This window comes from Dendrobium catenatum, unplaced genomic scaffold (genome assembly GCF_001605985.2).
Source record: "Dendrobium catenatum unplaced genomic scaffold, ASM160598v2 fragScaff_scaffold_333, whole genome shotgun sequence".
Classification (NCBI taxonomy): domain Eukaryota; kingdom Viridiplantae; phylum Streptophyta; class Magnoliopsida; order Asparagales; family Orchidaceae; genus Dendrobium; species Dendrobium catenatum.
In genome coordinates this window covers 9,362-81,450 of record NW_021318795.1, presented here as the reverse complement: position 1 = coordinate 81,450, position 72,089 = coordinate 9,362, and the positions used below count along the sequence as shown (strand labels likewise).

Sequence of the window (72,089 nt, the reverse complement as noted above, 5' to 3'; positions counted from 1 at the left end):
ATAAGTTGTGCTTTACTATTGTTGCTCTATTATTTTCTTTCAGGTAAGCTTAATATAATTAAAATGAGAAGAAGAAGTGTAAATATATACAGTAGACATAATGCATCCAACGAAATGTATTGATTATTTTATTTAATTTGTTTCAAATTTGAAGTTTAGTGTCTCTTTCAATGTTTATTGATATAGTTTTAGATGAAGTGAAGTATATTTAAAAAATGAAATTATAATTTTACCATCCAACTGTCTGTTCCTGGCCTTGTTAATTCGAGCATCCTGCCGGGTCGTGACACTCTCTCCCCCCCACCCCAACGCCTCAGCTTTAGTTTATTTTTCACAAATATATTGGAGAGCTTAATGAAACAGCATTGTCCACCTAGCATCATGGTGCTCGGACAGCCCAATTCCTATATTTAAAGAGAATTAATTCATGATAATTACATTTTATTTCATTATCATGTGTGACATTTATTAATGAAGCGTACGATGATGTGCTTGTCAACAAAAAAGAAGTATTGACTGCATTAATGGATAAGTAACTACTAAATAGTTTCCAATGAACAAGACCTATGAAATAATTCTGGGTCATTTTTTAAACTGATGGTACCAAAGCTCAGTGCTGCTCGGTACCGCTCAAAATTGCGATTCGGTTCCATTGATGTGGGGCATTTTGGTTGGCCTCTAAACTGCGTTTTGCATTTGGACTCCATAGAGAATAATTTCTCCTATTTTTTGATGATGTTACTAAGAAATTTGATTTAAGAAAATCTATGAACTTTATGAAAAATAATATAACCTTAGAGGTTATTCAATAGAGGATACCAATTTTATTTATTAAAAAACTTTAGCCAAGTTTTCTTTTAACAAGGCTTTCATTAGTCTAAAAGCAAAATTGAGGTTGATAAGAAAATCATTTCATCCTTAAAAAAAAACAAAGAGGAATTTCTTTTTAGCCTTACGGTCCTTTTGAGAGGGTTGCAATTTTTTTATTAAGGTGGTTGTACAGTTACTATGAAGAAAATAAATTATTTGAAAGATGCTATAAAAAGAACTTTATAACACAAATGTATTAAAAGCAATGATGTTGACTTCACTTTTGTATGAGGTTACTTTGACCTTCTCTTGGACTTTAGACCTTAGGTTCCTTCTAGGCTCTAGATTTTAGGATCCTTCTAGTCCGTGGACCCTAGGATCAATTTAGATCTTAGATCAATCCAGTTCAAAATCTATGGCTAAGGACTCATGTTCTGAAACCCCTTCTAGATGATTTTTTCATCACCTTGAAACCCAGTCAATTGACCCTTGATTTAAGATTTGTCAATTGAATATTGTTAAAATATACCTCTAGAGTTAGCCCTCCAAATTTGAGCTTAATCTGATGTCTTTAACCCCATAAACTAAATTCCATTCCAAAGGTTATAAAATCTTCAAATACTTACCACCCATGCCACTTGACCTATCACCCAATGGAATTTGGCCTAGTAAATTCCATTCAAAAGGTTATAAACTCATTCAAACTCCCTTAAACATGTGATCCAGTGATTTGGACTTGATTGATCACTTTGACCTAGTAAATGGTTGACTTGGTCAACATAGCATATTTGGGCCAAATCACCCATTCATTCACACAAGACCCATATATATAAACCTCACCAAGCCTTTAAACATGTTTCATTCTATGGTTTGGGCATATTTTATTCATGAGGTGACTCAAAAACCCTTTGACTTTGATCAAGTCAACTTTGAGCTCTTGGCCAAAGCCTTTGTGCTTTCATCCATACATTAATTATAAGCCGTTTGGCCCTTTCCACTTGACTCAATCAGCACACATACACCCTCCTCCTTGCCACCTCAACCTTCCTTGACCCTTTGACTGGTCAACAAGTCAATGGGTCAACAAACCCTTAAAATGAGACCAAACCATGGTCATCATCATGCCATATAAGCAAACCCATTCTCCAAATCAAAACCTATTTTAGGTTAGTGGGGATCAGCTTTTTTTTCTCTCCCAGTTAACCCCTAATCCTTCCCTCTTAATCAAGCCATAGCTTGGTTTATCCAAATGGAGAAAAAGGGGTGTTGTCCCCCTCTCTTGGCTCAAGGTAAGTCTCTCTCAACCACCAGCCTGAAAGTGCTCAGATTGCACTTGAAAGTTCGTTAGGGATATTAGGCCTTATATGAACTGGCCCAAGGCTAAGTAAGAGAAAGGTGAATTAGAAAACTTTAAAACCAAAGATAAAACTCTTACCAAAATCACCACAAATAAAGTGCGGAAGAAAAATAAACGGGGAAGCAATAATAAGAAAAGAACACATCGGATTTATAGTGGTTCGGTCAAACCTTGACCTACGTCCACTCCTTGGAGGCACCCTCCAAGTATTGCACTAAAATCGTGACTCTCCTTTAGCCCCCACAGCTAGGCGGAGAAGCCCTTACAAAATCACTTCCACCTTCCCCGGTGCGGCGGAGTCGCCGGGTCCTTTGACACCAAAGAGATCTTCTTCTTTGGTGAACTTACCTCGAGACAAGCCTTGAATCTGATGGTACTAAGGTGCGAGTTTGCCGGAGCAACCATGTGGATCCCCCACCACACTCTCTTGAGTTCCTCCCCCTTACAGGATCTTCTCCCTCTCAAACTCCACCCTTTTCTCTCTCCCTTTCAAGCTCTCTTTTCAAGTTTCCCCCACAAGAATGAAGCTACAATGGCTGCCAAAGACACTTACAAAGTGCCTTGTCAAGCTTAAATAGAAGCTCTCAAAACGAGCTCATTAATGCAAGTTGTCGACATTATCGTCCAAGATGATAGGCATATCATCCTGGCCGATTAGTTCAAATTTAGCTCAACGGCCTGGGACGATCAGAAGAAAATTGGTTATATCGTTCTGGCCGATCTCACGATCGTCCCGGCTGATTAGTTAAAAAATGATTTTAATCATCCTGATCATCGCCCTGAATTTGAGCTGTCCGATGTAGATCGTCCAGGACATCGTCTTGGCCGATCAGGAGGTCGTCCCGGGCGATGTGATCGTATCAATCAACCATTAATGCTTTCCAAGGATATCAGATCAATTTAGGCATAATTGAGTTAGATCGGCCTGGACGATATAAATATCGTCCTGGCCGATTTCCTAAAACAAAGAATTCCTAAACTGATTATGGCGGCTGATTTTTTCTGAATTAAGACTATCGTCCTGGCCAATATATGTATCGTCCGGGCCGATATCAATGACGGCTGCCTTAATGAGGATGCCCTAATTAGAGTTTCTAATTTTGGACATATCGTCCAAAACGATATAAATATTGTCCCGGCCGATATTACCAAAAATAGAAATCTTGTAGGGAACAACAAGAAATCTTCCAAGTTATAAATCAACAGATCCCACACCAAATACAACAAACTCAAGAAATTAAAAAGATTACAAACTGACACACACCTAGTCTACCCAATCTTGAGCTAGTTCCAAATTACAGTCTGATTGTGTGGATCTGAAACGTTAGCACAAAAGACAATCGTAGAGAAATAAGGAATGTTTGCTATCATCAAAATCATAAACCATTGATCCGCAACACAGCCTTCTCCTGATTTTTGGCTATTCATGGGACATATGGCAAGCATCCAAGGCACCTTAGATTGAATTCTAGCCATCCAATTCAAAAGCAAGGGTTTAAGTGTAGAGAACTTGCCCTCACCCTCATGATTTTCCTTGCATTCACTTTCTCCTAACTCTCCTCCAACCCCTAACCTTTCAAAACCTTTCCACAGCTTCTTCAATCATTTATAAGACCATCCCAAACTTCTCCCAATCATTTCCAAGCCTTAAATCACTATTTTAGTGAGAAGAGAGCATTTTAGTGAGAGAGTAAAGTTTTCACAATAACTTTCGATCTAGCTGTTAAAATCCTCTAGAGTCTTTAACAAACCAATAGGGGACATCAGCACAAGCAAAGGAGTCCAAGATCGCAAAAATCCACCAGTTAGATTTTAAAATTTTCTCACTTTTAGATAAAATTTAATTTGCAACTGTAACAATTTTATAATTCATGGAGCCTCCAAATTCTAGGTATTGCAGGATTATATTGCTCTCTAGCTACGTTTCAAATTTTGTTAAATTTCGTTGAGTATTTTTGAAGATATGGCCATTTGAAGGTTTAGTTCATTTTTGAACTAAAACCAGCCTATCAATCACAGCCGTCCAATCTTTTCTTCATCAGGATCGGACATTGCAGGATCAGCCAGATAATGTGCCATCTCCTGTCATATTCAAGCGTACGTCGATCCTGATCGCGGGAGCCTACGTGGCGCGATCATAACCATCGGTTCATTCTGCGACCGAATCAACGGTCCTGTTGGATCACTGACTCATTTAAGTGGTGGGTACAGCTGCACCACATGTCCCGCCACCATTTGTGGCTGCCGTTTCAGTGCCAATCATTGCTAATGATTGGCGCCGGCAGTTGGTTTGACCAAAATTATTCAAAAAATGGCCAAATCTTCCGAAATTCATAAAAAATAATTTATAACTAAATTAATTAACATTAATCTATCTTTAATTCTAACCAATTAAATTAACTTAATTAATCTAGATTACTGCTTGGTAACCTATGCCTACAAGGTTATTGGCTTAGCCCCAAGGAAGGTGAAATAAACTTCACGACCTCGGTGTGAAATAAATGTAGTAATCATTTAATCTTTAAAATATATTTAAATTAATTTTTAATATATTTGTGCTTAAAACTTAACACAAACCTCCCCTTAAGCCTTAACAAATTCAAAACTTTAGATAACTCTAACTAATTACCCAACTCAGGATCTATCCCAACCATACGACCTTCTACACACACTATATATGGTTTGTTAGGACAACCAACTCTATATTTATGCTACGCTGGTGTTTACTTTTTCACTGTATGCCATAATTTTTATGATTTTATTACATAATGTGAATGAAATTACCTGTTGTGTTTGCTTACTTTTACTGCACTCTTTGGATGATTAATTTATTTGCCAGCTAGATTACCCTAAGGATATAAACAATTTGGATGTTCACTAAGTTTTCTGTAGGTGGTCACGCTCAAGCAGGACAATAAAAAGGGGGCTATATAAAAATCAATAATAAACATACTTGCACATGTGCTTCAGCTGCTAAGCCCCAAACTAATAAAAGAGCACGACTAGTGTATTTATTTATTTATTTATTTGCACACACATATATAATTACTTAGGAATATTTTTTATTTATTAAATGCTTATGATAACTCTGCAGGAGAGTCTAGAATTTTATTTGATATTAAATATAATTTGTGTAAAAGTTTAATGTTCCGAAGGTGGAGTTTTGAGTTAGGATACATAGGTCCAAAGGTTGTATTCCAAAGAGAAAATGACACCCCTTAAAGGAATAGCCTTTTTCTATTTGGAAGTCCAAATTTGGATTTCTTATGGCCTTCCCCGTAAAGGAAGAGCCCTCTTTTCCATTTGGGTAGCCTACTAAGAAGGATCCAAGGAGCCCGAAGGAGGAGAGGAATGAAGAACTGAAGACAAGGAGTGTCCCACTCAAAACCACTTGCATCTTTATTAGAATTAGAATCCGAGTTGTTGTAAGTGGTGCATGACTACTTTACTTTCTGCAGACCCTGATTTATAATAAGCAAGGCAGTTTACCTACGAATATTTATTAATTAATTTGTTTATATGTGATGTGTTAATGTGATTGCCTTTAAGATTACCTATTTTTCTTAGTTTTTTTTGTTTTTGTATGCCGCTTTTTTTTGTATGAATACGTGAGGCTCATAAGGGTGTGAAAAGTTTTATACTCATAATTAAATATTTAAAATTTAAGGAGTTAAATAATATAAAAATATAATAAATCTAAGGAATTAGTCTTGGACCGCCCTGTGGTTGCATGCATATTTCTGTATTTCTTATCTCCTTATTTTAGACCCTTCCCTACCTGCGGGTAGAGTCCGGATAATCTGACCTATAAGAATGAGGTGCTAGACCTAGGGAAGCACAATCTTCAAAAAAAAAAAATTTTAAGTATTTTTCAAAAATTTCAAGCATACATGATTTGAAATTATCGAATAGCATGCATTGCATTAGAAATACATTTAAAAGAGTCAAAATTTTAATTGCATTAGTCTTAGCATTTTTCACCAAATATAAGTCAAAGGGATCAATTAGGAAGATCTCTAGATGTCGATCCCAGCTCTTCAAAACCTTAAAGAAAATGTCCCTACCACTCTTTCATAAAAAGTATCTGACTCATGTGGAATCGATTAGGTAGTTAGCTAGCTCCCTAATCTAGAAAGGGGTAAGTCCAGATCTTGCACTACATTAGTTAGGTTCGGGCAACTGTGGTTTAGTATCCAAATTTAGATTTAGGATATGGGACAGATCTTTGATTATAAGACCTCAACTTTTGGGAATATAATCCTAAATTTCTAATAAAACATTCAACTCGAACAAATTCTTCTTTTAATTCAAAATATAAAGCCCAACACTTAGATTAAGTTGGGACACTTCCGGGTTGTTTTAAAATCTCAAAGTGTCCCCTACTTTTTTCCCTTGATTCTATTAATAACTGTTCAATCTTGCTCCATTCCCTTTTGAAATTCTAAAATTCATTTCCTTCGATATCACTCCTAGAAATCTTTAACATAATTTTCCCACTATTTTAATCGAGAGTTCTTGTAGGAGACTTTGTCTTCCCACGATGTAATTAACTATTAGGGCTTACACTCGTAGGAGATTTAGAACCATATACACCCAATTTTAAAAATTAATTTTCAAAACTCGTTCGATATTTCTTTTGGGAAATATACTTCATAACAATCGCTATTATCATAGTTATATTATTGTTAACATATGATATTATCTTTCTCCAAAAGGGGATTTATCATGTGTTAACATCAATTTAAAGATGAAATTAACGATCTCATTCTCTTAATTATCGTGGGTTGATTTTAGATTAAACCTCATTTTGACCCTCTCGGGGTCATATGCAGTTCTCCTTTAAATCAAACTATGATAACTAAGAGAAAATTTATAATTTTGGATCTGAACCCATTAGGAGATTTATCTCCGTCTTTCGAGGCAATATATCATCACTAATGGTCCGTTCGATTCCAAAATTAAGATCTAAATTTAATTCCAAATTTTCCCAAAAGGAATAATCAAAGCTCAAATTAGTATTCTTTGGAAAAATTTAACCAACGACGATCATTATCATCATGCCCGAATAATTATTAAGCAATGATATCCCCTTCCTTAAGGGAGTTATATCATTTGTTTATAAAGGTTGTTGGGCATGAGATCAGTAATAATCTAATTAAAATAATATAGCTAGTAATTAGATCGAATTTCATTTAGGCCTTACGAGTTTATATGCGGTTCTATCCAGGTTCTAGTTATGATATTCAAAGTAGGATTTGTAATTTTAGATTTGAACCCCACTTTGAAATCTTATTTCCACTTCTCGAAGTGGTTTGACTTTTCTAATGGGATGTTTGATCTCAAAATTCGAATCTAAAAGTTGATGTTAAAATTTCCAAAGAAAACTAATCTTTTTCAAAACATATTTTCAAAATTCCACCAACAAATGAAAAAATAGTGAAATTATGACTTTATTCTGAAAAGTAAAGTGATAAGAAAGTTATACCAAATGAAGCCTTAACCTAAACGAAAAATATTTATTGATTCATCCAATTATTTTATTAAAAACAAGGATAATATAAAAAATAGTTTAGAATATGCCTTTTTTTAATATATATCGCCCTTGTGGATCACTACAAAGATACATAAAATATCTCCATGTCCAGTTTTAATGTGGCCCATCTTTACATATTGGGCCTACAAATTGAATGGAATGTTTTTATTTTCATAATTCACTCATATTAATTTTTACGTTTAGATCTTAAAGTCATAAAGTCATTCCTTCATTTTATAAGAGAAAATATTTAGGAAAATTTTAGATTAGAATATTGTGATTAAATTTTTTATTAGGATAAGAGTTTAATTTATTACTCAACAAAAATACGATGGTTTTAACATTCATTAATCAATATAATCAAATTTTGGTCAAGATTTTTTAATTTTTATAGGGGCTATTTTATTTGATGAAAAATCAATGTGGAGAAAGATGGAATAAAGCGTAAAAGGTATGACATATATTTAACATGTTTCGAGTTGATTGGATGAGTGCAAAATAAATGCATATTATTATTATTATTATTATTATTATTATTATTATTCTTTTTCTTCTTCTTCTTGAAATAAAATAATGCAATGTAAAGTCCAACGATGGTGATGGCCAGTGGTCGTAGGCTATAGTGGTTACTGCACCATTAATTATCGGTAGTAAGTTGAATATGTGAAACCCTTTAAATTTTCAAAAATAATTATTGTTGACCTAGAGAAGTCCAAATCACAAACTTTCTTTGCTATAACATTTATAATGTCGTGTTTTAGCTTCCCTAAATTTTTTTATAATTTTTTGACACTATCAAAATTTCTTAATAAATCGATTTTTCTGTCATGTGTCCGTTTTGCAAATCGATTTCACCAAAATTTTTTAAATAAAATTTGTTAATCTATGAATATTTTTCTGTAATTTTTGGAACCCCTTAAAGAATTTATATGAATTTTCTATTAAAAAGTAATTTAATAACTAATATTATTAATATTATTTAATTTAAAAATCTAAAAATATCTAATTCCACTCACTTATCTTATGATAAAATGTTTGCTGATCTCGGTTTTTTTCCAAAACAGAGACTTTGCTTAGGGATATGAGAGAATAAGAGAGGTGAGAGAAATAAAAATTCTTATTTTGTCTAACTTTCGAGCCATTTTGTATGTCCATGCAGTTAGAAAGTTGTCCGACTCAAGGTAATACACATTAATGCCATTTCAATTTAAAAAAATGTGTAAGTTTAGCAATTATTTCGATCAAAATTTTATATCACATTAGCGAAAAATGGGAAACTTTGCACCGAAAAACTTCCATCTCATAACTTTATGTATGTTGTAAGATTACGATTATGCCATATTTTGAATATTTTCTAGAGTTTTTTCGTGTGTTTTGAAAATTTGCAAGGATTTTTAACGAATAAAAAATTATCAAGGATGTTAAAAAAGCAATGGATTAGGTGACAAACCGCGACCGGACAATCGGAAATCGGAAGAGGGAGAGGTTCACGCAAGCGTTCGACGGTTCGTACGGGATCGAACAGTGGTCGAACCGGATGATGTGAATAAATAATTAATTTTTAAGATGTTATATAAAAAAAAAACAGGGAGTAATATTTATATAATGAGCATTTAATAAATATTTTATTAAATTTTTATACATAATAAATATCATGTTAAATAATAATATATTTTATAAGAATATGCAAACTTAATAATATATAAAATTTATAATATAAAACATTTTGATATTAAATAAATTTAAATAATAGAATGATATGACCATTTATAGATATTTATAAATTAAAATAATAATATAGTCAATAATATAATACAAATTAATAATATGAATAACATTTAAACAATAATATATTTATATGATTTTATTATAATTTAAAGAATATTAAATATAATGATTAATATTTATAATAGTTAGGATATTATACAATATTATTAACATATTATTATATTTATAATACATAATTATTCATAATATATGTCTAACTAAGCAAATTTTATAGCTATAAATTTCATGTTTGTGCTCCAACTACTGCAAATTTATTACTAGCAGGAAGATATTATGGCAAAGTAAATTCACACATCTAAAAGTATTCATAGCAAGTATTGTCATTACCACACATATGAGGGGGGTGGAGAGATCCTTCGGCTTGAACCTTTATAAAGTGGAAGTAACTCTTGTTGGCAATAAAACAATTATTGAAGAATTTAAGATAATCTTGGCTATGAAGCTTATGTGAAATAATTACAGTCATATTTGATTACTAAATATATTTTTAAAAAGTTTAAAAAACTTTTAATAAGCTAAAATATTATTTAAAGTTTTAATTAAAACAAAAAAAATATTTTTTACAAACCGGCCGGTTCTTTCCAACCCGGACCGGTTCACCGGTTGAACCGCTGGTTCAATTCGGTTTGATCCGGTTCTATGCAGAGCCGGTTTTGAAGTTGGATCGGACCGGCCACCGGACCGGTTCACAGTTGAACCGGTTGAATCGGCCGGTCCGATCCGGTTTTCAAAATAGTGAAAAAAAGTGTTGTAATACAATAAAATTTTTAAAATATTATTTTACACAATCCCTGATATTTGATAATTTTCTAAAAATATGCATTTTTGTCTAGTTGGATTTTCTGCTGTGTACTATTATACAATATTGTGACATTTTGATACATGCTTAGTTACTCTTTAATTTTTATTATGTGATTATATATGTGTATATTTGATTAAATTATATATGTTGGGAGCTATAAGGGACCAGAATTCTTTTAAGATTTTATATGTGTCAGGGAATTTCTATGAGTTATAAGGGGTCAGAATTCTTTGAGATTATGTCTAAGATAGAGATATCTAATGTGTTTTGGTGTTATAAGCACAAATAAAAGTGAGTTATAAGGGGTCAGAATCCCTTGATATTCTATTTGGGTTTGAAAAATGTGATATGAACAACTCTGTGATATGAATTTCATTTTATTCATCTGTTATGTACTATTATTTAAATCATAGAATAACTGCAATGTATTTATTACATTTTTCAATTTTGTGATTCTCAATTCAGTGATTTATGTAAACTATAAATAACTATTTTTAATTATTCAGTAAAATATTTGATTAAAGAATATTTAAAAATTTAGATTGGTTTGTGTGGCTTGCTGAGTTGGTGTAGCTCACTGTGATTTTACTTATGGTCTTCAGGATCTCTAGGAAGGGGAAAGAGGTTGTGGACAAGATGTTCAAGATCCAATCTATGGTCATAGGTATTTTGTTATTTTGATTTTTATACAGTAATGGCTAATTTAATTTTCAGTTCTGTAGCTCTTGCCTGTAGCCATGTAATGCAGTATAAATATTTATTTTGATGAGTGAAAAAAACTTTATGAATGAGTTTTCTAGTATTTCGATATTTTAGTAGCGCTATAATTTGTCATTTATTTGAATAAATATTGGAAAAAAATCTTAAAAAAAAAAAAATCTAAAACTAGATCTTGGGGTTTACTTGTCATAGCTCAATACGATAGGACCTGTTCTAGTCGGGTTGGGTTGTAATAAACTATGGCAAAAACAGCTAGTAGTGAACAATGTTAACAGTAGTGGAAGACATCGATGAGTGAGGGTTGGTAATATGTGGCGATGGCAGTGGCTGGAGGTGGTCGATAGCAAGTAATGGGTGATGACAACAGAGCTAGTTGCAACGACAATGATAGAAACTTGAATTATAGAGGTCAACCTTATAGTCTAAAGGCTTTTGTTTTAGTATATTTAAACTCCAATACATGGAGTGTAATTTTAATAGTAATAGATATATTGGGGGATTGTGACTTTGGAGAATCAAGTCATTTATAAGAGTATACACTTTTGATATCTCAAGTCTATTATTCAGAGTGATGGTGAAATATATGGGGATATTTTAGTAGAATTCAAGTTAGATGGTTGAAGTGGAGGAATGCATTGTGCCTGCTGTGCGATAGAAAAGTATCCCCCCTAATTTAAGGGAAAATTCTATAAGATGGTGGTGAAACCTACAAAGTTTTATAACATAGAATGCTGGTCATTAAAAGAGATGCATGTAATTAAGCTAAGTGTTATAGAGGCGAGGTTGTTCAGGTGGATGAGTGGCTTTACTCTTAGAGATAGAATGTGAAACAGTCGTATACATGAAAGGTTGGAGTAGCTCTAGTAGCACATAAGATTAGAGAGAGTTTCCTTATATGGTTTGCTCACATAAAACGTCAACCTTCTGATGACCTGATTTGTATAGTATAAGTATTGATTTGGCTTATGTTAAGAGATGTAGAGGTAGACCTAAAAAGATTTGGTTAGAAAATATAGAAATAACCTTTTTTTATTAGATATAACTTACATCTTGGTCGGGGATATCTATGCTAGGGTTTTATCGCGCCTTAGCCATCGCCTGGGATCCTCGGTCGCCTGGTCCAGGGAAGTCTTCCTCCCTTAGTATTTTTCTATGTTTTGGTAGATTCCCTTTTTGGTTTTTATTGCCCCTCCCCGTCTCAAGGACCCTGGTTTTTTAAATGAGTAGGCTTCTTCGGTTTCTTTTAACACCGCTTTAGCTGGTGCTTTTCCTAGCTCATCTTCATTTCCCGATCTTAAAATTTCTTCTCATCGCGGTTTGTCGGCTTTGTGGATTTCGGCTGAGGAAATCCAATCTCTCATTGTTCCCTTCGAATTCACACTTGTGGGCAAGTTTCCTAGCCGTAGGCCATCTATCGATGTTATTAGAATTTTTTTTCAACCTAAAATTGAATGGTGACTGCTCCATTATTGTTTTCAATCATCGAAATGTTTTGATTAAGCTTTTTAACGACATGAAAAACTGTAGGATTTTTACTCATCATTCATACTTTGTGAGTAATTGTTTTATGAAACTGCTCAACTAGACGCCTTCCTTGGACATTGATGTTGACTATCCTATAATCACAGTTTGGATTTCATTTCCAAATCTGAGGCCTTGCCTTTTCGCTCTACGTATTCTCCATGTCCTTGGTGCCCTTTTTGGCAAACCTTTAAAGACCAATAATGCGACTTCTTTTGGTTCAAGACCATTTGTAGCTCTCATATTGGTGGAATTATATGTAACTAAATATTTTTCAGATAAAATTTAGGTTATCCTAGAGAACTTAGGTTACATATAATCTTTGTTTATGGATGAATTCCCTACTTAATGTGTGTATTATAACTCATTGAGTCATTCAAAGATTGAATGTTTGGTTTTACATCTGCACCTTAAAAATTCTACTTCTATTATCCCTCCTTATGTCCAGCACTCAAATAATGTGTTGCGTGGGTGTGGGGAAGTCTCTATTGGGCTTTCTTTGGCTGTGAATGTTTTGTCTGAACATGTGGCTTTGGCCTCTATTGGCCTATTATTTCGGATGTTGGTGTCAATGATTTGGAGCTGCATTTAGGTAATGACAGTTCTTGTGCTGATAAGGATTTGGTTTTGGTTTTGGATCCTACTAATGTAGTTGTACGGAATGATGTTGGTCTTTTGATGGAAGTTGTTGGTCCTATTGATTCTGTCATACCCTTGAATGTTCCCATTTTTGTTGGTAAGGATGGGGTGCCTTCAGCTTTAGATTGCCCTAACATAGATGGTATTAAAGGTCTTCATATCTCCTTGATTGCCAATAATTATAGCATTAGCCTTATTGCTAGTCATACTTGTGCTGATGATGTGGAGGTGCCATGTGACATTTCTATTTCTTTGGTTCATGAGGGTGCTGAAGTTTCAATTAAGCAGGAGTGCTGAAGTTTCAATTAAGCAGGAGATTTCAGATGATGTGAGCCCTGGGATGAAAATTTCACCCATTCATTATATGATGCCTCTAGTTGATGTGCCAATTTTTGTTATCTTAAATGATGATATGTTGGCTCACCTTCAGAGGAATAATGTTGTGAGTCAAGGTGATTGGCTGGAGGATAGCAATTCTTCAGCAGATGGGGAGGAAATTAATGAGTTAGATTTGGATGCTCGGGACAACTTTGACTTGAGTCTTCTTCAAATTCTAGATGTTGGTTTTCTCAAAAATAGTACTAAGCGTAGAAAACGTAAATATAAAAAGAAATGAGTTCTATTTTTGGATATTTTTTTGGGTTTGTATGGTTACTCTTATTGTTGTTGGTTTGATGTGATGGATTCGGGTTAGGACAATGATGAAGCAGGTCTTCTGCATGCACCTCGGATGGCCAGGGGCTTGGTAGGCAACCTTGGTGGTTCTTTACTTGGAATTTCGACTGTTTCCTTATTTATGTCCTTGGATAGCCCAAGCCTGGCAACCAAGTGGTGGTCTGAGTCTAATTGACTGTGGGGATTTTTCCTTCTTGATGTTAGTCAAATTGTTTGGCCTGTCATTTATTGTATTTTTTTGCTTTAATCTGGATCTTTGTGGCAATAACTTGGTCTTGTGGTGTAATTTCCCTTCCATCTAATGGATTTTTTTTGGCAAAAAAAAAAGACCTTTTTTAAATGAGAATTTGACTCTTAACATGACATAATGGAGCAGAAGGATTTATGTAACTAACACTATGTAGTAGAATTAAGGCTTGATGTTGTTGTTGTTGAGCAATTTCCAAAGGTATCAAAATTGAATTAGAGGGTGAATTTCAAATACTTAACCCTGCATTTGAAACCCATAACGCCCCTTTTACATCAAACCAAAAAAACCCTTCATCTTTTAGTAAATAGCCATCTATAAATATATAAAGAAAAAATTTCCTTCATTTTCTTTTTTATGTATTATCACATTCTAGACTAAAAAACTATTAAATGTTCTTTTTTTATGTGGACTTCCGAAAGAGCACCGCGCGAACGGGTCAATTGGAAGGGACAGATTGGGTCGTGCATACGACTAACCATTGAGGATAGCGGCTCTCCTGAGAATTAGGATTTATAAATACAGATAATTTTAAAATAATCAAAATACCTACATATATACAAATTTTTGGAAAGTAATATAATAAAAAATAGGTTAGTTTATAATACATAAGTATAGGGGAGACCCACTGATCACTCAATCAAGGCTTTCAAAATAGTTTGAAATATTTTTTAATTTAAAAATAATTATTATAATAATTATTTAAATGATAGAAAAATACTCCCATAAGCAAATCCAGATAGAAACCTATCAGGACAGCAGGAATCACTTACTGAAAATAATTTTAAAATGAAGTTCACATTTTTCTGAAAAGAACGAGATATGACACATCGAAATCCGACTTAAAATGAAAAAGATGTGTTTTTTACAATATTAATGCAATAAAAGGGATTTAAAATAATTTAAAAATAATTAATGCTTAAAAATAACTAATAAATATACAAAAGTTAAAATAATGAAACTTTTGAAATTTGAAAATAGTTTGAAATATAATAATAGTAATATAATATTTACTAAAAATAATTTAACTAAATAAAGTAATTACAATAGTGCTTAATTACAAAAATGATACTTTTTATATTTAAATAATAATAATAATAATAATAATAATAATAAAATGAAAATAGTAACAAAAATATTAAAGTAACAATTATCATTAGTATTTCAATTAAATAAATAATGATAATAATATAATAGTAATAAAAATAGTTAAATAGTACTTTTTTAAAATAGTATTTTCACTATTTTAATAATATATAAAAATAAACATAATAGTTTTAATTTATAGATCAACGGCTTAGAACGCCTCACGCGTGCAGCCGGCCGGACCGAAGCCCTATTTCCATTTTTTGCCTCGTTCTTTGAAAATACTCGACGGATTTTCAAGAAATTTTAAACTTATGATCTAAACATGTACAGAAATCATGGGGGCTATAGTGTTTGGCTTAAAATCAGCTTTTCAAAAAGTTATTTAACACGGAGTGTTGTGAGCTATTCTAAGAGTTTTAAGGGATTTTCACCGTGGGATCTCTGAGATCTTGATACGGTTGCACTTGTAGACTGTCCTCGTACGTTTCTCCTCTTGAAACCACGATCAAATGAGCTCCGGATCGAGTGGATCAAGCCTTGGACGGATCTAGCCTTAGGTCGCCGGAATCTCATCGCCGGCAAGCCTTGGACGTCGGGATTGGCTTGGGAAAAGTGGAGGGGGGTTTCTCTCAAGCTCTCCACGAAAAATCTCGGGCTAAGGAGGAATAGAATGCAAGATCCCCTAATTGGAACCTAAAATCAATATTTAAAGGCTTGGAGTGATTATCAATGGCTTAGATTCGATCCACCGTCAATCATGAGGCTAAATTAAGTGATTTAGGCGGGATTTTGAATTTCAGCCATTAAGTAGGCATTAATTCCATTGAATGGGATCTTAATGGGCTCTAAATAGGTTATCTTAACCTATTTAAGACTTGGTTTGACCAAGTCAATGTTTGACTTGGTCAAATCAGTCAAGTGAGTCAAGGGGGACGTGGATTTGAGCCAAGGAAAGGCTTGAGTGGATTAGAAATTAAATTAGGCCCATTAAGGCCAATTGAGTCAACTGGGGTTAACCTGGTCAACCAGGTTGACCCAGGTCCTGGTTCTGGACTCAACAGACTCAACTCGACTCACTGAACCCATGGCAGGGGGTCTTGGGGTCTGACTTGGTCAATTTGACCAAGTCAACCTCCTTGACCAGGAGCCTGGGCAAAATCAAGGTCAACATTTTAATCAGAGAATGTGATAACATAAAAAATTGAAGATGAATTAATTTCACATAAACAATAGATTAATAAGCTTTTATCATTCTGAATAAGTTATATTGTTAACATATACTATTATAATTATTTATTGCATTATTATTATTTTTCCAACATCAATTACATTAGCAATTGATTGCATAAACCTATAGAAGCGAAGTCTTAAACATCTAAGAATTACCAAGCAAGATAATTTGAGGTAATGGGTTATTGTACTAATGTAATAGGTCATAAAACACCCATATATATAATTACTAAGATAATTTGAGGTAAATTTGATGCAATATATGAGCCATGGACAAAAATATCAATTGCAGTGTGATATATGTGATTTAAAGAAGATGATGTACTTAAATTTTACTTTTTTTATTTGTCATATTATATTAGAAAATAGATTAATTGTTAAATATATTTCATCGTACATAGAAGTTTTCAGTGATTGCATGATCATCATGTATTTTTTAGAAAAGATTTTGATAGATGTGACTCATTAAGACTAAGGGTCAATTTGGGACAATTTTCTGTCTGGTTTGCCTTACAGATAACAATCACGATTTCGTTTGGCTACTATTTTTTTCACTTTCGTACAGCTTTTCAGAAATTTCCAATGTGCAATCTTACTTTCTATAACTATAATAGCAAAGTTGTTTTCTTCACAATAACTTCACAATCGACTTTATAAAAAGTTACAGTTATCTCAAACATACTCCAAGATATATATATTTATTAATGCACGCCAGCGTGGGGAAATATTAGACTGGATTGGCGAGGAGATATGAGCATAATTGTGTATACTTTGAGGGTTTACATATTACAATCAAAGAAAGCAAAAAATAAATATAATCATATTTTTTATTGTGATGGATTAGAACCTTCACTTTATATTGGTGACTCTATTACTACAACAAAGCATAAGAGAAGGATGGTATGTTTAAAATTTTATTTCTGTAAAAAATTATTTTTCATATTTGATTTGCAAACTTGTCTGTGTAATTATGTGACGCCCCAAGATCTACCTTGGAAAGAATTTCTATCAATTCATCAAAACCAATTACCAGAGCTATCTATAACATCAATCAACAGTCTAACAAAAATCTATAACATTCAAAACATTAATGTACAGGTCGATTCATCTCAAAAGATCATATACAATACTCATGAACTACACTATGAACTGAAATCTATCATGTCCTGAGTACAAAAGAATCACTATAACAAAAAAGAACATAAACCTGGAGATTCCTGATTAACCTCAATCTCCTGCTCCCTTGCCCTGACCTGAAAATATCAACCACATATAATGAGCTTTACAAAACCCAGTAGGTCACCTAATACCTACACTAAAATCAAAGCACGGTGCTGGAATCAATATGCATGTCAGTCTATCAAATCCATAACAGCAATAGCACATGATCAGTGAATCTATGCAGTGGAAATCAAATCAATAGGCAATGCAGCGGATACGAAAATCAAATCAATAGTCAATACAGCGGTAGAAGAATCAATAAATCAAACTCAATAAATCAATACGTCAATCTCAGAAGAATCCGTACACAGAAGAAAATCAATCGATCAGTCAAATCAATCGTATCAAATCAATACTTCTAGTTAATGAAATCGATTAAGAAAAAGCTAATACAATAAAGTTCAATCTATACTAGCAATGAATCAAATGCAGGCAGGTTAATATGGTGCAGAAGAATAAATATCAAATGAATCTATAAGAATAATATCAATGAATTCTATAAGTAATCAAGTCATAAGATCATGAATCAATATATATCTATATCCATCCATCAATCATCCATCCCATATCAATATCTATGCTCAGTAATATCAATGCTCAGCGATCAATCAATGAAATCGATAAAATGTACGATACTTCGTAAATCCATAAATCCGATCAAATCAATAAAGCAGTAAATCCATAAATCGTCAATAAAATCCAATCAGTAATAAATCAAGTCAATACATAAATCCGCTCAATATCAATAAATTCAATTCGGAAATCAATAGGTCTTATCCTACAGAAAATCCAAAACAGCCAAATATCGTACACATGCAATTTCATAACAATGGTCTTTATGAACAAGTACAAACAACTGGCTATCAATAGTAGCTGTTGTAGAAATATAGTGCTAGTTGTAGAATCCATATTGTGTTTGTAGATATCCATACGTTGGGTTTCAATAAGAGTCGTCACTCTGTGCCGTCGGCCCCCGTCGGACATATTAAACTCCTTATAACTCCCCAATCTTATATCAATGATCAATGATTTAAAAGGAAAGCCCGTCGGCCACCAATCCTGTACAGGTCAAGTCAATCCTCCAACCAACGTTCAACCAAGTTCCACTTGTCTTTGACAGTATCAAATACTCAGATAGTCACATTCATATGCATTCAAATTATCATTTTCGGGAAAATCAGGAAATCGTATTCGAAAATCCAGCGGCATAACGCATATATATCAAATTTACACAAAATCCCTACAAATCACAATTCACCCAAATTATAATAGAATGTTTCACAACAATAATATAAGACTATTATCTACTGAAATCAATACAATATAAATCCGATATTTTTCTATTCGATTAAAATCGCGTAGAACCAAAATAAACCGGTAGAATCTTCCAGAAAATAATCAAATCGTTAGAATATTCATTATCTATAACATCATTAAAAGTTGTGCGGTGAAAGTTGTGTAATACAAAACCAGGTCCGTTTTTTCGATCACAAAAACACTAAAACAGTGCACAATACGATCAAAACTCAATATATCTGAAAAACAGAAATAAGATTTGAGTCCTTACCACGAGATAAACACTTTTCCCAACAGCGGCGTCGGACAGAAAGCGCTCCGCGGCCTCCGAAAATGAGCATTTTCCTTAGCTATGCTTAGGACTCGGTTTTCACATGTCAAAATCAATCCGAATGTTACCGATTTTTTAAATCTATTTGCATTTTAGCCAACGATCCTTCTAGTCTCAACGAAAATAAAAACTCCTGAATACTTTCTTCGTTCCTTCTCCTTCTAGATATTGATTATATATCTTTTTCAAACGAGCTGATTTCCTTATAACACTAAGCCTGATCGGCCCGGCCGATCGCCACATCGTCTGCATTGCCGATGTGAACAAACATTCCAATCGTCCAGGAGATTTCCTCAGGCCGATAAGTTTCGGTTTTGGCTCGTGATTTTTGTCTCATCTGATCGTCCCAAGGACGATCCAAAATCGCCTGGAACGATCCATTCCAGAAAAATCAGCTGTTTCACTGCCACTGATCGTTCCGGGCAGATCTCAATATCGTCCCGGATCGATCCTCGGGCAGGAAAACTCAAATCTTGGAAGGCAAATTAAAGGAAGAAGCCTCTTCACAAATTATCTTATGAAGACCATTGGATAGAGAGACTATTTAATAGGGGTCAATTTGGGTCACGGTCGGGTTCGGGTCGAACCCGGACTGACGCCGAGTTCGATCAATCGGTCGACCTACCCAACCCGGGTAGGTAAACAGGTCGACATATTTCGAACTCGGACTTGACATGACAGACTTGCCGGGTTGCTGACCCGACCACGCAAAAGGAGACCAAGCGCAGAGGGTCGCGATCGAGAAAGCGGACATACCGGCAGCGAACGCGGACTTGCGGGTGGCTGTGGGCCGGCAGTTGCCCGGACGCGGGCGGGTGGCAGGTGGGAGGGACAATCGGGTGTCGCGGTGACACGGCGGGTGCGCGGCGACGGTTAGGCTGGGCGGTGGTGCGCAGCCAGGCGCCTCGCAGCCGTCTGCGTCGGCGCACGAACTTGCACACACGCGGTGCGCGGGCCGCCACGCGAGGGCAGCCTCGGGCGCGCGGCTGACTACAAGGCCACAGCGCGGGCTGCTTTCGGCGGAGCAGCGGCGCCGCCGGGGCAGGGGCGGGCAGCTCTGCGGGCAGCCGGGTAGGAGGCCGACAACCTAGGGCCAGTCCACGGGCAGCTGGGCAGTCATTTTAAACAGGTTTCCGGGTTGACCCGGCAACTCGTTGGGTCAACCCGAAACCGACCTGTTTTTTCAAACTGGTTGGGTCCAACCCGGATTTTTTGGGTCGGGTCCAGGTCTGATTTTCGTGTCGTGTCAAATATTGACAGTCCTACTATTTAATTTAAGTAACATATATAGTTGTGTTCATCAAAGACAAAGTGATGCTTCATGTCATAATCAAAAATTTTCCAAATATGTTTTTATTTAAATTAAATTTCATATTTTTTATGATTATGATTGCCAAAATTAAAAGTGAAAATACAATGAAAAAACTTTTGTCTTCAAATTATTTGTTGATAGCTCGTTAGTCTTGCGATGACAATTTTATCAATAGACACTCAGTTTTCGTCAAATAGACAATGAGTAAATTTCATGACACATTTTTTATCGATGACCAATTATTCATTAAAAAATATTTTCAAAATATCGTTACAAGCAGCTTTACCAAATAAGTTTTTAATGAATTTAAATTTACTTCAAATAAGTAATTATCATAATCAGTGAAATAGAGGCTAGGAGAGCAAATGTAAGTTAATAAAAAAATTAATAATAATATAATAATGAAAATAATTAAAAATTATAATATATTTTTGTAATTAAGAAGCGGCATAATAAGCTTTTTCCTAAGGCTTCATTTGAGACAACTTTCTTATTACTTTCTAAACTGTTTTTTAGAATAAATTTTTTTGAACGAAAAAAGTTTTGTACTAAAAATTACTTTATAAAACAATAAAAAAACTGTTCCAAACGAAACCTAAATATGCCCCATCAATATAACCTCATCATCTTTCCCTAGAGGTAGTTCAAGATTTCCTCTTCCTCTCTCAATCCTTATTATAACTAAACCACATAAAATAGGTAGATCGAACTCCATTATGATTAATCTCTTAGAAACCAACGTATCATTATTTGAATTAATTAAAATGAAGAAAAAGAAAGTTGCAAAAACTCTCCTTACAATTTTAGAAGCTCACGTAAATTAAAAGCTTTTTTTATACAAACTCTCAAAGAAATTAATAATGATGAAGCCATAGAGAAGTGCATTACCATCCATAGTTATCTCCATGACTAAGGCTTCATTTGGGACGGCTTTTTGATTGCTTCTTAAAACGGAATTTTAGTACAAAACTTTTAATTTTTGTACTACAACTCCATTTTAAGAAGCAATAAAAAAGCTGTCCCAAATAAAGCCTAAAACTCGATGGGAATAGCATTCTCATTGTTTTATTTTTTTTTTATTGTAACTATAATTTTATTTGAGTATATTTTTTTTATTTCCTTTTCGCAATTTTAAAAAAAAAAATTGTGACGAAAAGATATTTTTACGACTATATTTGCTAATATGTTCATTTTTATTAAAAAAAAAAACATATTTATAATATTGAGAGGATTTTTTAGCAAAATTATTTTTTTCGCAATAACTTCACATCTATTTTTATAAAATACTGCAGCTATGTCAAATAATTCATAAAAATAGGCATTGTTGGACCCCCTCTACACATGAGAAATTATTACGTGCAGTTCTCGAATGTCGTTCAGAGGTAAATCAAGACGTGCCACATCACCGATGGTGTGTACTATTGTGTACCGGGTGGCCTGAGTGATTAGCCTCCAGACGGTCCGGTAACTGCACATAATCATTTCTCCTTACACATGTGAATATTTTTTTAGGACTTTTGAGTCAATTAAAATAAACTCACACACATATCATATATATACAAGCATTGAACTCACAAACCCTTATTTGATAGCTACTTTTATCAGCTAACCGATCAAAATGAGCTTCATGTGAGTACTTTTTGTCTAGCTCTTAAAGATGATAATCTTACATGTGAACATCTTAAATAACTATTTTACATGAAATGACAACTTCAACGCAAATCTCAAAGCACATTCTAAGATATTTCATATAAAAATTAAAATCTACAAAACTGCTGCTTATGATTTGACCGACGCATGGGTAATTTCTCTTGACCGGTGACGCCAGCGACTACGCAATCTAACGTTGACGCCAATAATTTGTCCCCTCAATATAAAGGACAAATTTTATAAATCTAGACCTTAATCCATTCTATTAGACTAAATAGGAATATTCTTCGAGAAATTATTAAGTGCAGTCACCGAACAGTTCGGAGGTCAATCAGAATATGTTATATCATCTGATGCATAATGATACATAGTGACGGTACATGTTATATTGATGATATGGCGCGTCCTGATTGACCTCCGCACACAATAATTTCGCTAGTCGGTAGAATGAGCATGTTAGCTACTGGTCTTTCACATAAAGTCAGCTGTCAACTAGCCCTGCCACTGATAAAATTAATTTTAAAAAATATATATATATATATATTTTAAAACGAAGATTGGAAGAGAGAAATATTAGATATTATTAATAATATTTGTATGTTTCTGTATTTAAATATTTGAATATAAGAAGAGGACGGTGAATTACTGATTTAATTTTTTTTGTTTTATTTAATATTATTAGCAATACATTAATAATAATGCTTGTAAAAGAATTAAATTTTTGTATTGTATAAATTAGAACTTTATATTAACATTAAGTTAATTTCAAAATTAAAATTATTTTCTAGATGAATTAACAAAAAAATAATTATCAATTTATAAAACATAATTTATTATCAATTTAGCATAATTTGTCAATTCATCTAGAAAATAATTTTAATTTTGCAATTACCTTAATTTAACATAAAGATCAAATTTATAAAATAACAAAAAAATTATTCTTTTACTAGCATTATTATTAATGTATTACTAATAATACTAAATAAAACAAAAAGTTTTAAATCTGAAATCTACCATGCATCCTCTTCTTATATTCAAATATTTAAATGCATGATACAATAAAGTTACAAACAAATTTCATCGACCTTAAATTACATGTCAAATCATCGATAAATATATAAGAAGCATATATGAAATCATTGAATTGCAGAATTGAGGTTTTCAGTCTTCCACGTTTAAAATAGTATTATCTAAGAAAACGAGGGACTCCATTATATTCACTCAAGATAGAATATGAGGAAAATGAGAACTTCAACCGTTTTAATTATGGACCACACCTCTTTCACACTTTAAATGTATTTATTTTATTTATGCCCACATTAAGATAAAATAATATACTAAATCTCTACACAATATTTGTCATAATTCTTTCTTACAAGGAAACGCGATTTCTAGGGCTTTCGTCTTCCTCCGTGCTTCATGTTCCGTCAGCTTCGATTGGATAATTTCCTTCTTTTTTTTCCTTAAATCTTATTTGTTTTTCTTCCAATTTTCCTTCCTTCGGCTGGTTTTTCAATTTGAATGGTTGTTAATCATTTGTTTGACACCATAATTTTGAATGGGAAGTCCAAATCGAGTCTTTTAAAGATGCTTTGTCGGGGGCTTCGACATATTAGGATTTTCCTCCGCTTAAGATCACCTCTCATTATGGTTTAACATCTTTGTGGATTTCGAATGAGGAAATGTTAGCTCTTGCGACCCCTTTTGAATTTGCTTATGTTGGAAAGTTTCCTGGGCGGCGATCGCCCCTCAATGCGATACGAAAAGTTTTCTTCAACTTAAAGCTCATTGATGATTTCACTGTCACTTTCCTTAATCCTAAAAATGTGCTGATTAAGTTAGTGAATGATCTAACACTACGGGAAAACACACGAATACCGTCGGACGTTTCGACGAATTTTTTTGCGTCGGTAAGTACGACGTTTGTACTGACGTGTTCTCACACAACTCTTACACTGTCAGCAACTGCTTTATGAAGCTTTTCAAGTGCACTCCCCATTTTGATGTTACTATGGAATCCCCTATCATTCATATATGAGTTTCTTTTCCCAACCTTCGCCCCTATCTATTCTCCCCCTGCATAATTAATGATTTAGGGTCTTTATTTGGCTGCCCCTTAAAAAATGGATAATGGTACCATTAATGGCACAAAGCCTTCAGTTGCTCATATTCTAGTTGAGTTAGATGTAACTAAACGCTATCCTGATCAAGTTTGGCTGGGTTATGAGACTATGTGTTACATTCAATTTGTGGAGATGGAAGAATTTCCATCATATTGTTGTCACTATAAAGTGTTGGGTCACTCAAAAGTTGAATGTCCTATATCGTACCCTCATTTGGCTGTTGATGCTGCTAATGACATGGTGAATGTGAGGATTCCAGATAAAAATCCTTTGAAAGGTGTTGTGGGTACTGTTGGTCCTCCTGCTTCTGTTGCGGAGGAGGTGGTGCCTCATGTTTTGAATGTTTTTTCTAATGATAATGAGAGTGTGGATTTAACTTTGTTTAATTCTAGCCTCCCTAGTGATGTGGCGAATGTGGATGTGCCTGTTCTAGATGACGTGGTTTGTGGGAATTTTGATTCATATCCCTAGTGATGTTGGCTCTCCTATCATTGTGGGCAATAAGGGGGGCAATCTGGAACCTTCTTCAGGTGTGGCCCTAGTTGTTTTTGGTGATGTGGGACTTGTGATAATGTTTTGGTTCCTGTTGATATGGCTGGTGAGTGTGAGGCGGATAAGGTTATTTGTCAAGCTAATTTGACAGTAGAGAATGAATTATCTGTTGATTTGAATATGTCTACTATTTTTCTTATGAATAATGTTGGCATGTGGCATGTGGGGTCTAAAGGAAGTGAATATATTTCTTATTTAGATGCCTATCAATCTCGTTTATCCTAATGTTATGAATGCTCAACAAATTTCTAGATTGGGGGACACTTGTTTGGTGCAATCTAACTAGATGAATGACTCATTTGGATCCCCTTACGGGGTTGAGAATGACATGGGGAATGAGCATGCTACAACTTTTCATGAGTTGTATGGGTTGGACGTAAGTCATATTGTTGATAATACTTTCTCTCGTATTGGGAAATGTCGTTGGCGTAAAACAAAAAAGAAATAATTGTGGCCTGTGTTGTGCTCGTTTGGCGCCTAGATTTGGTTCTTGTATTTCTATGGGTTGTTAGTGATTGGATCGGTGTTGTTCTTATGGGTGTTACTTTGTGTGTTTGTGTACGTGGTTGCAGTTGGGGAATTTGGTGGTTTGATTTTTCTTCTTGGTGGCTATTTCTTGCTTTTCATGTTCGATTCGTAGGTTTTGTTGGCTATATGTGTATCATGGCCGCAAGTCTGTAGTGTATCTTGGTTGATTGGTGTGTGCTCTTATTTGGGGGCTCTCGACTATACTTGTTTGTTTGTCTTTTTTCTCTGTGGTTTTGCAGGTTTCATGTTGTTGTTGTGGCTTCCTTTGGTGCAGTGATATGTTGCTATTTTGTTATGGTCTTAGTCTTTTACTCCCTTATGGTGTTTTTCTTTTATTTACCTTTCTTCTTCTTGTAATCAGTTGGATCATTAAATCATAGTTTTTTCTTCCATGATTGTATTTTTAGAGAGTTTTTTATCTTCTACGGACTATTACTTTTATCCTAATGTGAAACACGTAGGCCCCAGGTTGATTTTTCTAAAAAAAAAAGTCTCTACATAATATTTGTTTCCGTACAAAATTAAATGAGATGTCACAGAAGTCAAATACTAATTCAATTCTTAAGTAGATTAAGAATTTAATAGACTTATTTTTAGATAGCTACTTATATATATATCCCAACATTAAATATAGAAATATATAAATATTATTAATAATATCTACTATTTCTCTCTTTCAATCTCCAACAACAACAACAACAACATCAAGCCTTTATCCCACTACGTGGGGTCGGCTACATGAATCCTTTTTCTCCATTGTGTTCTATTAAAAGTCAAATTCTCATTTAAACCTAATAAAGAAAGGTCATTCCTAATATTTTCTAACTAAGTCTTTTTAGGTCTACCCCTACCTTTCTTAACATAAGTCAAATCTAATACCTCTACTCTCCTAACCGGGTCATCGAAAGGCCGTCGTTTTATGTGACCAAACCATCTAAGGCGACTCTCTCTAATTTTATCTTCTACTGGAGCTACTCCAACCTTTTCACGTATATGCTCATTTCGTATCCTATCTCTAAGGGTAAAGCCACTCATCCACCTGAGCATTCTCATCTCTGCCACACTTAACTTAGTATTATGCTTCTCTTTTAATGGCCAACATTCGGCACCATAAAGCATTGCAGGCCTCACTACCATCTTATAGAATTTTCCTTTAAGTTTGAGGGGTACATTTCTATCACATAACAAGCCCGATGCATTCCTCCACTTCAACCATCCAACTTGAATTCTGCTGATAATATCCCCATCTATTTCACCATCACTTTGAACAATTGATCCAAGATATCTAAAACGTGTACTCTTATTAATGACTTGATCGCCCAAAGTCACAATCCCTTCAGTAGGTCTATTACTACTAAAATTACACTCCATATATTCCGTTTTAGATCTACTCAAGCGAAAACCTTTAGACTCTAAGGTTGACCTCCATAATTCAAGTTTACCTTCAACTCCCTCTCTAGTCTTATCAACAAGAAGAATATCATCAGCAAAAAGCATACACCAAGGTACATCTCTCTTTCAATCTCCGTCTAAAAAAAAAAAAATTATTTTATTTTATTTTTTATAACAACTCCTTCACTGCTAACGACATTATACTCCTTAACCGGTCGTTGGGTTTGCCGTTTGCCAGCGACTGGCTCAGCGACCAGTCGCTGCCTGAATTAAAATAAATAACGGCTCTCCTCCCCTCTCGATCTTGCGCAACTCCAAATAAACCTAAATCAAAGGTAAAAATAAACAATCCCTAATGCGTCTCACCGGACGAAATCCGGTGACCGCACCTAATAATTTCATCACCACCGGCAGCCACGTAAACCTAAACCTAGCCGCGCAAACGCAAGAAATCCAGTCGGCCTTCGATGTCCTCGACGCCGATAGCGACGGCCGAATTAGTCGCGACGATCTCCGCTCCTTCTTTTCCCGCTTCCCGGCCGCTTCCGATGAAGTCATCTGCGCTATGATTTCCGCCGCCGACACTGACCGGAACGGTTACGTGGAGTTCGCGGAATTCGAGAGCATTCTTCACGCCGGCGGAGGTTGCGTCGCCGGTGATGGAATAATGGACGAGGCCTTTCGCATGATGGACCGCGACGGCGATGGGAGAGTGGGTTTTGAGGATTTGAAGGCTTATCTGAGATGGGCGGGGATGCCCGCCGACGACGAAGATGTGCGGGAGATGATCTGTTCAGGCGGCTGCGACGAGGCCTCCGGCGTTGCATTTGACGATCTTCTGCGGATTCTCGCCGTTGATTCTGGCAAGATTGGCTGGTGAAGGAAATGAGCTGTAGATGTAGCCTGGTCGTATGTTTTTGTATGCATATTATGGCTTTTAAGTGGTAAGAAGATGCGAGGGGTGAAGATGGACTGTCTTGATGAATTGATGGGATGGACTGATTTTGTATATGCCTTCCTCAGGTTGCTTTGCACGTATTTCATTGGTTCCAATAGAAAAATCTGGACCTAATAGACCAGAGTATGAGAGACTCATCCAAGGGTTGCTATCCTAAATCATTGATTCTCAGGGTTGTTCACTAAAGGTGCAAACGAGTCGAGTTCGAGCTCGAGTCCGAGGGTGTTCGAGTCGAGCTCGAGTCCGAGGGTGTTCGAGTCGAGCTCAACTGTCAAATATCAAGCTCGAGCTGGACTCGACAGAGAGAAAAAAAAGCTCGTCGAGCTACTCGAGTGGCATTTCGAGCTCAGTTCGTCTATTGAGCTTCCGCCCTCCTCGTCCCCAGCGTTCGTCTCATCGCAAGCTTGCGTCGTCGACCGTCCGAGTCCGTCGAGCTTATGTCGTTGACCGTTTGCATTTGTCGAGCTTCCGTCCGCGTCTGTTGACCTTGAGTCGTCGATCGTCTGCATCTGTTGAGCATGAGTTGTCGATCATTCGCATCCGTCGAGCTTGCATCGTCGATCGTTTGCATCTGTCGAGTCTGCATCGTCGACCGTCCGAGTCCGTCGAGCTTGCGTCTTCGACCATCTGCATCCGTTGAGCTTCCATTTGTTGGTGTCAGCTTGCGTCGTCACAAGCTTTTCCCGCGCACAATTTCATTTTTTCATGCACGATCGCATTTCCCTGTTGGCTATTTCATATATGAGCCGCTCAACGAGCTCGTGAGTCCAACAATGAGTTGTTCGAGTTCGATAAGCTATCAAGCACAAAATTGTGTTCGAACTCGACTCACAAGATCAATAAACATGACTCATCAAGCCCATTACCGAGTCGAGTTCGAGTCATCTCACGAGCTGGCATGACTCGGTTGCACCCCTACTGTTCCCACAAAACTAGGGCTCCAAGCGAACCAAACGTTCGACGAGCTACTCGTTGTTCGGTTATATTAAAGCTCGTTTGTGACCGTTTAATTAGCTAAACAAACAAACTTGAACAATATTTTAAATACTCGATTCTTAAATAAACAAACTTGAACACTAATGCGTTCGGCTAATTTATTTTCGCGAACAACATCATTTGAAGTTTGTGAACAAGCTCGATAAGAAGCTCGATAAAAGCTTGATTCGAGTTCGATTTTGAACTCGTGAATAATCTAGATAAAAATAATTAATATTTGACTATAAATTAAATTAATAAATATAAATAATCATTGCCTTTGTTACATAGACAATTGCTTTTATTATAAATGTGTTTGTTCATAGATATGTTCATGAACGTATTTGTTTGACCGCTAAAAAAAATTCTTTAAATATGTTCGCAAACAAGCTCGATAAGCACTAAACGAACGAACATGAGCTGAACATGAGCCGAACATGAACACATTAATTTAAATGAACCAAACATGAACACAAATAATAAAGCTCGAACAAACATGAACCAAACTTGAACAACCTAATATTAAATGAACACAAACATGAACACTCACATACTCGGCTCAGCTCGGTTCGTTTGCAGCCCTACACAAAACTCTCAAAGCAACTCATCCGTCGATAATCCATCAATAAAATCCACCAATCCAATCATAGGAAATGGTCACTCCAAGAAAGACAAAATCAAATTTTCATGTTCAGCTAGTCATTCATGAGGTTCCACTACCAAAAAATGGGGCTACTGCAGCACCATTTTGGACCTATACCAGCGGTTTTAACCCCTTCTATTTTTCTTGCAGCGGTTCTAATCCGCTACATATCCGCTGCAATTGCAATACGCTGCAATGACATTCCGCAGCGGTTTAAGAACCGGCGGGGTAGACATGCCGACTGTAGCAGCGGTTTTAACCGCTGCAAAGCTCCAAAATAGTGCTGGTTAAAAAAACGATATTTGGAACTTTGCAGCGGTTAAAACCGCTGCAAAGCTCCAGGATAGTGCCAGTTATAACCGCTACAAGTAATGAAAAAAACGATATCCAGTAATGTGGCGGTTTTAACCGGTACTATTCTGGAGCATTGCAGCGGTTAAAACCGCCACAAAGTTCCAGATTTTTTTTTTTAAAAACGTACCCCGAATGTCCACCGAAAACACAATTGCAGCGTGACTCCTGGGAAGAATAATAACTAGTTTTAAACACAACAGTGATTACATCCCCATCAAAATTGTTAAGCTAATAATAACCCACAACATGACTCCTGGGAAGAATAATAACTAGTTTTAAACACAACAGTGATTACATCCCCATCAAAATTGTTAAGCTAATAATAACCCACAACATGACTCCTGGGAAGAATAATAACTAGTTTTAGGCTTCACTGTCAATACAAATCTAGATAAATTGCCATTTGAAATAAGTATGTCAATACAAACTAGTATAAACAAATTACAATAGCAATGCAACCAAGCTATGCAAGAATCATTGAATAGTCGTTCCAGTACTTTTACCACTCAATAGCATCAAGGTTCATGTCAACCCACGATTCAAATCTCATCTGCATTCATCTTGGTATTCCAAAATTCATGCATCCAATATAAATAACCACAGACATCAATCTCAAGGCCATTAGCATAAATTTGATTATTTGATTTAAATCTTTATCAACACTAATTAGGAACCTAAGTCCTCCATTAATCCCACCATTGCTGAGGGGCATGACGGTCAAATAAGCACTATCCTTGTAAGTTTATTTCATTTATAAAAAGATCATGATGAATTAGAAATAGTTAAGAAATAAAAAGATAATGATGGTCAAAACGTAATAAATTATTGATCGAGATATTGAACTTGCATCATCATCTCCAAACAAACCACTATTCCAATGAGAGAAGAATTTTACAAACACAAACAAAGGCAAAATGCAAGCTTCATACTACCTCACGAATATAATGCCCACAAACATATATAAGAGCTATGAAAAGTGCTTAAAATAACCATGTAATGGCCACCAAGAAATAAAAATAATAACTAATTAACTCAAAAAGATAGGATCATTCATCATTCTTGTTTTGTATCTATAATATCAAAATTTTAAGCAACATCCTCAAAAAGTAGAATACATACGAAGATGCATTTCAAAACAACTTGCAACAAACATGGGTTATCTTCAAAATGAATATTCTCTTTCTTCTTAATACATCATCTTTAAGAAGAAGTTTCATTGTCATCCTACTCAATATAATAGAAGATTGTAAAATATTTAGTATCCAAATAACCAATATTAAAATTAGAATTGTGAAAATTTACATACCCATTTGTGAGCTTCCTGAGGTGGATGCTGCAAAAGTTTCTTGCACTAGATTATTGCCTCATTTCAGTACGTAATGAGTTTGAACTCACTCGAACTCCTCTTGAGATTAACTATTTGACTTAAATTACTTCCACAAACTCGTGCAATTATTTGAGTACTATGAGGGAAATATCGTGTAGGTGTGACACCAAAAAAAACCTTTGTCTAACTCTTGCTGTTGGTGTTAAGGTCCCATTTACCATACTGAACACCCTGTTACGTTAGCTCCTCACACATTCCCATTCTGGTGTAAGCTCATCCTTAAGCCAAAAGCTCCCAAGGATATATCTATGTTAAATAATAAATTTTTAGTTAATTTTTATTTTATAAACAAATATACATAATGAATTACACAAATAAAATATATAGCTAGACTAAAATTACCCATCACTGATTAGCTCTCTTCAGATGAACCGATGTGCCATCGTTTACGCAATCTGTTAACTCTCATCATATAAATCTATTCCTTGATAGCCATATCAACAAATTTCATCATTAGGCAATTAATTACTAAATCTAAACATACAACATGATTTATCAGTTAATTGAAAATGCATAGATAGCAAGAATTATCCCAAAAAAGAGGAAAAACAAGATAGCATCTGTGGCCATACAAGCATGGGACCCAAAGAGTCCAAAAAAGAGTAAAACACAAATAATAAAAAAAAATTAGACGAAAATAAAAATTCAAAAAAAAAAGAAAAAAGTGGGGTCAATAAAAAATGTAAACTAAGAATAAAGAAAAATCAAGCACGGCAGAGCTTCTTCATAACAATAATTACCCACAAACAGTCCAATAAGCATGATTCAACCCTCCAATTACCTTACCGTCAATTCAATTTCAAATGCCCTAAAACATTAAAATCCCTCGCATACTTTCTCAGCCTATATCCTGTAGCGGAGGTAACAGATTTCCACTGAGGAAACAAAAGAGATACAAAGTCCATCAACGAAGAATTGGCGTACAAACAATTTAACTTCAAATTAGAGCGCATGAGCCCAATAAAAAAAAATCAGGGCAGCAAAAAGTATAGCTGTCGACATATAAAACACCTTGCGAGTGAACCATGGTGAGTGGCATCCGACAATGATCCTGCGTCAAATATGCGTCCATACACCAGCAAAGTCCTCCGGCGTTAGCTTAGCGAACGGGTTAATAGTGAAAAGGTAAACTTGGTTCGTATAAAGAAGAAGACGCGAAGGATTTTACCGAGCGACGAGCAGCCGGGTTTTATCGGGCGCAGTAAGATATTGCTTCACGATCCACACGAGCTACACCGCAGCTGCTTGACTTCTCTTGATGCCTTGGATGCCTGTCACGGCGCTTTTAACTCCGAATGGAAAGTCGAAAACTCAGACGAACGTGGGAGCAGGGCTAGTGGAGGGATCACATTTCGCAAGGGAGCTGGGCACGATAGAGAATAAAAATCACAAACGCCTTAATTATAATTAGTATTGTGACGAGTAGCGGTTCTCAAACCGCTGTTATATATTATTACCATTAATAATTTCTTAGAGCACGGTTTTTCACCACTGCTTATATTATTTGTAGTGGCGGTTGCAAACTGCTCTTAAATGCTGCGCGAAAACCTCATTTTTAGTAGTTGATTCGCTACCAGAGCCTGTAAGAGTTATCATCAACTGAAAATCGGCCTCAAGATGCCTCAACTCATGAGTTTCCAGGACTCATAAAGATAGTGACGGTGGTCATCATTTGAACACGACAACCGAAAGACCCGTCCACACGAGACCCGTACCCGTGAAAATATTGCCGGTGTTGAACCTCGAACCCGATTTCAAACGGGTCAGGAGTTCGGGTTCCGCCAGAAATCTGAAACTTCCGTTCCAAAGTACGGTCGGGTTCGGGAGTTTGACGCGCGCGGGTTTGCCGGGTCACCCGCCAACGCCGTTTTAATGGAAATAATCAAATCCCGCTCTCTGTCTTATTCTGTCGTGTCGCCACCTACACCTCCCCGCTGCCCGCCGCGCGCCTGCCCGCGCTGCCCCGCCGCCGCCGTTTCGCTACCGCCGCTGCCCGCCGCGCGAGACTGCCCACGCGCCTAGCTCAGCAGCCGCAGCACGAGGTGCCCCCTCGACGCTGCCCGCCATGGACCCAAGCCGCGCGCAAGATTCCCCCAGCGCGGCCCGCGGCCCGAGACTGCCCGCCCGACCGCTGCCCATAGCCGCGCCCCCCGCCGGACCCGCGCCCGGCTCGGTGCCGACCGTCACAGCCTCGCGCGCGGGCCACAGCGACTGCCCGCGCGCTGCCGACCGCTGCGACCGCGGCCCGCGCGGACCGCGCCCCCCGCGCCCAGTGCCCCGCGCCCGGACCGCCCCGCGCTCGCGTCCGCTGTTGTCGGCCGCCGCGGTTCCGGCGCCGGCCACCCAAACCGGGTCGGGTCGTGTCAACCCGGCAACCCGCCGGGTCGGGTCCGGGTTCGGTTTTTCGACCCGTTTGTCTACCCGGGTCGGGTTAGGGTTGACCCGTTTGAACTCGGGTCAGTTCGGGTTCGACCCGAACCCGACCCGTGACCCGAAATTGACACCCCTATACCAAAGGACTCATGGATGGGAGTCATTCTAAGCTCGATCTATTTGAGGACCCACTTGCCCCAAGGCTAGAGAATTGGACCAAAGAAAAAAGTTCATATAAAATGCCTATTAAAGCAAGCCACGTGTCTAGGACAGTTCATATTGGGTCTAATTTATCATTATTATTATTTTTTTTGGCATAGCAATCTCTACAACTCTCTGATCTTTATTAATAATTGTTGATCAAGTGGCACATTTTGGATATCTTGGCATATTTTAGATGCGTTGTTGAGTTGTTGGAATAGCCTTAAGTTTAAATTCTACTAAATTCTTGCAAAATTAAGTTAGGGAGTGTTGTGATGTTGAGCTTATTGTGCAATATAATGCGGAGCCAAGCTCTCGGGTTTTTTGGATTGAGTGAGCGCAGCGACGTGGGGATCATAAACATTGTGACGTTGGGTTTGAAAAAAAAAATTAAAATAAAAATATCAAAAAAAAAAAAAAATCTAAAATTCCTTGCCACCTCAACCCCTCCCATATTTCATTGCAAGGTGAAGCGAGAGAAGAGAGAGAAGGAATGCACGGGAGAGAGAAAATAAAGGACAAGCCAAAATTTATCGTCATTCTAGCTAGAAAAATTGTTTTGATCATGGTAGAAAAATTTAGTCATACTTCTATTTTCAATGATTTTGAATTTTGTTTGTATTCTCTCTCCTGAAATTGATTAAAATACAATATCTCTCGCTTTACAGTAAGAACTTTTTTAATGGAATTTTAATTTTGTGCAAATAAAAATAATTTTCGAAATCAATAATATATGGCCCAAAAGCAAAGAGCTAATGCAATTGAATAAAAATTTAAATAATAATATATTAAAATTACTAAAGTTTTATTTTTTATTATTAAGAAGGTGGCTTCTCCAAAACATGTCAAATTAAAGCCCTAATACAAACTCTTTCAGAAATATGGCCTCTATTCAATCAAACTTCGGTTTCGTTTCATATAGTTATCTTACTGCTTCATACAACAGCTTTTTAGCACAATTTTTTTTTAAAAGCAACAAAAAATATCAATATTCTCTAAAACCTATTCATCTTTTCCTAGAGGAAGTTCAAGATTTCTTCTAACTCTCCAATCCAATTGCAACTAAACCACATAAAACAGAAATGTTAACATCAATAGAACACTATCATGATTAATCTCTTAGAAACCAACATATCATTCCCATACATACAATAGAAAATGTATCAATTCAATAATGCTAATTAAAACATGTTTTTGAATAATATTCTCCACATAAAGCCTTAATCCAAATAGAAAATAATACACAACTGGAATTAAAATTCCTTTGAATTAGCATGAGGGATAAGAGCTTTATGTGGAGAAGATTATTCAATGCAGATTTTCAACATAAGGGATTATGACTGATGCCCAATCTTGAGATAAATAAGGATGAAGACTGAAGGAGACAGTTGAAGCATAAAATTGTCATGAGAGGGCATAGGGATGTAAATTAGTTGAATATCTGTCTAATTGAGCTAATCTTATCAGCTTGTTAAAAGTTATAGACTTGAGCTCGGTTTGATTGTTCGAGCTCATTTGGATAGTTTGAGTTTGACTCGATTGCACAACTAAAAATTACAATTTTTAGCAGCATATTGTTGCAGTGATTTTCAAAGCGTTGTTGTGGATGGTCTACGGAAGCGGTTTAACAGCCACTTTTCATACCTGGTTAAACCGCTACAAAAGGGCTTTGCAGTGGAAGCCAATTACGACGAATATGTGACAATTTTGAAACCGCTGCAAATACTTTTGTGGTGATTATAACTGCGACAAAAGTCTAGTCATTTTAATTTCTTATTTTTAAATCACAAATTTTCAATTTTTTAGAATTTTTATTTTTAGTATAAAATTAATTAAAAAGGTTTAAATATATTATGTAATATTAATTTAAATATATTTTAAGTTAATCAAGTAATGCTTACGATCCAAGTCAAGCTTAAGCTCAGCTTGTGAGTTCGTAAAAGAGTAGAGCTTATTTTGTGGCTCGGCTCACTTCAACTTCTATTTACTATTGTTGCGGACAAGAATATACGCGACGATAGAGTTAGAAAGTTTTCGTCTCAGCGTTGCACGGATATTCATCACACAAATAGGAGATAAATAAAAAATACTAGGATTTTTATGTGGAAAACCCTGAAAAGGGAAAAAAACTACAGGGCCACACTCAGTTGAAATAATTTCACTAGCATTTGCTTGATATACATGAGGCTAACTCGTCCTTAGAATTTAGGACGATTAGATTACAATGATTTACTTTCGGATTGAAGTCCAGTTACAAACAAGTTGTGTATTCGAGTTGAATTCAGAGTCACTTAGAATTCCAGCTTCACTTGGGAAGAATTCTGGCATCACTTAGGCACGGGCAGAATTACGACGTCCCTTAGGAAGAATTTCGGCGTCACTTGGGCGTCGGGCAGAATTCCGGCGGTGGTCGAGGAGGATTTTCTTCCATCATATTCTTCTCTTATTCCTTTCTTCTTCTTCTCTTCTTCTTCTTGCTTGGGTCCCCTCTCAAGAGAAATGAGGGGCTATTTATAGGTATTTGAGGATGACATGACCCGTAAATAGGAGGAGGATCAAGGGCAAAGGTGGAGTGATTCGGATGGACAGCCGATATTGAATCCCTTGATCGTGGAACGTTCGTCAGACATTTGAAGGTTTTAATGATGTCGGAATTCGGCGATCTTGGGTTCGTTCGATTTGTCTCGTTGAGCCACTCGATTTGATTATAAGCACATTATGTTTGGAAACCGTTTGGTAAACCAAATTATGGTTCGAACCTTCCAACATCACTTCGGGTCCTTGATTTGGACTCATATTGAGTCGAATTTGGTGTCGTTGGGTTCATATTTTTGAGACGCTCTGTTCGACTGTAAGTTTGGTGAAATTGGAGATCAAATGAGACCGGATTTAATTTTTGAAGTTTCAGGCTTGATTTTACCTTGAGATTCGTGTCCGATCAACACAATTGTTAGATGATATATCAACCAGGAGGGAGAGAGAGAAGAATGTTTAGGGTTTCTTCTTCCCGTGTCGGCGCGTAGGGCTTCCTTGCCTTTCGCCGGCCGTCGAGCCGGGATGGCTCTTTCTACTTTGGATTTTCCCCCGCTCAAGAGCTCCTCTTTGCTTGGCGTTCCTTCTGCTTCTAAACCGCCTTCTACTTCCTACGCTGAGAATCTTGTGGCTCCTCCTCCTTGTCGTGAGGATTGGCCGTTGACCTTTGTTCATCCGGAGAAAAATTATCTTTTCGCAACAACGATCTTTCTGAAGGTAAATCTCTGTGGAATTTATCGTTGGTGGGATATTCTCTTGGTCCCCGACCCTATTACGAGATATTGAGAGTGGCTATTGAAAAAGCTTGGAAGCTCAAGGGATCTCTTTCTCTCTTATCTTTAGCTGATGATTTCTTCTTGATGAAGTTTACTGCTATTGAAGACTTCGATATGGTATGGTCTGGGGGATCGTGGTTCCTCTTGGGTAGGCCCTTCATTCTCCAGAAATGGAATCCTAGATTCCAGCCAAAGAGGGATGAAACTGCTGCTATTCCTATTTGGATCGAAATTCTAAATCTTCCTCTTGCTCTCTAGACACCGGCAGGTATATCGAAAATCGCTAGCTTTATCGGTATTCCTCTGTATGTCGATACTTTGAATGCCAAAAGGACTAGGCTCACTTTTGCTAGAATTTGCGTTAAAGTTGACAAAGATTCGGTTTTAGCTGAAGAAATCCCGATTGAGCTGGATGGGGAAGACATTACTCTCAAAGTCGTGTATGATTGGAAGCCTGTGCGGTGTGAAGGTTGTGGTTCATTGATTCATTCCTTCGCTATTTGCCCAACAAACCCTTCTCCTAAACCTTCCCTACCCCCTAAACCTGTTTTTAGGGGTCGAAGTAAAAGCAGAAACCCTAATTTTAGGGCTGAGCGTAATTTATCCCAAGCAAATTCTAAAGCCCCACAAATTCCCCCATCTCCTGTTTTGACTCCTATGGAAACTCCTTCTCCCGTGGAGAATATTCCCCTAAAACCCCCTGTCATGATTCCACCAACCCCTGTTCAAGTGTCCGCTGAATCGTCTGCTATTGTCATTCATGTTGACCCTGCGGAAACCTCAGCTAATATGGTTATAGCTGCTGACTTGGCTCAAGTTATTGATCATGACAAGGACTCAGGTCTCCCGAACCTCAACCTGCCCCAAGCTGAATCTTCATCAGCTGGTTTTTCTATTGCGAATTCTCGCCTGCTTCCTCCACAAGTTCTGCTGGCCAACAGTTTTGGATCTCTCCAGAGTGACAATTTGGGAAATCCGGATGACAACACTTTGGAGGAGGATCTCTCCTCCTCCTCCAAGACTGATGACATCAAGACTCCTCATTCATCCAATCATAAAGCTACTTCCTCTTCCTCAAAAAAATCTTCTCCTGACAAAGCTTCTCCTCCTAAAAAAGGCAAAACCAAAATGGCCAAGAAGGCTAAATCTCACAAATAATTATGTCCCTTCCTCCTATCGCTGCTTGGAATGTAAGGGGGTTTAACAACCCTCTTAAGGTCAAGCTTTGTAAAGACCTTATTGCCACCTTCAACCTTAAGCTTCTATGCATTTTAGAAGCTAAAATTAATGATGTTGCTATGTCGGATCCCTGGTTCTCTTATACCCACGGGTTATTTGAGAATGAACAGTCATGTCATAATTTCAACCTTTCTACTCCTGGTAGAATATGGGTTAAGTGGGACCCTTCTCACTTATCCTTTACTCCCACCTTCTTTTCCTCTCAACTTATTCATGGGCTTGTGAATGTTGGCTCCCTGCCACCATTTTTCCTTTCTGTGGTTTATGCTGCTAATGTTCTGGAGGACAGGAAAGTCCTTTGGGAGGATCTCTTGGGTCTTTCTGCTAATATTGACATCCCTTGGATCATTATGGGTGATTTTAATTGCTACAGATTTGACTCTGAAAAAGCTGGTGGCAACTCTTTGTCGTCAAACCGTTTAGGTGAACTTAATAACTTCATCTTTGATGCTGCTGTTCAAGATCTTGCTTCTGTTGGACTTTTCTTTACTTGGTATAATCAGAGAGTGGATTTTCCCATTCACATTAAGCTTGATAGGATGTTGGTCAACACGATTTTTCTGGATGTTTTTCCCAAAGCTTTTATAAAGTGCATTCTCATTCTGGATCTGACCATGCTCCGTTGATCCTTAGCTAGCCTAATTCCAGAAAAGTGGCATCTAGATTTATGTTTAAAGCTTTCTGGACTAAATTTGATGATTTCTGGCTTCATACTCAAAGGGTTTTTGAGAGAACTCCTACAGAAAGCCTAATTGCTTTCTTCTATGGTTGTTTAAGACTTCTTAAACAGGTGATATGCAAGGAAAATTGGTGCTCCTCGAATTATATTTCTAACTGCATTATTGAACTGAAACATCTGCATTCTCTCAAACTTTTTGAAATTTAAAGAGACCCTTTAAATCTAGATTTGAACAAAGCCTTTAAGAGCACTTCTGACCAACTTTCATCCTATCAAGCTGCCTGGTACTCTTGGATCTCACAAAGCTAAAGCCCATTGGTTGTCTCATGGTGAGAATGACCTGGGTTTCCTTTATGCAAAAATTCGATCAAGGAAAAACAGAAATTTTATCAAGGTTCTTTCTACAGCTAATGGTCTACTTGCTTCTCATGATGATATGGCTAAAGCATTGATAAACCATTTTAAGAACCTTTTTAATGCTCCTTCTCCTTCTGGGGAAAACTCTTTCAGCATTTCTGTTGGAAACACTGTTCCATCCAACATGATTGATGGTTTAATGATGGAGGTTACTAATGATGAAATTAAGAAAGTGGTTTTTTTCGGGCTCTTCCAAATCCGCTCCTGGGCCTGATGGATTTTCCTTTAGCTTCTATCAACAAACTTGACATATTATTGGTTTCAGTCTTTGCAAAGCAGTTAAACAATTTTTTACTAATGGAAAGATGCCTAGGGGGGCAAAAGCTACTGCCATCACCCTTATTCCTAAAGGATCTCACTCAAACTGTATTTCGAATTATCGTCCTATTTCTTTATGCAATGTTTTCTATAAAATTATTGCTAATAGGTTGAAGCCCATTCTTCCCATCATCATTCATGAGAGTCAGTCGGGCTTTATTACTAAAAGATGTTCTACTGATAACATCATTCTTGCTGCTGAAATCTTGAGAGAATTTAACAAAGGAATTTCCTATTTCTGCGCCAAATTAGACATCAAGAAAGCTTTTGACTCGGCTTCCCATTCTTTTCTGCTTAGTAGGCTTAGGCAGAAAGGCTTTCCGGAAAAGTTTATTATGTGGATTCAAGGATGTATCACTGATGTGCATTTCTCTATCAACCTTAATAGAGTCTTGGAGGGCTTTTTTAATTCTACATCCGGGCTGAGACAAGGCTGTCCTCTGTCCCCTTTGCTTTTTTGTGTTATTATGGATGCACTTTCCCATTCTCTTGATTCAGATGCTGACAAACCTTTCCTTGGTCTTAATCATAAAAATTTCAGATGTAGTCATCTATTGTTTGCAGATGACCTCTTGGTCTTTGGAGAGGCTTCTTTGGATAATGCTAAGAATCTTAATGACCTTCTTTTGAGATTTGCGGATTTTTCGGGTCTTCACATCAATCCGCAAAAGAGCTCAATTCTTTTTCCTAAAGCCTTCCCCTTGGCTCAGGAAATTTCTAACTGCCTTGGCATTACCAATGAGGAGAATTCTATTATTTACTTGGGCCTTCCCATCTCACCGTCCAGACTCAAATTTTCTCACTTCCAATCCCTCCTGAGTAGGCTTTCTACTCTACTTGCGGGTTGGAAAGTTAAATTTCTTTCTTTTGTAGGTAGAGTTCAATACTTAAAATTCACTATTGCAAACACCATAGCATATTGGATTCGGGGGGCCATTATACCGAAAACTTGTTGCAAAGTTATTAACAGATTATGTTCAAGATTTCTCTTTTTTGGTAACACTCTGGAGAGGATGATGCATATGATAGCCTGGAATTTTGTTGCTCAGCCCAAAGTTAAAGGTGGTCTGGGATTACCATCTTTTGATTCTATTTACCACAACATGGCATGCTCTTTCATTTTTAGAATGTATAACGATCATACATTAATTGGAACTTGGTATAGAGCAAAATATGACTCGGTTTGGAAATTTCCACCCTCCTCTGCTTCGACATTCTGGAAGCTTTTTTGCCGCACTGCAAACCGCATTTCTCCTGCTATATCTCTCTCGGTTCACAGTTCTAGCAATATTTCCCTTCTATGGGACCCCTGGTGTGATAACAAACCGATTGCTGACAGTTTTTATTCCCCTGCTTTAGCTCATGCCTGGGTTAAAGACTTCATTATTAATAAGAAATGGTTTTTACCTGATTGCATACCGGTTAATGTTAAATCCAGAATTTTAAATACGATTATTCAGGATGAGGAACCTTTACTTTTTTGGGAAGGATCGGATTTTCCTTCTAATCGTAACTTTTTATCTCTTCTACACGAGAATTTGGAGGATGTGGTTTGGAGTAAGTTCATTTGGCACAAAGGTTATGCACTCCGTTTTGCTTGCTATATCTGGATGGCCATTATGGAAAAATTAAAAACGGCTGGCAATCTCATTATGAGGGGTATTAATGTTAAGGCTGGATGTAGTTTTTGTTCGAATCATTTGGAATCTCATTCGCATATTTTTTTCGAATGTGATTTCTCCTTCTCTATTCTTACTGGTCTTTTTCCATACATGGACACTTTTTATCTCAGACCAAACATTTTACAATCTTTTGATTTCCTGACTAATCTGAGATCTCATGGAAGACATGAACGTAATTTCTGTTACCTTACTTTGGCTGCCTTGGTTTACTATCTGTGGCGTGAAAAGAATAATAGGAGATTTTCTAACATATGGAGAAGTCCCAATGAGCTTAAAACTGATATTATTCATGCTATTCGTGCAAAAGTTCAGAACTGGAAGAGTTTTGAGAAAATCAAGCCAATATTTCCGGAAATTCTGGACTAAGACCTTTTTGCTGACTATCCCGGCGCGTGAATATTTTGCGGATTTTAGTGTTTTTCATGCTCAGTATGTGGAGCATCTTACTGGAAGACCGTTATTTGACAGTTCAACCTTCTTTTTGATTAAGATTAATGCATGGAATTTTCTGCCCAGCTCCTCTTCCGCTGGAATTTTGCAGTTGATTTATTTTGGGACAATGATGAGCAGGTCTACATCTCCTACGTCTCCTAGGAGGGTCTTCATGGCAACCAGGTTGACGTATTTTGGGCACTGTGACGGCCCTGTTACTATCCTGGGCAACCGGTGCCTATGTGACATTCGTGATGGGCGGTTTTTGTGATGTTGGCATTGATGCCTTTGAGATGTAGACCATTTTCCTGAGTCCTTAGGATCTTTTCCTTTTCAGGTTTTTCATTTTGGGGTTTTGGTATAGTTGTTTTTCTATACTTGTAATTTTGTTTTTCCTGTAACTTTTGGTGATTAATACAAGGGCTTTGCCCCAAATTTTCCCAAAAAAAAAAATATCAACCATAAAAGGTAAAAAAAATTACATTAAAAAAATGAATACATTTGTTTTATTATAAGTTACATACACACCATCTGAATTATTTAGGCTTCGTTTGTTTTTTTTTTTGCTTTTGTAAAAGACAGTTTTAAAAAACATTAGTTCAGAAAATGGAGTTTTCTAACGGAGAAGCACATATAAAAAGCTTTCTCAAAACTGCAGAAAAATAAAAAAAAGGAGTTATTGAGAACGTGATTTGACGAACCAAACAACACAAAAAAAAATCCTCCGTTTTCAAAAACGGAGAAGGCAAAAAAACGCTCAAACAAACAAAGCCGCAGAAATACTGCGTTGGGCGTTGCACAACGCGGCCAACTTTCTCTGACCGATGACATCAGCCAATACGTTATCTAATGTTGACCAGCCCAAGCCGTGCTCGTCAAGCCAATAATAATTGCTCCGCTCCGTCTATAAATAACGGCTCTCCTCACTCTGCCATTTTACCCAATTCTCTATTTCTCTGCAATCCTCTGTCAGCAGGAAAAACAAAATCCCTAATGTGTCCCACGGGTCTCCACGTAAACCGAAACCTGGCCGCCCAATCGGCGGAAATCCGGCCGGCTTTCGATGTCATCGACGCCGACCGCGACGGCCGGATTAGCCGCGACGATCTCCGCTCCTTCTTCTCCCGCTTCCCCGCTGCTTCCGACGACGTCATCGCCGCTATGATATCCGCCGCCGACGCCGACCGAAACGGTTTCGTGGAGTTCGAGGAATTCGAGAGCGTTCTTCCCGCCGCCGCCGCTGGCGGAATGATGGATGAGGCCTTCCGCATGATGGACCGTGACGGCGATGGGAGAGTGGGGTTTGAGGATTTGAAGGCTTATCTGAGCTGGGCGGGGATGCCTACCGACGACGAAGACGTGCGAGAGATGATCCGTTCAGGCGGTTGCGATGAGGCCTCCGGCGTTGGATTTGATGACCTTCTGCGGATCCTGGCCGTTGATTCTGGCAAGAGTGGCTGGTGAAAGAATTGCGTGACAGATTGCGAGGGGTGATGATGGACGGTTCTGATGAATTGATGAGATGGAAGGTTTTTATTGCAATGGTTGGGATGAATAAACTCCGTTGGAATTTTGGTCTATAATTTTGATTATTTTTGGCGTGATTGTTATTTGTTACTTTATAGAAATTTTCATGATAAGCTTTGATATAGGTGAAAGGAAATTTATTAGAGATTTCAAAGTAGGTTTTTCAATTTTTTAATTTATAATAATAATAATAATAATTGATACTACTATCCGTTTGATGTGATGCCGTTCGGCCCACCGCCTCAAGTGGGCCTCACCTCTCATAAAAAACTGAATTTTGTCATTTTTGGGTCGAAAAAATTCCTAAAAATTTCAAAAAATTTTGAAAAAATTCAGAAAAATTAGGGAAATTCGAAAATGTTAAAAACTGTCCTCTTCTCCTTTGAAGACTATAAATAGACCCCCAAGGCCTTTAGAAAAATTGTACATTCTCTTCTTCTCCATCTGGCTCTCTAACAGTTAAGGCTTTTCGTTATTTTTGAGTAGGTGATTTTCCTTGCTCGACTTAGCGCCCCTCATATTGTACATAGGTTGGAGATTTCTTCTTGTTTTCTTCATTTCTCTCCCATTTTTCTTCCTACTCTCGAAGTTTTTCGCTATCTTTCATAAGTGATTTTCCCTACTCAGATTTGCGCCCCTATTTAGTACAGAAGTTGGAGACTTCTCCTGTTCCTCTTTCTTTCTCCCCCATGTTTCTTCCTACTCTAGAGGTTTTCCGCTATCTTTTGTAAGCAATTTTTCCTACTCAGATTTGAGCCCCTCTTTAGTACAGAAGTTGGACTGGGTGATCACGCGTCCACAAAAAATCCTCCCACCAAAGAAGATCATCTTAACGACCGACCTGAGGGCACTAAGAAGATCCACAAGGTATTGAAGATTGATGATGTTATCTCCACCATCACTGATGATCCCTTCATTTCTTTTAGGAAAAAATTCCATTTTCCTAACGATCTGATGATGAAGGTGCCGACAAGATCTGATCGCGCTTGCTTTCCTCCCCCGGGATATGTGACGGTGTATGAAATTAGTTTGCGAGTGGGGCTGCGATTTCCACCACCTCCTGAATTGATTAACATTCTAATGATCTGTGGAGTGAGTTTATCATAATTTTTCTACAGGGCCATGTCGATCGTAATGGGCCTGATAGTGCTTTTTAGAGACCGCGGAGTGGTGCTGTCTTCAGATTGTCTTTCTCGGATGGGACGTCTCTTTAGTGATACGCAGGGTCGTATCTCCTTCAGATCCAAGTGGTTAGATATTCGCACCCGAGACCCGTCGAAAGACTGGATTAGCGACTTCTTTTTTATTCAAAATGATTAGAACCTTAAAAAAATGGAGAAAGTTGAAGGAGTTGCCCATCCCCCTTCACATTGGAGAGGAAGATTTATTGAGGATTATGAAGCTTCCTGACATTGACGCTTCGTTATGAGGTGTGTTAGTTGAGTAGATACATAGACGAAGAATACTTAGTCAAGGTGGGATTACCTACTCAAACAGGGAGATCGCATGCACAGATATTGAAGAAATCTATGAAAGTTCTAGAGACCCAAAAAGGTCAATCCAAGTGACCAAAGAGTGAGAGAGATTTGTAGGCGTCAAAGAAGAAAAAGTCCCTCACTCTCTGGTCGCTTGGATTGACCTTTTCGGGTCTCTAGAACATTCACAGATTTCTTCAATATTTGTGCGTGCGATCTCACTGCTTGAGTAGATAATCCCACCTAGAATAAGTATTCTTCGTCTATGTATCTGTTCAAATAACGCATCTCATAACGGAGGGCGTCAATGTCAGGAAGCTTCAGAATCTTCAATAAATCTTTCGCTCCAATGTGAAGGGGGATGTGAAACTCTTTCAACTTTCCCCATTTTTCTTGAAGGTTCCAATCATTTTGCACAAAAAAGAAGTCGCTAATACAGTCTTTCGACGGGTCCTGGGAGCGAATATCAACCACTTGGATCTGAAGGAGATACGACCCTGCGTATCGCTAAAGAGACGCACCATCCGAGAAAGACAATCTGAAGACAACACCACTCCGCAGTCTCTAAAAAGCACAATCAGGCTCATTATGATCGACATTGCCCTATAGAAAAATTGAGATAAACTAGCTCCACAGATCGTTAGAATGTCAATCAATTCAGGAGGTGGTGGAAATCGCAACCCCGCTCACAAACTAAATTCGTACACCGTCACATATCCCGGGGGAGGAAAGCAAGTGCGATCAGATCTCGCCGACACCTTCATCACCAAATCGCTAGGAAAATGGAATTTTTTCCTAAAAGAAATGAAAGAATCATCAGTGATGGTGGAGATAACATCATCAAACTTCAATGCCTTGTGGATCTTCTTAGCGCCCTCAGATTGGTCGTTAAGACGATCTTCTTTGGTGGGAGGATTTTTTGTGGACGCGTGATCACCCATTCCAACTTCTATACTAAAGAGGGGCGCAAATCTGAGTAGGAAAAATCACATACTAAAGATAGCAAAAAACCTCTAGAGTAGGAAGAAAAATGGGGGAGAAAGAAAGAGGAATAGGAGAAGTCTCCAACTTCTGTACTAAAGAGGGGCGCAAATCTGAGTAGAAAAAATCACCTACGAAATATATCGAAAAACCTCTAGAGTACAAAGAAAAATGGGAGAGAAAGGAAGATGGGCACGAGGCACAAGAGCATTTGTTATACTGTGCAGGGGGACACATGCGGGGCGCGGACGGGCTATACGTAAGGAATTAGATGTGCAAGTCAGAGGGATGGTCAGATCGTGGATGGACTGCATGGGCGCGGAACCTGAATGGGGCTAGCTTGCTAATGCTGCGTGGGATTGAGTCACGCAAATGAGGCGTACGGGTCATGTGCGAAAGCTGTGTGGTAGTGTTCTGGCTATTCAATTGGAACACCTTATTAATGCATATTCTAATGAACAAGAGGAAAAGGGGCTTGGGTGTTGGGTTAAGGCTCGTGCAAGAAGGAAGACAGATGTACGAATCGCAGGTGCTGTGTGGGGCACAGGCGGAGCCTGGTTGAGGTTGGCGAGAGGTTTTGGGGTTGCAATGAGAAGCAGGTGGATCCTCAGGGTCAGGCATGGGATTGGCTATATCGTGCATAAGTGTGCATAAGGGCTATAGGTGGACTAGTATGGGAGTTCTTGTATGCAGTCAAGCATGGGATTTCCAACGAGAAATGATGGAGCAGAAGCATGTAATTGATTGGAGGGGAAGATCGACAAGGCTATTCTTTGTGGACAACAATTATTTTTAAAAAAATTCTTAGTTTTGTAAAATCTAGACCAAAGTAGAGATTATTGTGATTTTGTCCAGTTTCAGGTTATCTTGTTTCTTAAGCTCATTTTATTCTAAAAGTATAATTGTTCTATATATAGAGAGATTGTAATAACTTTTGAAGGATAAATCAATAAAGAATAGTTTTTTTGGTTTTGTTTCTCTCTCTCTCTCTCTCTCCTCTCTCTCTCATTCCAAGAAGAACAAGAAGCGCACTCACCTCCTCAAGAAATGCTAACACTTAAAATTCAATTTATTCATTTTATTGTCAATGGTATTCAAAGCCCTAATGGTGTTTCTTGTTCTCTAATGCAGAACTCTTTGTTGGTTTGCAAGGCTGACAACTCATGTTAATTGGATATTCATTTGGAAAGCAACATTTTTTTATTATGTGCTTCTAAACTTTATCGAGAAGTTTTTACCCCTTAAAGGTTATTTATAGCTCCCCTCCATATTTGATGGTAACTTAAGTTTTTTTTAAAGAAGACTTTATCTGATATAGATGGAAAGTATTTCCTATGAAGTAGAAAGAATTCAATCTTCAACATTTTAAAGAAATTTTCTCTATCATCCCATATTTAGATCAAAATTATGGGTTTACCTTTGTGTTTTGGAATTCATTAACATCTCTAAAATTGCGAGTTAAAATAAATCATCATGCTATTAATGCCTTAGCTACAAATAGGCCAAGGCTTTCATTTTCCATAATATGTATTTAAGTTGTAATGGCCCCCATTGCTTGAAGAAGTATGCCTTAGCATTATCTATTTTTTAAAAATTATTAATGATTGGAAGTCCACTCCATGCCTTACTATAGCTCCATTGATTTTTCTTATCATTGCCCCACATAATGAAAAGAAATTATTAAGAGTGAACTAAATGCCATACATCATGCTAGGTATGAAGTCTTAGAGTATATTATTATACACTTACTATATATTTTATTTTTTAGTTCACAACCAGTACACACTATGTATTCACTGGAACTAAAAAATGGAGGCACGAGTACAAAATAATGTATCCATAAAATCTACGTATAGTGATATGTATATGATATGCACCTATAATTTATCAAGTATGAAATCTCTTACAGAACTTTATCTCCCTCTATGATAATACATCAGGATTTATAGACTTGCTCAGAGAAAAGCCACGCCATGTACTACTCTTATTATTATCTTTTACTTTACACCTAATTCTTGGACCTCCTTTCAATCTCCCAACAACTTGCCTCTCCCCTTTTCTTTAAGGATTCCAAATATTATCCTTATCCTTACTCTCATGAAATATTTTATCATTGAAGCTTAATTCACAATTCATTACTACTACAACAAAATAATCAAATGCAACCCTAAAATTCAATTAAAGAACAAAGTTCCCCGCCCTCTCTTGAACACATACGTAGAGAATCATAATCTTGTCCAATGGCTGAAACTAATTGGCGGTTCGATGGAAACAATTAGATGTTGTTTTGATGGTGGCATCAGATGATGTTTTGATGGTGGGGATTGGGGTGTAGTCTAATGATGCCATTAGGGGTTTGCCCGACAAAGGTGGCGAGGAGGTGTTCTGTCAAGTGGTAGTTTGATTGTGATAATCAAACAATCATCAAATAGTAACATTGGGTGATGACCCAATTATCTTTTTTACATGTGGTGGAGTAATGATTTGATGGCAATGTTCAGGCAGTGGCCTGATGATGGTGGTCAGATGATTGTTTGATGACGATAGTCAAGTAGTGTTCAGACGATAGTGATTAAGTGGTGGGCAGGTTATAGTACTCAAGTGAAACTCTAAGATTCTTAAAACCTTTAAATTTTCTTTAATCTCAAGCTCAAGTCCAAGCTATAACTCCCCCTTCATGTTGAGAGTAGGGCAAATTCATAGATTTTTTTAGAGGCATGCCTTGTAAATATAGTCAAAATTCAAAACACTGAATTTAACTACCAATATTGATTCCTCGAACATAGATTATTTATGCAACATTTAAGTGCATTAATAATATTAGAATTAAGCGATCTTAGTTTGATGGATTTTTCTCATAAAAAACTCTTGATTGCTTATAAACATGTCAAATTTGAATAGCATTTTGATTTCCAATTAATGTCCTAAATTTTCTAAATATATTTTAAATACTTGATCTGAGTTCATTCATTCTCAAATTAGATCACTTTTGATGTCATTGGATTCGTATCTTCAAGATGTTAATTCCACTATAAATTTGTTAAAATTAGAGTTTTAATGGTCTTCAATAAAAATTTGAACTTTTATGTTCAAATATGTATCAAATTTCTTTATTGATTAAGGCAATTTTTTAAATTATGTCATATACATTTAAGAGTAAACTTTTGAAATCCAAGCTTATTGTCATACCTTAGTTGATGTTTTTTTTTCCAAGAAAGTTTGGGGTCACACCTAGCTTTTATTGATATTAGTATAAATTCTCAAATAATAAAGCTTACATTTTCAATAATGTTTTTGTAACGTTGTAAAATCTACACCAAGGTGGAGATTATTATGATTTATTCCAGTTTCAGGTTATCTAATTTCTTAGGCTCATTTTATTCTAATAGTTTCTTTGTTCTATATATAGAGAGATTATAATAGATTTTGAAAGGTAAGCCAATAAACAATAGTTTTATGATTTTGTTTTTTTCTCCCTGGATTCTACTCTCTCTCTCTCTCTCTCTCTCTCTCTCTCTCTCTCTCTCTCTCTCCCTCTCTCTCTCATAATCCAAGAAGAAGAAGAAGCTCCCCTCAAGAAATCCTAACACTTCAAATACAATCTATTGATCATGCCCTCCCTCTAATAATAACTTGAATTTGAATGTTCTACTCACAAATCAAAATTCTACTTAAAAGCATTTTCTTGTCAATGGTATTGAAAGCCCTAATAATGTTACTTGTTCTCTAATGTGGAACTCTTTATTGGATTGAAAGGTTGATAATTCATGCTAGTTGGATATTCACTTGGAAAGAACATTTTTTATTATGTACTTCTAAACTTTATCAAGAAGGTTTGACCCCTCAAAGGTTATCTTTAGCTCCCCTCCCTATTTGATGATAACTTTCTTCTTAAGTTTTTTTTTAAGAAGACTCTGATCTAATATAGATGGAAAGTATTTTTCTACGACGAAGAGAGCATTTGATCTTTAACATTTTAAATAAATTTTCTCTGTCATCCCATTTTTAGATCAAAATTATGAGTTTAACTTTGTGTTTTTGGAATTCACTAACATTTCTAAAATTTTGAGTTAAAATAAATCATCATGTTATTGATGCTTTAGCTACAAATAGGTCAAGGCTTTCATTTACTAGAATATGTATTTAAGTTGTAATGACCCCCACTGTTTGAAGAAGTATGCCTTACCATCAATAATATGCCTATTTTATTAAATTTATTAACGACTGGAAGCTCACTCCATGCCTTACTACAGCTCCATCAATTCTTCTTATCATTGCCCTATATAATGAAGAGAAATTCTTAAGAGTGAACTATATGCCATACATAGTGCTAGGTATGAAGTCTTAAAATATATTATTGTATACTCACTATGCATTTTCTTTTTTAGTTCACAACAAGTACAACTATGTAGTCACTGCAACTAAAAAATGGAGGGCACAAGTACAAAATAATGTATTCATAATATCTATGTATGATGCTATGAATATGATATGCATCTAATAATTTATCAAGTATGAAATCTCTTAAAGAACTTTATCTCCCTCTATGATGATACATTAGGGTATATAGACCTGCTAAGAGAAACACTACCCCCATACTACTCTTATTATTATCTCTTCCTTTACACCTAATTCTTGGACCTCCTTTCAATCTTCTGACAAATTGCCTCTCCTCTCTTTTTTAATGATTCCAAATATTATTCTCAATCCTTACTCTCATGAAATATTTTATCATTGAGCCTTAATTCACTAATCATTTACTATTACAACAAAATAACCAAATCCAATCCTAAAATCCAAAGATATACCAAAGTTCCCCGCCCTCTCTTGAAACACACATAAAAATCTTAATCTTGTCCAATGGCCTAAACTAATTGGTGGTCCGATGACAGCAATTTGATAATTTTTTGATAGTGGTATATGAAGATGCTTTGATGGTGGTGATCGAGGTGTGGTCTAATGATGACATTAGGTGCTTGCCTGATAAAGCGACGAGGTGGTGTTCCGTCAGGTTATGATTTGATGGTGATAGTTAGTCAATCATCAGATAGTGACATTGGGCTATGATCCAACGGTGGTGTTTAACTGTGGTGGAGTAGTGATTTGATGGTGACGACCAGGCAATGGTCTGATGATGGTGGTCAAACGATTGCTCGATAGTGGTGGTCAAGCGGTGGTCCGACAACATTGATCAAGTGGTGGGCATGTTAAAGTGCTCAAGTGAACATTAGAGATTCTTAAAACCATTAAACTCTCATTAATCTCAAGCTCTAGTCTAAGTTACAACTCCCCCCTTCATGTTGAGAGTGCTCAAGTGAACCACCAATTTATGGATTTTTTTTTTAGTGTCATGTCTTGTAAATATAGTAAAAAAATTAGAAACATTGCAATGAATTGCCAATATTGATTCCTTGAGCATAGATTATTCATGCAACATTTAAGCGCCTTTATGATATTTGAATAAAGCGATCTTTGACTGATGAATTTTCCTCATATAAACGAATGATCTATAAACATGCCAATTTGGAGAGTATTTGGACTTCCTATTAATGTCCTAAATTTTCTCAATATATTTTAAGTACTTGATCCAGGGCGGATCCAACTTCTTGTTTCATGGTGGGCAAAAATAATTTTTTTTGTAGGGGATGGACAAAGACGATTAGGATTAATAAAATTAGGGCAAAAAATTTTTTTAAGGGAGGTTAGGGGGGCAAAATACCCAAAATATTCCAAAATATCCCCATTATTTTATTTTTTGAGGGTGGGCATTTGTCCACCCTGAGTACATGGGGGATCTGCCTATGACTTGATCATTGCTCATTCATACTCAAATTAGATCACTTTTGATGTCATTTGGTTTGTATCTTCGAGATGTTAGTTCGATTATAAGTTTGCTAATATCAGAGTTTGATTCATTTTGAATAAAATTTTGAAACTTTTCACTTCAAAAATGCATCAAAAGTCTTTCTCAATTAAAACAATTTTTTATGATATGTGATAAACATTTAAGAGTAAACTTTTGAAATCCAAGCTTATTGTCATACCTTAATTAATGTTTTTTTTCTAAAAAAGTTTGATGTCACAAAAATAGGGTGAAAATCACAAAATTTAAAATATTAGGCTCATTTAAAAAAAAAAATTAAGAATTTATTTCTTTTGTAATGAAATATTAATCAAAATATTTTATTTTAAAATTTGAAATATAAAATAAATTATCAAATGTAGTAAAGAATTACAAGATTGGAAAATATTAATAACAAAGACAGTAAATCTTCAGGTGCAACAGAAATGTGCTTACACGTGATTTATCCCAGCAGCGCAAATCTTAAAGCATATGAGAGAGAATACGTACACATGCTCGTGGGCAAATTTCTCTGACCCGCGACGCCAGCGGACACTCTAATTTGGCCGTTAGGAGCCGTCCAACAATTTTGAATTTTTTTTTAATATATATGATAATATTATTTTAATTCACAGATAAATTTTAAGAAAATGAATAAATATTAAAATTTTTATATATTATCGAATTAGTAAATATCATTTGATTTTAGTAAATATTAATTTTTAAAATTATTTTAGTTGTTTTTTTTTTTAGTAAAACTTACTTTAGAATAATCTAATCCAACTTGTTCAATGAAATATCTCATTAAAAAATTAAATTTATTTCAGAATAAATAATATATAAAAAAGAACGTAAATTATATTAAAATACAAACTATGTTATTCAATTTAATTTAAATTAATGTTATATATATAATTTAAAAATAAATGTAATATGCTTTAAATTAATATATATATCATAGTATTATTATATTTTTTCAAGAAAAAAATTCAAATATTCTTCAAATTATTTATAGGTGGCCAATTGAATTCGAGAGTATTATATTGCACCAATTTAATTCATTGAATATATAATATTAATTCTAAATGGTCATTTATGTTATAAATGTGATATAAAATTAATTTTAATTTAGATCATCAACTATTTAAAATTTATGCTAATTTATGTTATGTTTGGGATGACTTTTTTAATACTTCTTAAAACAATTTTTTAATACAAAAATTAAAAATTTTGTACTAAAAAATTGCTAAGCAGTAATAAAGCCATTCCAAACGAAACTTCAATCAATGTTATATGGCTGATGGCTAAATTGTACTAACGAGATACTCTTAAACTAAATTAACCAATGGGAGATTATTTTAAATTTACGCCTATTTTATTATAAATAATTAATAAAATTTTGGAATTTATTAAATATAAAATAAATTCAATAAATTTAACCAGATTCTGATTCGAACGGAATATCCCAACCTTAATTTTTTTCCCAAAAATACCCCTCCCCAACGCCATAATTTTCACCTTTCTTCTTTACTCCCCTCTTATTCCCCTTTCTAAAAACTCTAAAGTAGTAATCAAATCCCCCAACACAGAAAAGAAACCGCACAATGTGCCCCACCGCCCGCCATCCCCACCGCAACCCTGCCGCTAAATCGACGCAAATCCGGCCGGCCTTCGACGTCCTCGACGCCGACCGTGACGGCCGAATCAGCGGCGACGATCTCCGCGCCTTCTTCTCTCGCGTCCCCGCTGCCTCAGACGATGTCATCGCCGCCATGATCTCCGCTGCCGATGCCGATTGCAGCGGCTTTGTCGAGTTCGACGAGTTTGAGCGCATCCTACCCGACGCCGCTAGCGACGGCGAGATAATGGAGGAGGCCTTCCGTTTGATGGACCGTGACGGAGACGGAACGGTGGGGTTTGACGACCTGAAGGCGTATTTGAAATGGGCAGGGATGCCCGCCGGCGACGAGGATGTGCAGGAGATGATCCGTTCCGGCGGGTGCGACGAATCCGCCGGCGTCGGATTCGATGATCTGCTACGGATCCTGGCCGTTGATTCTGAGAGAAGGACTTGAGAGATTCGCGTTTGGCGGGTAAAATAATCTGGCATTTGGTATTTATTACTACCTTTTCTTAGCTGGCTCTAACGTTGCGTGGATCGGGAATCTTGACGATGGACGGTGTGGATGTATCGATGAGATGAAATATTTTACCAGTATTTATTGTTATAGTCGAGATTAATGAATTTCCATTGCCAGTATTTTAATATTTGATTTATCAATTGAATTTGTTTGTAAGATTGAATAAAAATTTTATTAGAAGAATCTAATATGATTTGTATTATAATAATTCAAAAAATATTAAAAAGCATACAATAAATTATTATTCATAATAACAAGATAAATTATTAATGTTAAAATATTTATTTTTATGATATTTTATTTTAATAAAATAATGGAGAGAGAGAGAGATCATCCTTGGTGCTTCCTTAATCACCTCTAACATGAGTTTTAAACTTAGGTTATACAGTTAGGTTAAGAGCTAGCTAGCTTGGCTTAAGCAAGTGGGCAACCCTTATTAATTAGGAGGTAAGGATTGTAAGTTTAGGGTAGTCCTTATTTTGAATTTGTTTAATTACATTATATTAGCTTAATCCGCCATTAATCACCTTATTAAGCTTGATTAATGACCTAATCAGTCCCTAAGCTATTAGCTTAGGTCACCTAACGTTAAAAGGATTCTAATAGAATTAATCAGGTTAGCCAATTGTGCTTGAAATTGAATTTAGATTCACATAAACCTAATTGGGTCAATATGTTTTAATTTACGTCAAGTGATCTAATTAGGTCAAAGCAATGGGTCAATCTAGTCAAATGGAATGAGTTTAATCTATTAGACTCAATTGGTCGGGTTGGGTTGTGTCAATTGAATTAAAATTAAACTAGTTTTGTCAATTTTGTTCAATTGGACCAAATGGGTTATCTATGAGTCCACCTCGATTTAATTGGGGCAATTAGATCAAATCAAAGCCTAGTTTGTCTCAATAAGGATATGGTAAATTAAATTTTTTTTTTTAATTTATTGAATCAAATAGAATTTTAAATTCAGTTGGGATAAGAAAGTTTCTTAAGAGTTCAACTATTCCAGGTCGCATCAATTAGGCCTAATTGGCTCAACCATATGGCAATTGACTCAATGTTATGGATGATAAACTTACCTAGGTCAATTGAAAGTCTTATTCATATGTTGTACGATTAATATACTCAATTTAGCCTAAAAGGTTCAGTTGGGATAATTTAGATTAATTAGAAAAAAATAGCGAACTTAAGTGTGATTAAAAATTAATTGGGGGTGTTACTAATATTTATTCATTTAGAATGGGTTCTAATTATTGGCATAGCTTAATTGGGCCAAAATTTTCAAAGTGGCCTAAGGGGTTCAAATGGGCCAACTTGGATTAAGCGAGCCAATTGAAAAAATAAGAACCAATTGGGCTTGGTTTATATATGGTTAGTCTTTTGAAGTTAGTTTGAAGCTTTAAGCTCAATCAATTTAGATGATTTGAAGGTATAGGTCCAACTAGGTCCAATAGGTCCATTTGAGTTAACTTAGGGTCAAAAGTTTAATTAAGCTAACCCAAAGATCTATTCGGCTCAATTAGGTTACATATAACCTATCAGGACCTAATGAGATAATGGGTTCTTTGGGTTGATTGAATCAACTTGTTCAAAAAGTCTAATTAAGCTTAATTATTTTTAGATTTTTTTTAAATAAGTCAAACCGAAGACCTTAATCCAAATACAAGAGTCCAATATTTAATCACAATCAATTCAATTTTAATTAAGATATTAGAGAATATGATTGATTATTTATATCTTAAACTAGACCTATTAGGCTAAATTAGGGTTAACTTGTTCAAAAAGTCTAATTAAGCTTAATTATTTTTATAATTTTTTTATATAAGTCAAACCTAATATTTAATCACAATCAATTCAATTATAATTAAGATATTAGAGAATATGATTGATTATTTATATCTTAAACTAGACCTATTAGGCTAAATTAGGGTTAAGTTAGAGTTCGGGATAGCTTAGAGTTGACACTGATCAATTTAAGTGAGGGTAAAGATCAAGATTTGAACAACCTAGGTTCTCCTCCTATAGTTTCTGATAAGCTCAAAACAGTGTTACAATCATTCTAGGGTTGATCTTAATTAGCATAGCTTATGATATGAGTTAGGCTTAAGGAAGGGTTTTACCTGGGATTGATTTGATAATGGGAAATGAATCATAAGAGATGAAATAAAAGATTGATTAGATCATCTAGAGGGAGCTAGAGGATCAAGCAAGGGTTTCGATATTACAAAAATTTAAATTTTTGTAATAAAAAATTGCTTTAAGAAGCAATAAGAAAACCGTCCCACACGAAGCCTTAGATTATTCAATCTCAGTATCATGTAAATACGTAGATCTCTTAAGAAATCCAAAACTTCATAATTTGTATTTTTATCAGCTCTCTTGTCTTCGTTTATTTTTTGCTTGAACTTTTTTTTATCTCTTTCCCAAAAATAACCACATGGTATTTTTATAAAGCAATTTTTTCATGAACTGAAGCTAATAGGTGCAGTAGTAAACCTTCTGTTTTTTTCCAAAAATCTGCTGTATGCAATTTTTCTCTCTTATTTTAATCATGAGATCGATGCAGACTGAAGAGCGTTTCAAAAAGCAGTCTAAAAGCACTTCTGACATTCAAAAACTGTAGCTAGTTTGCTGAGCAGCAAATTAACTTGACGATTTTCGCTTGTTTATTCTTGTGGTTCTCCTCCCTTTTTTATCGTTCTATTTGAAAACTTAGATTTTGAATTTAACAGATTGTTTTATTTAATGTTTAACCTTCTCAAGAACTTGATACCAGCAATAATTTTTATGCAGATTTCCAGTACTGAAAGCTGACCAAATAGTGGTGATAAATCTGGTGCAGATGAGGATAGAGGATATTAGAAGTAGTTGCATTTTGAGGTTCCTGCAATCAACAATGGCTTCCATACGACCAAAGTCATTATTGTCATCAAATTTAAGCAAACTGTATTAAGGTGTTGGTTGAGACAGCTTTTTTACTGCTTTCTAAGGCTTCATTTGGGACAGCTTCTTTATTGCTTTCGAAGATGACTTTTTAGTAAAAATTATCTAATTTAAAAAAAAAAAAATTGTAGTAAAAAGTTGTTTTAGAAAGCAGCAAGAAAGTTGTACCAATTGAAGTCTAAAGATACTTATTAGAGGATCAAATGATCTCCAAATCTTTTATGTTTATAATCAAATTGAACGTCTTGACATGATGAATCCTACAAGCATAAAATCATATAATTATGACATCTTTAAGATACATAAATGTTAAACTAATGATAAATACTTGAAGAAATCAATATTGTCTGTTAATGGAGTGTTTTGGATTTTAGCTATATTTATCAAGATTGAGGAAATCAAACCAGGCATCGAACCAAAAGAAGGTGAGGATCATAGTTCGATGGTTTGACCCGGGTCCAACTGGGGTTGAACAAGATTACGTAATAAATATTAATGTTATCCAAATATAATATAAATTACATAATGATTAAAATTTTTAAAGCGAATAGATAACTATTTTGATTAAAGCTCTTGATCAAGCTCTACTAAAGCTCAAAATAAAGCTCGTTACGAAGCTTGATTGACCTTTAATATAAATATAAGTGTTTGTATATTACAAATATTGTTATACACATATTAAATAGGTTTTTAATTAAAAAAGTTTAATAACATGAATGTATAAATATAAATATAGTGTTTAATAAGAAGAATAATATAATATTTAATATAAACAAATAAATTATGTAAATATAAAAAATACGTTCTAAACTATTATAAATTATACAAATTCTCAGCCCAAAGTCATAGCTCATTAAGGTTCTTTGTGTCACACATCATAAGAGAATTTAAGTGATTATCTTTATATAGTGTACCATAAATTATAAGAAACAAATAAAGTTGTAGGCTTGCAACTATATATTCTATTTATTTTTATTTGCATATGCCTTTAAATAGATATTTAAATTTTTTAAAATATTTAATCAAATAAAATTTTGTAATTAAATATTTTATTAAAATTAAAAAAAAATATTGAACCACCCGTTTCAAACAAACTAGAATTGGTTCAATGGTTTTTTGGTTGAACGAGCAATTCAAATCGGATTATGTTGGTTCAATACGAATCCGATTTTCCAACCTGGCTAGACCGACAACTTGACCCATTCACGATTGAACCAATTGAACTGGTATGTCCGATCCAAGTTTCAAAACATTGATATTTATAGGGAATGTCACTTTCAAAATTTTATAAATTTCAAAACTTAGTTGAGATTCAAGAGAGCTCAAACTTTTGAAAAATTTCATAGCTTGAAAAATCTCATAGCTCCACTTGAACACCATCACCCAATCCACAACCATTAAACCATCGCCTAATCACTATTATCAAACCACCATTATAGGGCCATGATCCAACAATCATCATTGAACTACCACCGGACCACTACTATCCAACCCTCACAATCGAACCAAACAAACCATCACGATTTTCCATTACCCTCAATCGCCACTATCAGACTGCCAAGACCTATTTGTGGTCATTCGATCGCTGTCACTTGGTCTATTTGATCACTGCCACTTGATCATTATAGCTCGATTATGATCCTCCGACCACCATCACCAAACTATGTTTTTCAAACACTGTCCTCTAACCACCATCACCAAACTACGCACATTCGACCACCACACCAAACTACGATCCTCCAAGCACCATTACTTGTGTATGGTCATCCAATCACCATTGCTCTACTAAGTTCCTCCGACCATCATCACCTATTTACAATCATCTAACTAGCTGACCCAACTATGATTCTTCGACCATCGCTCAAATATGATCATCTGACCCCCATCACTTAACTATAATCCTCGAACCATCAGTTGACAAAGTTCTTCCAAACACTATCACCGAAATAAATCCTTTGACCATTATTCCCCAAATATGATTCTCTAACCACTTTGGCTTGATTATGATCTTCCAAACACTAATGGTCATTTGACCACCATTACTAGACATCAATTTTTAGACCACCATAACCAAATTATGATCTTAACACACTAGTAATTATTAAACTATGATCCTACAATCGTCATCACTCGAATAAATTCTTAGATCATTATTGCTTGACTATAGTCAAATGGCCATAGTCACTCAACTATGGTCCTTCAACCTCCATCATCCGACTATAACCCTTTACAACTATCATCAGGCTACAATCCTCCAACCATTATGGTTAAATTACAATCACCCACAACCATTTTCAGACTATGGCCCTCTAAACACAATCGCTTACAATAATCATTACTCGACTACAATTCTTTATCCAATATCACCTTTCTACAGTCCTTCAACCATAGTCACCAGCCTAATCTTCTGACCACTCTTGCCACACTACTGCCCTTTGACCACTATCCTAATTATAATCTTTTGTTCACTACTTCCAGACTACAGCCTTTCAACTTATCACAACTCAATCCAATATGATCGAAATTTTATATGTCATATCATATCTTATTGTAGCAAGACTGACTCTAGGATCCAGTTGGAGAAGCAATAAAATAAAACTTCCAATTTAAATACACCACATAAGTGCTACTTAATACAATATAATGCAAAAAACTAAATCTCAAAACAATTTTTCTATATATCATTCAAAATGCATACAACATGAGGTATTTATAACATAACTTGATAATAAATAATATAACCAAATAAAAGCCAAGCTTGCAAAAATCAAACTAATAAAAATACACATGCAATACAAGTCATAATATGTTATCTAAACTACTCAGCTCACTATTTATCCTTCACATGGTTTGAAAACAAAAACAAAAATAAGAATGAGCTAATATGACTCTATAGGCTATTACAATCTAAAATGAAAATCAATATCTGAAATCAAAAGAAGTGAATATATTGTGTTGTAATAGTAAACGGAAGTGATGTACAAAAAGCTGAAATTGAAACATTTATTGACATTGAATGCATTATAATGAACTGTATTGTAACTGAAATATAGATAAGTGACTTATGAAAATTTTCAGAATATATAGCCCTTAGGCTCTAGCATCCTAGCACATCTTATATCAAAATCCCACCTCGATAGCTCATCGACTCCGGCATGACAGAATCTCAACATGGTTGCCCACTATCGCCGGCATAACAGAATCACACATCGGTCGTCCAATGGTGTCGTCATAAACAAATCCCACATCGATCGGCCACTAGCTAGCCCTGGCATAACATAACATCACATCACGTCATATTATATCACATTTTATTCATATTTTTTGATGCATTTCAATAATTAAAGCATAATTGGAGTAAATTCAAAAATTGCTAGAATGCTATAACATTAGGCAATAGAGATTATGTTAAACATCATTTTGAAGCTTTAGTTGAACTAAAGAATCATTTTTAGATGTCAAAATAAATTTTTGATTAGCAAAAAATCGTTACTTTTTCAAAGTCACCTGGTGAAATTTTTTTAAAATATATTCAAAATGTTCATAATTTTAATTTCTAAAACATATAATTAGTGAAAGTTTTACCAAAACAAAGTTATCCTCATTTTTCGGTAACGAAAATACAAATTTGATAGAAAAAAACCAAAAAACATCCAATCATTGAAAATTAAAATAAGTAAAATGTAACATGCCTCAAGTTGAAAAAAATTTCCAACCAGACCAACAGACGAGAACCAATATATGACCACCAAACTCTAGCTTTTCTTCATCTCTCTCCTCTCTTTTATGGCATTTTCAAAAAATTTCTTTTGTTGCTTTCCTATTAAATGAAATGAAGAAAAACAAAAGTTTTTAATTAGATAATAATAATAATCATAGTATAAAATTCATAGAATTTTTTTGAAGATTCAAAACATATGGAAAAATATTCATATAATAATCCATCCGCCAAACAAATAATTTTTTTGCCTATTACAGGTAAAAAATATCTTTTGTAAATTTTTTAGTTGTAACACAACCATTATCACTAGACTATGATTCTTCAACCATCGTCATTCTATTATAATCCTCCAAAAATTATCACTTAATTACAATCCTCTAATCACCATCATTCATCTATTATTATCCGACCACCATCGCTTGCCTATAATCCTCCCTTTATTACATTGACGTCGTTGACTTTATTATTTGCCGCACATATCATCACTCATAAGATCAATATTTGTCATCATTGACATCAAAATTTATACTGATTTTCGTAATATGATTGAATCACTCCACATGCACTGTCATAAACATTGAAGAACTGTTGTTAAAGTTCTTTGTGTTGTCATTTTCTACTACTTTCTTTACACAATTTCCAGTAGCAGGATTTCCATTAAAGGGGGGATGATTAATGCAGTACTGAACATATTTATGGACTTTGACATGTCATTATCTAACATAATACAAAGAATTTAACCCCATAGAACTAACATTCAAATGTGATGTCTCATGTTCTTATCAAAGTAATTTCATTTATCATAACATTTCACTTGTTGTCAAAACTTTTATCATTTGGAACTAGTATTGTGGTTGTAAGTTTATTTAAATTTGATTTTTTATTTGATCTGACTTTTTTATTATCTAATAGCCATTCGATTAATTAGAATCACTATCTTTCTTTATTTGCTTTCATAAAATCTTATAGATAATTAATATTTGGGGTGTAAATGAGCCGAGTCGAATCTCTTGTTAGCAAGCTCATTAGTCGATCTTATGGAGTCACGAGTTTGAGCAAGAGCCTAGACTCGAGCTCAGCTTGGCTTACCTCATAAGCTCATTGAGACGCTCGAATAACTTAGAATATATTTCAAAATTCATTTAAATTAGCATTATGTAATATATTTTAATAATTTAAAATGAGTTCTATATTAAAAATAAAATAAAAAATATGAATTTTTTAATTTAAAATTGAGAAATCGAGCTCATCAATCAAGTCAACCTCGAGCTTTTCAAATGAGCTCGTGCCTATAAATTTTTATAACGAGTTCAGCTCGAGCTTAATAAATGCGCCCGAGGTTAATATCAATAAGAACAAAACAAGCTTAGCTCGATTAGTAAGATACTTGACTCGACTCGACTCAATTACGCCTTTGCTTGATAATATATCAAGTTATAATAAACCATCAAACTTGTGATGACTCAAAATAAGTCAATTTGAAGAAGGTGGAGACTAGAGAAGTTCGTAGAGAGCTTTCTCTTCAATCGAAAACCTTACGATCGAAACATATTTTAAATACTAACATCATGACATTTGCTCATTACCTCCGAGATTCCTAAAATGCATTAAGGCAGTGCCAATCAAGCTAGAATGCTTTAATTTATCATAATGAAATTTTAATTTTATATAAACCATTATTTAAGTTTAAATACAAATCAATAATTTAGAATTAAATTAAACCACATTCATAACAATATAACATCATTCTTTAAATTATTCAAATCCATCAAAGCTACATTATGAATGCCATCATTTCTTTTATTCAAATCCATCATGTCAATGTAGTTGATAAGGCCATGTGTGTTTATATATCATATAGCTCCAAATTGCTATGAATCCCTATATCTATATGCCTATATGTCTAACCTAAAACTCTCTATAATTTTTTTTTCATCATTTCATAGACACATAATTATCTCCATTAGGAAGAATTTTTTTTTTTTTAATAAAATTGTGTCAAAATCCAAATTATTTGATCTGATCTTCCATTATTCACACCTAATGCACGTGTTAGATTTCATTTTTTTGATGAATTTTCAGTACTTGAAGAAATTTGAAGATGGAATAGTGTTCTTGTTAGAATAGAAAATTTGTTTGATTTTGGTGGATTTTATTGATCATTTCTTGTTTGGTCATGGCTTCATCTGAGATCTCTTTCTTACTGTTTCTTAAAGTGATTTTTTAATGCAAAATTTATAATTTTTGTACTAAAAAATTACTTTAAGAAGCAATAAGAAAATTATCCCAAACGAAACATATACAACGTATTATCTTCTGCTGTTTACTCTTTGCTCAGTTTGTTCTCAGCATTATTCTGTACTGATATTAGCATAAAATCTGCAGTGAGTGATCCATAAAAAACATTTATTTAGCCTAAAATACTTAAAAAGCTCTGATGATTAAATATGACTGTTTGATGCTTCAGATAAATTCCGGAAAATAAGGAGGATCTGATCTGAATTCAATTGTAACTTATTATGCTTTATTCCAGTTCTCTACAGTAGGTCAACTATTGCTTTGTGTTGTTGGCAGGGAAATAAGCAGACCTTTTACAAGACTTTTCTATTAACTTGTATGGATCATAATTAGGATGTCGATATTTGACATGATCCGAAAATTGAATTTGAATCTGATTTGAAAATTTCAAGTTTGGGTTGACTAGAACCCGAATCCGACCAAGGATTTTCGACCCATTTGTAAAATCAGGTTCGGGTTGACTCGGAAACCAAAATTATCCTATTTGAGTCGGACCGTCCATTTCCCGGTCAGTCACCTCCATTTGCCACGTTGTATGACGCGTCAAAAGACATGACGAGTCTTGTTCGCATCAGTTGCTATGTCGCGTCCGCCGTCGGCCATCTGTGTCAAGCGACTCAAGCCCATAGGGCATTGCCGACCTTTTCCTTCCTGCGCAACGGTTCGGCCTCTGGTTCGTTCGCCGTAAATGCCTCAAATTCTTGGAATATCGAGCTCATCAGGTATCTGTGTGGCATCCATCGATAGCATCGTGCCACCACAACCTATGTCAAACTAATGCCACCGCATCTGCCGTCGTCGCTGTCCGCCGTTTCCGCTGCAGCTGTAACCTAAGAACGCCAAACACAGCCAGGTCGTGTCAGGTTGACCCAGACCCGAGGTGGGTTGGTTCGGGTTTTGTCGCATAGAAGCAGGTCATTGTCGGGTTCGCCTCGAACGTGAATTGCAATCCTTTTTTGATACCCCTAATCATAACATATAAAGAATCAATAAATTAGTTACCCGCATGAAATTCAGAAACAAAATATTTATTTCCTTGAATAAAAGGGTTGTGTTGACTGAACAAAGGGGAGACAAAATATTTTAGGACAGGTTTGGAATAGCTTTTCAGCTACTTTGTTTTACAGATAATAATCATAATTTTATTTAACTATTATTTTCTTATTTTTTTTTTCAATATTTTTATAATTAAAGCTGATTTTTACTATCAAAATAATTAAATTATTTTTTTATAATCAATTTTATAAAATGCTACAGCCAAGCAGACTCATAATTTGCCAAAGGCTTGGCTGAAAATCATAATCGAAAGAGCTGACAGCCAATTGCCTAAGAAACTTCTATTATTTTTTAAGAAAAGCTTGCTTATTATGCCTTATTTTATTCGGCTAAACTGTCGGCAGTACAGTAAAAGCCTTAATCTAATCCTTGTAATATTATATTATATGATAAGATTGGGAAACACTGGGCTCGCTTATACTATTACTATTCTGTTGCTGCAAGACAAATCAAAGTTTTCAGAAGATGATGAACTGTATGTTTGTCGTGAAACTTTTTTTTTTTTGGTTGTCTTTGTTGTTGTTGTTAAAATTATGAGAACCATAGCTTATTTTTATTTCAAAAGATTGAAAGCAGCTCATAAATATGATCATCTATGAAACAAAAAAGTTACAATCTGTGTAGTTATAACTATCGCAAAGTCAAGAAAATAATGATAATGAGCTTTAGGTTTCGTTTGAGGCAGCTTTCTCACTGTCTTCTAAGTTTTTGTTTGGGGATTAGTTTTTCTATGCGGACGCAGAACGTCGTCCGGAGACTAGATCACAGAATGCACCACATCACCTCTGTGCTCGGTACCGTTGACGTGGCTATATTATATGATAAGATTGGGAAACACTGGGCTCGCTTATACTATTACTATTCTGTTGCTGCAAGACAAATCAAAGTTTTCAGAAGATGATGAACTGTATGTTTGTCGTGAAACTTTCTTTTTTTTTTTTGTTGTCTTTGTTGTTGTTGTTGAAATTATTAGAACCATAGCTTATTTTTATATCAAAAGATTGAAAGCAGCTCATAAATATGATCATCTTTGAAACAAAAAAGTTACAATCTGTGTAGTTATGGCTATCACAAAGGCAAGAAAACAATGAAAGGAGTTTTAGGTTTCGGTGGAGGCAGCTTTCTTACTGTCTTTTAAGTTTTCGTTTGGGGATTAGTTATTCTGTACGGACGTAGAACATCATCCGGAGACTATATAACATAATGCACCACATCACCTCTGTGCTCGGTACCGCGGCTTGGTATCGCTTGGTACCGCTGACGTGGTGCATTCTGGTTGGTCTCAAGACATCGTTCTACGTCCAATCTCCACACAGAATAATTTCTCTCATTTGGGACGCTTTCTTACGGCTGCTTTAAGAAGCAATAAGAAAGCCATCCCAAACTAAGCTTAAAGCAATTTTCTCATACAAAAATTAACGTATAACATTTGGATAACATTCCAGCATTAATGCTTGTAAGAAATTATGGGAGTGAGCAAGAAAATCTGATTATTTGCTTTTGTCTGAACTGTCTTCCTCAGCTTTCATCACTGCACAAAATTCTATTGGAATGAACAGTTTCTGAAGCAAGATGAATTGCAAGGGGACCAGCTATTATTGTTAGCATTTTATAGAAAAAAATGTGACAATTTGTGAATGACTTTCAGACCATTCTCATCTACTAATAATTTTGTCTTGGTGCTTATCTGATGACTCACTCAAAGGGGGGATGGGAATCTGTACTTCAAATTTTATTGATATTAGAAATTTTGTTATCTTAGGTCCCATAGTGTTTTAGTTTAGAGGTTGAACCAATATTTATTGTAGAAACTTATCATCTTAATAGTTAACAAAATAGTATAAACATGCATATTTATTTTTTTTAATTTTTTTTAATAATTTGTTCCTTAAAAAAGCTAAAAATATTATTTTCAAAATAATTTCTTTTTGTCATGCATTCAATTCCAAATTCCTCTATCCTCTATGAATTCGTTTGGGATAACTTTATTATTTTTAAACCAGCTTTTTAGTGTAAAAATTTCTTGAAATAGAGATTTTTATACTAGAAAGTTGTTTTAGAAAGCCATAAAAAAGTTATCCCAAATGAAGTTATATCTTATATATTCTTTTCATAGAGGTTGCGCTTCTTAGTTCTCACTATTGACTATTAGAGATTTTTTTATCATGCTAAGAAAAGAAATGCATAGTAAAATTGAATACAATATCAAAGAAAGCAATGTATTTTAAATATTTGGAATTTTTGGGATGAGAGTAAAATAAATACTATTAATCATTTTTTTGAAGTAAAAAAGCAATATTCCATCAAAGAAATTTTTGAAAAGCACTAACAAAGCAATAGCCAATCAAAATTATGATTTTTATCTAAAAAGCAAAAAAAAAAAGTTGTAGTAAACATGAGAGATTATTACTTGCAGAGATCGGACGTAGAGAACCATCTGATTTTATCTCTGCGAACAGCAAAAACACAGTTACTGTTAATGATTGCCCTTTTACTATTTACGGAGACTAAACCTGATATTTCTCTGTATCCAATCTCCGCATATAATAATCTCTCACCAAAGAGACACTTCAACTACCCAAATAAACCGGATATTTCTCAATAAAAGCACCGTTACTATTCATGATTGTACTTTTACTATTCACGGAGACAAAACTAGATATTTCTATGTATCCAATCTCCGCATATAATAATCTCTCACCAAAGAGACACTTCAACTACCCAAATAAATCGGATATTTCTCAGTAAAAGCACAGTTACTATTCATGATTGCACTTTTACTATTCACGGAGACAAAACCGGATATTTCTCTGTATCCAATCTCCGCATATAATAATCTCTCACCAGAGAGACACTTCAACTACCCAAACAAACCGGATATTTCTCAGTAAAAGCACAGTTACTGTTCATGATTGCGCTTTTACTATTCACGGAGAGGATGTTTCTCTGTATTCAATCTCCGCATATAATAATCTCTCACCATAGAGACACTTCAACTACCCAATTAAAGCCTCCATCATATCGCCGTTCTTGTTTCCAAATGTTGTATTAAAACGAAACAAAATGTTAGTTATAACTTATTGTGGTATTCCAACGCAGTAATGGAGCTTAATAAATAATTAAGCTTTAATTACTAATTAATTATTAATTGTCAAAGGTATTTTCTGACACATGCGATTAATCTCCTAATTAATAAGTATTCCTTGAGAAAAAAAAGGACAAACGACACATGTGGCTTCATTGGCTTTATTGATTAAATAATGAGAGCCAAGAAATTAGAATGAATAATTTATTAGGCAAGGAAGATGATGCTTGCCGACTAAGCCTAGTCGGTTCCATTGTTTATCTTTTGGTTTTTAAATTTTGATTAGGGGGACTGACATAAATCAAGGGCCTTCAAAACATATATATTAATATATTTAGCTCATAAAGTTTCATATTTACGAAATAAAACACTTACATAACTTTTGTTAAAATACAAAGCTCTTGATGACAAAAGAAGGGTGACTGGATTTGATTGGGTCGGGTTGAGTCGGGAAGCACTGCGACGAAACAAGAAAGTTGCAGCAGGATCTCACTGTGACGCACCAGGAAGAGGAACTTGCAAGATGAGCTCGGAGGGAAGGTTATGATGGGGTTCGGAGGTAGGGGTGTCAAAAATTGATTCTACCCGAGACTCGAACTGGACCTGACCTAAAAAATTTCAGATTCGAGTCAACCTGTTTACCATATAAGTCAGGTTTCGATTGACCTGGAACCCATAATCAATTCGGTTTGACCTTGCCTACAGACCGCAAGCGGCAGACCGCGATTTGCCCGAGCTCGCCTCATGTCCATAGTCTGGACTCGGCCCGCACTGCAGTCTGCTCGTCAGCCTGCACAGCAAGTCTGGGTTTGCGAGTCGGGTCGAGTCTCAACTTGGTAACCAGGTTAGTCGGTCCCGGGTTGGAATTCTGGATCAGTTTATAAAATTGAGTCGGATTAGGGTCAACTCCTTTATACCCGAGTCAATTCTGGTTGGACCTGAACCCGACCTGTTAACCTGTTTAGACACCCTTATTTGGTAGGAAGCATAGTGGCGTAGCTAGAAAATTTTTCTAAGTTTTTTCAAATATTCCCTCAACATTTTCAACCAAGGTTGGGACCAATATTAGCAATTTTAAGAGTTTTTTATATGAATTTTTATAGTAGAAAAATAATTAATAAATATTTATACTTCTATTTCAATAAAAAATAAATGTTAAATAATATAAGAAAAAAACCTAAATATTTTAGATGTTATTTCATATTTTAGTTATTATGCAAGTAAATAATAAAAATTAGGTGTTAAATATATAAATTTATGTGTTTTAATTGTTATGTAAAACCTCATAAGCTCATTGAGTTGCTCGATTAACTTAAAATATATTTTAAAAATAATTTTAAATAAGAATTATATAATATATTTTCATCTTTTTAAATTATCTAGCTCTACTCGTTTAGTAAATGAGCTCAGCCCAATAAATTTAAACAAGCTCAATTATATTCAGCATATACTCGACTCGACTAGACTCAACTCGGTTAAATAAGAATTAACAAAGAATTAAAAAAGCAATTTGTACTAATTGGAACAATTACCAACCTTATCCCAATTCAACAGGATCTAATCCTCCTGCCTGTTGTTACCACATTCATAGACAAAAAAATGTACTTAGCACCTAAATAATACCTCATTAAACGCTAATTAATAAACCCCATTAGGGTTTCCTCTATGGCAACATTAAAAATAATAATAATAATAATAAAATCCAAACTTGCCACCCACTAGTTTCCTTTTCTTTTATATAAAACCTCCTTGTGTGCAACAATGGACCCATGACATGCATAATTGAGCTGGAATTTGAAAAGGAAAGGGAATAATCCAGGGTGTTTTGATTGAAATAGGGTTAGGAATAGTAGGAGGAGATGAGTGATGATGATGGCCAAGGTGTTAATAGGATTGGGTCTTTATGGTTATTATCATGTGAGGCCATGTGCACTAGGGTAGGAGAACATGCATGACCTATACTAAAAGAGGATATTCATCCTTCCATTCATCGACTCTCATGCCTTCTGAAACAATTAAAATCATGGTTGTGAATCATCCACATGTATCGTATGTCTCTATAAAAGATCGCTATTACGAAGGTCTTTTTACTCATTGATTAGTTTGGAGTCATGGTGATCTCATTGAAGGATCTTTTGCTGGGATTTCAAGTACATGAGAGCGTGAAGAAGAGAGATAAGAAGGGTGCTCTGGCGTTGAGGAAGAGGAGGGTGTTGAGAAGAAGGAGAAGCCATATGGGAAGGAGAATACGAGCTCTGAGAAAGCTTGTGCCATATGGGGAGACAATGGAGATTGGGAAGCTATTCGTGGAGGCGGCTAAGTACATATTGTGTTTACAGATGCAAGCAAAGGCAATGCAAGTCATGGTTAGGGTTTTGTCAAGCAACGGGAAATGATCGACGTATTAATGTTTGGAGGAAAGGCAAGTTGGTGGTTGTGAGGAAGATTTTGATTTCTTCTATCCTTGATTTTAAGTGAAGTTTTTTTTCTTTTTTTCTTTTGATTTCTTGTGTTGATATTGGAAATTAGTAGATATCAGGTAAATGTTCTACGTGATTTCAAGAGGAAATATGTCAATGGTTCATTGGTTCATGAGGCTGATGTAGCATTATTATTATTATTATTATTATTATTTCTTTTTTTATATGTTGGAGATTCATCAACATTAAAGATGTTATAGTGTTTCATATGGCTTTTTAAGTTGATGATTATATATCTTTTGTCTTCTACTATAACTCATGTTAAAATGTTTGATCGACTACCATCAAAACTCGAAAAAAAAAAAAATAACTAGTTGTAATAATTTAGTATTTTGTATGTGTTCATGTATATATATATATATATATATATATATATATATATATATATATATATTGTGAATTATAGGGTAGCATGCTTAAGGTTAGTCCTCCCAATTAGTTCTATTACTTAAATAATCTTATGTGTTAAACTTAAACAAAGTCTGCCTCGTGGAGTATCCTTACAATATTAGTAGACAAGCCAGCATTTTTTTTTTTTATGAAAATATTGAGTTTTGAAACAATTTAAATTTAAACCAAATAAAAATAATGAAAACTTAATTAAAATCTCATAAAATTAAAATTATGTTGAGAAGTTCCTTTTTTTTTTATAATACTCCATGTTGAATTTTATTCTACTCAATGTTCTGATCTTGAGATTTATAGAATTTCAACATTTTTGCTTCCTTAAAGAAATAATAGCAAAAACAACTATCTTCATAACAATGGCCTCAACTTCTTGCTTAATCTCTCTACTCATTAATGTGGGAGATAGAAGCTATGGAATTTGCTCAAAGTTTAAGAATTGTAAATATCACCTTATACTACTCTATTTACATATTTAACACTTAAAACTTTAATATTACATACATACCACCCATAGCTCATTTTCATATCAAATATGAGTGGTAGAAATGAAATATATGAGTGGTAGGAAAGAAATATAAGTGGTATATTTGATATTAAAATAATATATGGTGGTATGCATGTAATATTAAATTTTTGAGTGTTAGATATGTAAATAGGATATTATAAATTGATATGTATGTAAATTCGCTTCTTCTTTTTTTTTTTTTTTTTTTGCTTGGAGCAAGATGCATGTCAATGAGTGAAATATGGCTTAGATTGTTGAAATATAATTGAGCTAAAGTTAAGTTAGGTTGAGCTAGCTAGAGATCTATATATTAAGGCTTCGTTTGAGACAACTTTCTTATTGCTTCTTGAAGCAGCTTTTTAGTATAAAAATTAAAAATTTTCTACTAAAAAACTGCTTTAAGATGCAGCAAGAAAGCTGTCCCAAACAAAGCCTAATATTATAATAATCTATTAACAAAGTTGATGTACAACTTCCGATTAAATAACTTAAAGCCAATCTTAATCTGAAATTAGATCATCTTAAGATTAACACATTAACACTTTAACTAAATGTTAAATTGAACATGGACCTTGATGCATTTAGACGATAATGAATAAATTAACACTTACGAGTACTCAAAATATATATGGATGGGTTTAGTTAGCCAAACCAATCCTAGGTTGGCCATTAGTACTTAGCGTTGGTTTGCATCAGCTGCAGCTTTTTATAAAAGTGATTAAACTATTTTTTTATGGAAATCAATTTTTAAGAAGCTATTATAGGTATTATAAATATTTTTCTTAAAAAAAAAAATTAGGCAGCTGATTTCGTATAGCTATCATATTATTAACATATCTAGTTGTAAATGGCTTTCGATTATAAATTTTTTTGAAAACAACCATAGCCAAATTGAACTATGACAGAGATTAGATCAAAACAAAAAAATAAAAATACCTTAAACAGACCCTTAATCATGAGCTCGACTAACCTTCAGCTCGTGTTAGACAAATCAACCAAGTTCCGAACACACCAACACCACTTGAACTTAATTGAGCTAAAAAACTTACACTTGGAGGGGGTGAATAGGATGTACATGAGCACTTTGGGCTTCTTTCAAAATCCTATTACTCAAGATGTTTAAGGCATTATCTTATCACTACTAAGAACATGAGATTTTTCGTAGTCTTTATTAGCATTGGCTAAGTAACCGGTGCTAAAGAAAATCATTCGGAGCAGTTTTTACCAATGCTAGAAAAGGACATATTTATCCTCTTCGTTCCCTAACCAAGCCCTTCTACCCGTGCTTCGTCTGCGCGTGATTCCTCCGTTTCTTATATGCATTCGCTCGACGTTGATTCCTCCAACGCCGCTCAAATCATCGTCGACGCAAAATCCCCAGTTGCCGTCGAATCTACTATCATCAACCCTCATGTGCAGTCCCCTTCGCCAGTAGTCGACGCCAAATCCCCACTGAAATCACCATCGTACTCCCGGCTGCCATTCAATTGCTCGGTCCATATATATTTTTCGACTCATCTCTCATCTGCCTCAATTGAATTCCCGATCGTCATTCAATCGCTCTTTCTCTCATCTTGATCATAACAAAAAATGTTCTGAAATGATATTTGATGCATATCTCAAAATCCATTTCTCAAGAGATAGGATGCAATATACGAAGAGGCCAGGTTTGACGATCTTATCTCTAGATGGGAATAAGTAAATATATGTTAGCATACGAGCCTGATTAATGGCAGAGTAGTGCTAGGTTTAATTAGAATTCTGATTGAAGAATTTCCTGAAGGGACTTCATTGCTCAAAACTACATATGAAGTTACAAATTAATGAAGGCTTTTGATCTTGGTTATA

General features: G+C 35.3%; 3 protein-coding genes across 3 annotated transcripts; all 3 read left to right on the top strand.

Annotated features, from left to right (window-relative positions):
* The first annotated feature begins 27,111 nt into the window (after positions 1–27,111).
* On the top strand, positions 27,112–27,916 carry LOC110106511 (calcium-binding protein CP1-like). The gene has a single exon (XM_020836442.2). It carries the CDS (start codon positions 27,172–27,174, stop codon positions 27,694–27,696), a length of 525 nt encoding a protein of 174 aa, XP_020692101.1. The 5' UTR covers positions 27,112–27,171; the 3' UTR covers positions 27,697–27,916.
* Positions 27,917–42,702: 14,786 nt separating this feature from the next.
* Positions 42,703–43,466, top strand: LOC110106509 (calcium-binding protein CP1-like). The gene has a single exon (XM_020836440.2). The coding sequence runs from the start codon at positions 42,776–42,778 to the stop codon at positions 43,244–43,246; it is 471 nt and encodes a 156-aa protein (XP_020692099.1). The 5' UTR covers positions 42,703–42,775; the 3' UTR covers positions 43,247–43,466.
* Positions 43,467–53,165: 9,699 nt separating this feature from the next.
* On the top strand, positions 53,166–56,959 carry LOC110106510 (calcium-binding protein CP1). The gene is made up of 2 exons (XM_020836441.2): positions 53,166–53,700; positions 56,539–56,959. Exon 1 carries the CDS (start codon positions 53,212–53,214, stop codon positions 53,680–53,682), a length of 471 nt encoding a protein of 156 aa, XP_020692100.1. The 5' UTR covers positions 53,166–53,211; the 3' UTR covers positions 53,683–53,700; positions 56,539–56,959.
* Positions 56,960–72,089: the final 15,130 nt, after the last annotated feature.

Coding starts and splice junctions, on each gene's coding strand:
- LOC110106511 (XM_020836442.2), top strand. CDS start 27,172: ATGCGTCTCACCGGACGAAATCCGGTGACCGCACCTAATAATTTCATC.
- LOC110106509 (XM_020836440.2), top strand. CDS start 42,776: ATGTGTCCCACGGGTCTCCACGTAAACCGAAACCTGGCCGCCCAATCG.
- LOC110106510 (XM_020836441.2), top strand. CDS start 53,212: ATGTGCCCCACCGCCCGCCATCCCCACCGCAACCCTGCCGCTAAATCG.